Source organism: Cibotium barometz, chromosome 14, assembly GCF_041138505.1.
Source record: "Cibotium barometz isolate CiBa-2024 chromosome 14, ASM4113850v1, whole genome shotgun sequence".
In the NCBI taxonomy this organism is placed as follows: Eukaryota; Viridiplantae; Streptophyta; class Polypodiopsida; order Cyatheales; family Cibotiaceae; genus Cibotium; species Cibotium barometz.
The window spans coordinates 3,187,332-3,259,420 of NC_141059.1; the positions used below are offsets into that span (position 1 = coordinate 3,187,332).

The 72,089-nt window shown below is 40.7% G+C and overlaps 1 protein-coding gene and 1 pseudogene across 2 annotated transcripts; one reads left to right on the top strand and one right to left on the bottom strand.

Moving 5' to 3' along the window:
• Window positions 1–1,870, top strand: part of LOC147631562 (uncharacterized) — a 6,547-nt pseudogene extending 4,677 nt beyond the window's left edge.
• A 21,538-nt stretch (window positions 1,871–23,408) lies between these two features.
• Window positions 23,409–36,990, bottom strand: LOC147631563 (putative ascorbate-specific transmembrane electron transporter 2). Of its 2 annotated transcripts, none has more exons than XM_086808074.1 (4): window positions 36,543–36,930; window positions 36,381–36,429; window positions 36,064–36,263; window positions 23,409–23,784 (listed from the first exon to the last, which is right to left on the bottom strand). In XM_086808074.1, the coding sequence occupies exons 1-4, from the start codon at window positions 36,690–36,692 to the stop codon at window positions 23,473–23,475; spliced, it is 711 nt and encodes a 236-aa protein (XP_086664200.1). In that variant the 5' UTR covers window positions 36,693–36,930; the 3' UTR covers window positions 23,409–23,472. The 2 variants fall into 2 exon arrangements, with proteins under 2 accessions (XP_086664200.1, XP_086664201.1); XM_086808075.1 differs by lacking the exon at window positions 23,409–23,784 and adding an exon at window positions 33,750–35,849 and having other exon boundaries at window positions 36,543–36,990.
• Window positions 36,991–72,089: the final 35,099 nt, after the last annotated feature.

Here is a 72,089-nt window from a genome sequence, read left to right on the forward strand (position 1 = left end):
TCATGGTCAGATAGGGACATTACTAATTCTAAGAAAAAATATGGCCTTAGAGTTCCTCTAAGCAACAATTAGAAAGTAGCTCATTCAAGTCATAAGGTCATTGAGTTAATTCCATGAATATGTAAGTTTATGAAGTAAAGAAATAATTTTGAGTTTGAAGCTAAGTTAGGGTATACCTGAGCAAGTGGAAGAATTCGGTCCATATCGAGGTTGCGTATCTACCCCCTATGCTACATGGGTTCTTCAAGTAATAAAATCTAGAGTTGGTGCATGGGATAAAACTCAAAAACTTGTAAAACATTTCTATCTGGCAAGCTTATCTCATCAGATAACCATAGTGAATAAGACAGCTCTAATTTGACATCACTAGGTTGTCAAACTTCCTCATCGTTTGGGTCTCCTAGAACATAACCTTCTACTAGATAAGTAGGCAATGATCTCAGTGTATCCTAGCATAGAAGTGTGGGGGAAGGGTATAGGTACTATAGGTAAGTTGGTCAAGCATATCACTTCCTGAAAATCATTATAAACTCACCAACTACTACCCAGAATGGGCATGGCGTGGGTGATAGTATCTCATAAAGTGGTGGGGTGAGTGCAAGGTAACACTCTTACCTCCATTTCTTGATTGCCTCCTCTTTGGGTGTTCTTACTTGATGACGTCCATCAACCATGTAAATAACACTCAAGTTGTCATGCCTTTGCAGCATTACTCCTACGATGAATTGGAGTAATGCAATCCTACACTACCAACAAAGATGGGACGTGACAAAGAGAATACGTCGTTTACATGTATGGCATGGAGAAATGGGATGAAACTACAATAAAATAAATCAATGAAAATATTTCCATAACAAGTTTCTCCTTGAGATGCATAAAAGTAAGGAGAGTAGGTATGAAAAGGTGGTATGTTGGACACTCCATGATAATACCATTCTTGATAGTTTGGATCCAGGATAGGTGCATTGGTGTCGCAGGTAAGTGAAATCTATTGCTTGAGACCTACAGGTCATGAAAATAAGTTATGAAAAATTATAGCATTCTCTTTTTCTTAGATGTGTGGTTAGCTTCTTTTCTCCTTTTTTAGTTTTTTTAATTAGTTCTTAATGTGGTATGTGTTGTTTTGTTTGGTATAAGTGCTATACTTAATATACATGTTGGAGTTATTTGTCCCAATAGGTTCTTGCTTTGTGTGATCTTGCCAGGGAACAAAATAGTATTTAGGGGTACAAATATAAAAGTTGGTTGTATACCCCCTTCCTATTTCTCTCATCATCCATGGACTTCTTGAAGGGTGTTGTATGCCTTTTGAAGCCAAATTTTCCATTTTTATTAGTGATAAGGTAGGTGTGATGAAGAACACTTTAGCACCATATGAATGTTGACACATCAAGTCATAAGGGTGGTAAGGGACTCTCATAATATTGAATTGGGCTTCTTGGTTCTAGAGGAGATGTGGGAGTGTAATTTTGACATCAAGCATCTCCAACATATTAGTAGATTCATCGTGAGAGGCTTATTGAGATAAGGGTGATCTTAATGAAGAAACTAAATGTGAAGCCTCTCTTATTAAAGTAGAAGCGACTGAAGCAAAAGCACGCTCTATTTTCCCCCTTCCTAAGGTAGAGTCCAATGTTCAAAGGTGTTTGAAAATCCAAACTTTTTGAGGGAGGGATGGTGAAGATTCCATCATGACCTGCTTTCCCTTTTTGCTTTTAAATTGTTGGATTTGGTAGCTATTGGTGAGGCTTGTACGTTGTGGCATCACTTGAATGACTGGATTTCATTTCGAAACCCGAATCCAATTGTTACCATGGTGGAAGGAAGCCTTGCGGTTGAAGAAGACGAGTCGGAATCCACCTTGAAATAATTTTAGGTTTGGCTTCATTTTGTAGAGCAATAATTTTGCCTAGGCATTTGGGCTTTTGGTTGTCAAGGGTAAAGCAAGTTTTGGGAATCCATTTTAAGGTAGCTTATGGCTTCCTCACTTGGATCCTTGTTGCCATTGGTTCATCTTTGCAGAAGATGTGGATGTAGAGTTGAAAGTAGAGGTTGGTGTGAAGTAGCCTTGTGTGGAGTTGATGGGGAGGCGTCATCTTTACAACACTCAATTGCTAGGTGGTGTAGTGCATTGGATGTTGAGTTAGGGATTTTTTCCATGAAATCACTCCCTGTGGCCCAATCAATTCTACATTAAGCTGCGTTCATCCATGTCCATATGAGAATGACATGTTCTTTCAAGGTTTCGAGAGGCATGATCAAAATGTTATACCATTATCACCGTATATGATAGTTTTAAGCGGGCTAAGCACTTTGGTATTTTTGGTGTTGACACCTTATACTCTCGAGTTTGTTTTTTCAAAGTTGAGGTTTATCCAATTGATTCCATGAAGGAAAAGAGAGTAAATTATGACTAGCACCTATGTCAAGTAGTGTATTATAGAAAACCTTACCTTAAGGGCTAGGTAATTCAATTGGTGTCTGTGCGCTTTTGCCGCACAGGTCGTAGCTGGGGACTTGCCGGACACCGTATGCGAGCCACAAATGGCTGCAAGCATACAACCAGGAAGGCAAGCTCAAAACAGAATGCAAAAGGTGTGTCACTCACCGCTTAACTACCGCCTTGAAGGATTCCCGCGTCGCAGCCGTGAAGGAGGAGCCGCCGTCGCCGCTCTACCGCCTCACCGCCGCCGCCGTGCCGCTACACAGTGCGCTCGATCGCTCTCTCACTCTCTCTCTCTCTCTCACACACACACGCAGGAGAAGGAAACCAAAGAGATAAGGCAAGAGCACTCTTCTATTCACAACACATGAGAATGAGGAGTTTAGGGTTACATTTGACTCTTATAGGTGACTTGGCCATTCACACTTGGGCGCCCATACATGGCCGGCCAACCCTAACCCTTATCCTACTGATATCCAAGGTGCGCCTCTCATCGGCGATCACCCAATCCCTTTATCCTTAATATATGGTGCCGACAAGCCCGGCCCATGACTCAGAATATTTAAATTAATGACGTAAAATATAGTACGTCCGCCATGGGTTAACATGCCCCCCTTCCTGATGTAGATTCCGTCCTCGGAAGCTATGGTATGGTAAGCTCGAGAGGGTTGTTGTGGTAGACCGTCTGCAAAATAGGAAAGTAGAGTGAAAGTATGCTAGAATTCAAAAGATATAAAGTGTAGAAATTCAAGCATGTTAGACCACAATGGATGTTGCGATGAGAACTTAGTTTAAGGGTCACATGAATGAGCTAGTGTAGTAAATTAACAGGAGTTTAAAATTATTGAAAGTAAATCAAGAGTTAGCAAGGTGTCAAAGGTTAAGCAAGGTTTAAACTGGCCTAAGTCAAGGAAAAGAACCAAGCTTAATAAATAAACAGATGACCACACGGTGTCTACTCTAAGAACAAGTTTATACCCCAAGCCTAGGGACACAAGAAACATTAGAGTTACAGGAGCCTTTTGCCTTTATTTCTTCACGCACGTGAAAATTTTTATACACAATGGCGACCTTCCTAAGGCAAAACTAACATCGATCCTGGTACCATGTTTAACACAAGGCATTATCCAGGAATCTATTAGCTCACTTTAGGCAAGGCTACCCCCTACCAACCAAGGCATCGGTCTGGAGTAGAATACTCCTCGACTACCAAGTATCAATAAGGCGATAGGCCAACATTAAAGCACATCATAGACTTGTATTGCCATTTATTGTAGGCTTCTTTTTTTTTTTTTAAAGTTTTCTTTTGATCTTCGCTCCTGAACTAAAATGTGTTCTTACATCCTTTCGACAAGGGGTAAAAGCTATGTCCTAGAGGTCAACACACACACAGCCAGGTGTTCAAACATTAAGATGGTTTGACCCTAGACCTAAGACAATTGTATTCCAAGGTTAACTAAAGACGTCATGCTGCCTAGGAATATTTCCAATAAAGTTAAGCTCATTAATGATTTACACTAGCATGCAAGCAACTTCAAAAACTAAGTAGTACATTGACAATTTCCATGTGGTCATGCCTTATAGTTTATGAAATTAATTGAACAGAAAAAACGAAAGAGAGTGGGTATGGAAGAATTACACCTGTAATTGGAGATCTCCTTGATTTGACGAGACAGCTTGCAATTTGATGTAGATATATTTTGATGAACGTTGCGGCAGTCTCAGGACTTGAAAGCGAACCCACCTCAAACTTTTTAACCTGTACAATCAACTAACAAGCACTATACCTCGAGAGGCACATCAGTGTGGAAAATCAAAGACTCGTTTAAAGAATCCAAACTAGAAAAAACTTGAAAACACTAACCTACCTACCAGTTACCACACTACTACTGAGGATACGGTAAGAGGATGTTGTAGAGTCCTGGCTCTAGCCCTAAGGCTAAGCCTCTATCCGCATCATCCAAACAAATAAAGTCAACCTCAGTAGTGCCATGAGTTTCATCCGTCCATTCATAATTGTCAGATATTTCCTTTTCATTTTCCCATCCACATAGACTCATCAAGAATGTAACCATGCGAGGATAATCATCTTGTGGAAAAGGAAAGCATTGGGCTATCGGGGATATGTCCTCTACGGAGTAGGGGTCAGTCATGGTCAATAGGCGAATTAGCCATTCTAATTCCTCAATATTTTCCTCTCTGGCTAATACATCTATATGATCCCATTCAGTTTCAATTACAGGATAGCACATGTGGAATATCTGAGAAAGGTACAGATGATACCTCTCACCAAAGGTAGGAGTGGATGAAGTGTATGATGATCGGGCATCTGCCATATCTGCAAACACAGATATAGCATCAGTAGGTTTATGACAGGACAATCTAGTTCTTGATTGTATACGGATATTTCTCTTGTTTTTGTGCTCTTGCTCTTTTTACTATTTTTTGTTTTTCTTTTCTTTGTTTTTTTTAAAAAAATGTATGAAGCTATATATATGCATCCCCTTGAATTTGGCAATTACATGGTCAGGGGAGAAGGTTATAAGGAGGAAGCATTAGAATGTCGAGCGTGAGTACATGCTCCTCCTTTCCTTGGGTAGATCATATTATTTGCAATGATGTTGCAGCCTCTTGGAACCAATTTGTCCAGCGGGTCATAGGTTGTGATGTGGGCAGTAGCTTTTTATGACCCTTGTGGCCACATCCAATTGCAGAGATGGTAGTGTACGCTCCCATTGACGAATGGAGGAAACGGTTTCCGATGATACTATTACAAGGGGAGACGTAGACTTATCGATTTTTTGTTGGGTGTTGACAAGAGTAGGTGTAGAGCATGTAGAAACTTCTATATGAGTGTGTGCCTGGCATGAGGAGCTAGAAGCTTCATGTGGCTCCCCCCTTCCTGAGCTAGGTGGTAATGATCGATATCGTTTGGGAATCCAAACTAACTCTGGAAGAAGTGGTGCGGAGCACTCTATTACCTTTCCCTTACCACGATCTTGAATTGTCGTTGGGGTGGCAACAATTGGTTTGCAAGGTTTCACAGGTGATGTAGAGGGATTCAGCTTATGTTTAGGGACCCAAATCTGGTCATTCCCCTCGTAGTACCCTTGGGCTCCTAGTAAATTTTTAGGGATCCATCGCGATGTTACATTGCCCTTTCTCGGGTGGGTAGCTGCTTTCCTTTTACGAGGCTTCTTGGTGGCTGAACGAGATTGAGCAGGGGAAGTAGCTGTTAACGAAGTTTTGGGGACCCATTTGTATGTACTCTTTGGCATAGTAAGCGAAGCTTTAGGGACCACCTTGCCTGTTTCCACTCTTGGCATTGAAGCGTTAGAGGGGTGGCCTACAATCGAAGATGGTTTTGCCACCACTGGACTTTGTGATTTTTCATTATCTAATATTTGAGTGGATGACTTAGGTGCGGGATTTTGAGCGGTCAGCAGACCTAGTGTTGGTTCTTGCGTTGTGACTTGTCTGGTTGCCCAATCGATATTGCACTTGTTGGTGGCCATCATCCATTTGCGCCCTAAGATTACAGTCCCTTCCATGGTACCAGCAGGCATAACCAAAAAGCTTTGAATTATGGTTCCCTTGTCATAAGCAACCGGAGTGTGCAGAATTCCTGAGACAGGGGTTTTCTTCTTGTTGATTCCTTGAACTTGGATAGAACTCTTGGTTAAAGGTGGTTTTCCCAGTTGACACCACACGCCATATGATAGCAAATTGTGTTGAGCTCCTGTATCCAATAATGCATTATACAGCACCTCCCCGTAAGGACTCTGTAACTCAATTGGGTATCTTAGAGGTGGGTCAGATTCCAGTGCATCCTCCTCTGCTTCCTCGAAAAATACTTGCGTAATTCCCAAGTTGGCTTCTCGTTGTCTCCTAGCACGCTGTTGACGTTCTTTGGCTTCGACTCTTGCTTGTATCTTTTTAAGCTCAGCCTGTTCTTTAGCTGCCTTCTTTTGATGGATTGCGTGTAACTCCTCCTGGCTCAGGGGGTCATAGTATCTTTTGAATTTACTCCCATTAAGGAATCCAATGGTTTCAACTCCGTCGAGAGTCTCCACTCTGATGGTACCTTGCGGGGTAATTTCACATACTCTATACGGTCCCTTACCAGCATATTTGAGCTTCTTCTTTTCGTTTCGCACTCCATACATCAAGACTTTATCCCCAACCTTGATGTCCTTGTCCTTTAGATGGCGATCAAACCATTTTTTCCTTCTATCCTTCTCCACAAGGGCATTGTATACAGCCAATTGTCTTTCTTCGTTTAGCCGCTCAAGGATATACAGACGTTCTGCTAAGGAATTACCATCCCAACCCTCTTGAGTAGCAACACGAAGACTTGGAATGACAAATTCCCACGGCATGACTGCTTCTTGGCTATATACCATTTTGAATGGTGTGCAATTAATAGCCACTTTGTACGCAGTACGATAGGCCCATAAAGCTGTCGTAAGCTTTAGATCCCAATCCGTGCGATGAGCTTCAACTGTCTTTGTCAAAATAGAGATTAAAGTCTTGTTGGTACTCTCGGCTTGGCCATTCGCTTGCGGATAGTAAGGAGTAGATTTATGATGGGATATCATGAAATTTGTTGTGAGCTCCTTAATCACTTCATTTATAAAATACGTACCATTGTCGCTCACAAGTTCCAAAGGACAACCGAATCGTGTGATTATATTTTCAAAGAGGAACTTGGCTGTTGTCCTCGCATCTGCCTTACGTGTCGCTTTCGCTTCAGCCCATTTGGTCATATAGTCAGTGGCCACAATAATATAGCGAGATTGTGTGTTTCGGGCCGCTGGGCTAATTGGACCTACAAAGTCTAAACCCCACTTTTCAAATGGTTGGTTTACTTTGATTGGATGTAGGGGCATCTGATCTTTCCTCTGGGGTTTCTTATATCGTTGGCATTCATCGCAACCCTTCACAAAGAGTGATGCATCTTGGAACATAGTGGGCCACCAATACCCTGATTGTAAGATCTTTCGCGCAGTTAAGTCTCCTGAGAAGTGACCACCGGCTACGCCCATATGTGCCTCTTGCAAAATGTATAGATACTCATCCTCTCGGGCACAACGCCTAAGAACGTCATCCTTTCCTCTTTTATAAAGAGTCCCAGCTATCAGGCAATAGGGTTCGCATTCTTTGATTAGCTTTCGAGCTAGATCTTTACGAAGCTCCTTGGGTGGGAAGCCATTAACCAAAAAGTTAACAATCTTCTCACTCCATTCAGGCATTGTCTCCACCATGAACAGGGAAGTGTCAGGTAAGTCATCATCAACCCCCGTAGGAGCCTCACCATTAGGTATGCGAGACAAATGATCAGCCATAACATGTTTTTTGCCAGGTCTCACAACAACAGTGAAATCAAACTCAAGAAGAATCAATAGCCATCGTGTGATTCTTCCTGTGGAGCATGGTTTGTTTACCAGATACAACAATGCTTGATGATCCACATAGAAAACAAACTTGGTGGCAAGGAGGTAATAACGAAATTTCCTTACTGCATATATCATTGCCAACCCTTCTCGCTCCGTAGTGGTGTAGTTCATCTCAGTATCGTTCAACTGGCGACTGGCAAAGCTAATGGGGTAGTCTAGCTTGTGTTCTCCAGGTTGAGTTAACACACACCCAATAGCAAAGTTTGATGCATCAATATGCACATGGAAGAGTAAATCCCAGTTAGGCATTCTCAAGATTGGAGCACTCGCCAAGGCCTTCTTTAATAGCTCATAGGCACGATCACATTCTTCGGTCCAAATAAACTCGATGAGAAGCTTATACAATGGTCGAGCTATCTCGGCGAAGAATAGAATAAATCTTCGATAATAACCAACGTGGCCCATAAAGCGTTGGACTCCCTTGTAGTTGGTGGGTGGGGGTAATTCCAGAATGACCTTGATTTTACTCTCGTCAGTGGAAATCCCATTTTTGGACACTATATGCCCTAAGATAACTCCGTGTTTAACCCAGAATTGGCATTTGAAAGGATTCAAGGAGATGCGATATAATCTACACCTTTCAAATATTTTTCGTAAACACATCAAGTGCTCATCCCAAGAGGAATGAACACAAAGATCGTCTAAGAAAGCTTCACAGAAGTCCCTTAGATATTACTTAAAGCCGTGTTTATCAATCGTTGGAATGTTGCAGGTGCATTGGTCAAGCCAAAAGCCATGACGCGAAAGGCAAACACTCCAAACTCCGTGATAAATGCTGTTTTAGCTTGGTCCTCGACTGCAATTGTGATCTGATTGTAACCCGAGTACCCATCTAAAAAGCTATATGCCTCCTTGCCTGCCACTCTTTCAAGCACATGTTCAGAATACGGCAAGGGGTAATGATCCCTTCTGGTGGCTGCATTAACCTTTTTGAGATCAACGCACACTCTGAGTTTCCCATTCTTCTTTGGTACGATGACTATCGGAGAAACCCATTCTGAGTGCTCAATAGGGTATATGAATCCACATTTTACAAGCTTTTCAATTTCCTCTTGTACAATCTTTGCGTACTTAGGATTCATTGGGTAGGGACGTTGCTGGACTGGTTTAGCGGTGCTAATCATTGGAATCGTGTGTTGCACCACCGAGGGTGGAACACCCTTCATATCATAATATGTCCAAGCAAATATGTCCTTGAATTCTTTAAGAAGCTTCGTAAGTGCAGCTTCTTCCGCCTTGGTGAGGTCTTGAGCAATATAAACTGGTTTAGACTCCTCACCCGGATCTGCTAAATCTATCTCCTTAACTACCGTAGGGCCATCGTAGACACCGCTACTCCCATTGGTAGGCGTTCATTGGGCTTTTGTGTAGACTACTTTACGTTCCCCTGTGGTGAATGATTTGAAATGCTCGGGTGCGGGGTGTAAGTCTACTGGTTCCTGTTGTGCCAGACTTTTTTCTTTCAATTCCGCTTCCTTTTGTTGTTGAGCCAACTCTTGGTTTTGCCGCCTTCTTGCAGTACGACTTAGTTTCGGCTTCTCTTCGATTTCTAATTGGGCGACGTCATGAGGTTGCGGAATACACCACATGACACTTTGGAGATATTGTCCCCAATTATTAGCTATCTTTTGATGAGCATCAATGGCTCCTACATAACTAAGCCATTCTGCAGTGGATCTTTCCTTGTTTATTGCAGTGCGTACATTAGCTCGATAGCGTTGGCGCTTATGTTTCGTTTTCTTCTTACCAAGTTTTTGATTTTTGTTTCTATCAGATTCGGACTCACTTGGTCGATCTTCACTTTCGGATGAACTGCAGGAGGCCACTATCCTAGGCGTTGAGCACCTTGCTTCCACATTTGGGTGAATATTTGATTCATTTTTCCCATCAGGCTCAGGGTCAGTTTCTTCTTGAGATTCATACTCAGAGTTGCATTGGTCAGAGTCTTCGCTACTTTCAGTGTCAGTGGAGTTTGCCACGTTCTCGCCATCAGGAGTCAAGTGCATAACACCTATCATGTTTATTGGCACTAACGGTGGCATATCTTGCCCCTCAGGTGTTACCCAACTTGTGCCTCTATTTCCCCATGTGTCTATGGTTGCCGCTAGGTGTACCCAATCCACGTTATCCGACTCAGTCATACCCGGTAGAACATCCATATAAGGAGAATCTTTTCCATCATCAGTCTCTTTTTTGCATGTATAGCAATACCTTAATGGGACAGAGTGAACAGTGGTATCCGATCGATTATCAATGATAACCTTGCTTCCTAAGGGATGCGCACGACCATTCTCAAGATCAACTCGAATGACAGAGTCTTGGAATTGTAGATAGACATGGTTTTTCAACCAGTCATGCACCATTTGTGCTTCCCTCATGAAAGGACGTCCTAAGATCATTTGATATGACATAGGATGCTTGGAGAAATCCATTACAATGAAGGTATGTCGTACCTTGTATCCCAGAACCTTGATCTTAAGGTCCCTTAACATTCCAATAGGTTTAGCAATAGTTCCATTTGCCATCTTAACCACTATGTTTGTGACTTCGAGGTGAGGTCTCCCCATGGATTCCCAACAGTTTTTAGTCACAATGCTCACTCCAGCACCACCATCAAGGATTCCCTTTAGAGTTAATTCCTTGGTAGTAATGGGGAGGGTGGCATTAGATTCGTCACCTTCAAAGTACTGTCCCAACTTGTTCACAGGTATTTCCACGACCGAATCTTCATCAAAGTTGGGTTGTAGATCCCAATGCTCCCCTTCATCTTGAAGCGTATCGGGTCTATCCATATTTGCAAATTGTGGTAGCCCCGCCTTTAGTTCTCCATTGAGAAATGCCCGAAGAGCTAAGAATAGCTCAGGATCTCCATATAATTTGGATATGATCGTGGTTCTGATCTCAGAGGACATGAAATCCATTAGCTTAGACACATTCAACGGTACTTTTTGAGACATCGCCCCTTGACTAGGGACTGGTGAAGATGGAATCACTTCCTCTTCGATGGGGTCAGGCATTCCCTCACTAAACATTCTTTCAAGCAAAAAGGGTGTTTGCCCACTTCCTGATGTTCTATCCTCACTTTCTTCTCGAATGATACTCGGTATAGCTAACGGTTTATGGTTCCTATGAGGCTGAACTTGCGTAGGAAACACTGTGTCTGGAATTTTGATTTTTCTCGAGTTTGGCTCCAGTTCTCTTTGTGTTTCTTCCACCAAACCCCTTAAGTGTTGCACTTGTTCAATCTCCTCAACTGGGTTTGGGTAAGTTCCAATCTTTTTCTTGAGGGTTTTTGGCCCACGTGGCTTGTCTTGGGGAGTCTCAGTCAGTTTGGGTGGTCGAGAGGGCATTAACTGACTTGGTTGTGGGGCCGAGGAAGTTTCCTTCTGTTTCCCCTTATTTTTGTACTCGCTTGATTCTCCTTCATTGAGCTCCCGAGTGGGTTCCTCCCTTAAGGTAGTGGCTTTGGTCCCCATGGTTTCTATTGAATCAGAATCATCTTCAGGATCATTCATATACACGGGGTCGTCTCCTGTCCCTATGTTGGTATTTGAACTGGGCTTGGAGCTCGTGGCATTAAGCGATCTCTTTCGTCGTGTTTTCTTTTTCTTTGCCTGAGCGATTGATGCAGTATCCCTCTCTTCAAGAATGTAGTTTTGATTTTGAAGCATTGACCGTGTAACTACATTCGCGGGTACAACAGGTGTGGTTCCTCGTGCTTGGTTGGTGACCTCAACCAAATTCAATGGCGTAATCTTGGGTGCATTAGGATTATGTGGACATTGAGCGATCAAATGATCTATGCCACAACGATTACATGTAAGTACCGGCATTCCCGATGTGCTTCCTTGATTTGGTTGCATTTGAGTAGCGATCTTCTGTAGCCTATTAGGGCACTCTGCTACACGATGCGGTCCACCACACTCGTAACATTGAAGAGGTGGTCTCCTCGCCATGGTATTAAGGTTTTGCCCTCTTGTGGCAAGAGCAGCCGCTTGATATACAGGCTTGACTTGCCCGAAATGATCCTCCATGTAGTACTGGGGAATCATTTCAAACGTATCGATCCCATATGGAGTAGTGGGGTCTATCTCCTCTTCATAATCCCCACACGCACTATGTGACTCATAACCCATCTGGTTTATTGGGGTAATCCTTGGATGTGGAGGTTGTGGTCCTAGCAGCACTGGCGGTGGTAACGGCACAGACTGGACTACATTCGAATTCCTTGGAACTATGTGCTGTGTCGGTTGCTCGATAGGTTGTGCAGGCATTAGCGCGGGTACTTGAGGTGTGTTTGACCAAGCTAGTGGTGCCTGGTTTGCCAACATTCGCTTAAGTGTTAGGCAATCTTTAGATTGATGGCCATACTTACCACATGCATTGCAATTCCCATTGAATTTGACTCTGAATGTGGGACATTCACTCGTGCTATGTGGTCCTAAGCACACCGAACACCATTGTTGCTCTCTTCTTGGGTACATATGGCTATTCTGAGGAGCTCGATTACCCCTAAAGTATTCTTGGAGAGCCTTAGTAAGGTCGGTCACAGACATTTCAGATATCTTGGGCTCCTTGGTAATAGGTTTCACCGTCATTGGCTCGTGCCCAGATACTTGCGAACGAACGGATTTTGTTTCTGAAGACACCTTTTTACCTGCAATCATCAAGTTGTCTTCTAACTGGATTGCATTGGCAGTGACTGCTTCCCACGTTGTAAGACCTCTAATGACTAGGCCATTGTAAATGTCCTCGTGGCGCAATCCTCGGATGAATCTATCGAGGAGTTGGTTGTTATTGAAGCGTTCATCGGGAGTGCAGCGAGAATTTAGATGCTTCAATCGACTTATAAAGTCTCTCACTGACTCCCCTTCCTCGCGTTCAGCTTTTTGGAGTTGAGATGCTACTCCCCAAAGCACACCCTCACGTATGTATTCTTTCAAGAACAATCTCTTGAGAGTGGGGTAGTGAGTGCGCTCTTCAACCCTTAAGGTTCGATACCAATCTTCGGCCTTCCCACTCAAGGTTAAGCCTAGGGCTTTACACTTATGCAGCTCATTGTGCTCTTCCAAGGAATCACACACGTGTTCAAAGACTTCAATGTGCTTCCTAACATCCTCGTTACCACTGAAGTTTTGAGTGAGCTTAGCCACTTGTACTGCCTTGCTTCTAGGTTCTCTCTCAGGAATACCCCGCATGTTTTCTGCAATGGATCGTCCGATCGTCTGAGCAAATGCTGCGAGATCACCTAAGTGAGCAGGCATAGTTGGTGAAGGCACTTCTGGGATAGCCTGGCTGATAGGAGTTGGCGTTGGTCTGAGTAGGTTGGCAAATGACGTAGGATATGATATGTGACTAGGCCTAGCTCCCCTTGGATAATGGTTATGATAAGGCGGTCGTGGAGCATACGCCATTGGCATACCAACAGGCGTAGGAGCTACTTGAGCATGAGTAGCAATAGGTACATATGGCCGATAGGCACTGGCACGCACTGTTGTAGGTACTGTTCCACTAGGTAGCGGTGTCGTACTAACTACAGCGGTAACAGGTGCACTTTCAGCTATGCTCATCATTGGGGTAGGCATTGCGGATTCCCTAATGGAAAGTTGAGCCAAGGTTGGGAAGCTAAAGTTACTGCTCGTGGGCTCAACCTGCATTGAGACTCTAGGCGAAACAACATATGAAGGGTCTATGGGACTCACCGAGGGAGTCTCCAATTGTGATAGGGTTGGTTGTTTGGCCTTGCCTGTATCCAAGAATCTCATAGGGCCAGTGGAACCTAAGTTCACTCCCCTATTTTGCCTCTCAATTTGGATAATTCTATGAATAACCTCACATATCATTTGCTGCTGCTCTTCTAGATTAGTGGCGCTAGATGTAGATCGTAGGACTTCTAACCAACCTACATGGTAGGTGTAACCCGTGTATAGGTCCGTTAGAGTCTCTGTGTGTAGATCATATTCCCAATTTTCATTGAGAAATATCCCATCCAGACTTGGTGTGCCAAACGGCTCTCTTGAAGTGGACGCAATGTCACTTCTTATGGGTTGGCTTCTAGGGACCTCTACTTTAGGAAGAGCATCGGAATGTGGTAGCTCAGTAGGGCCCTCATTAAACGAAGTGGGTAGAATATCCACATGGACACTCTTTGGGAGGGTAGGGTCTACATAAGATGTGAATGGCGAATCTACTACCCCTCCTTCCTCATTTACTTCGCTTGTCGCATGTTCAGAGCGTGTAGCTCTACTAAAGGTCTCTATTAGACGACTAAACATGCTAGATCCAGGTTGTGGGGCCCACACTGGCATGTTTTGGCTTGTCTCCTCAGGGTTCTTGGTAGGGTGTCCTTCCATGGCTTCTGAGTCAGAGGACGAGTCACTATCCACTATTCGTGGATCTTGGGTTGCACTCCCTTGGGTTCCAGCCGAAGGCCAAGATGCCAACGTGGAGGGATGGTGTGAGCCTGCGTAGACTGAAACGCTTTCTAGTGGTTCAGGCTCTAGCACCCGTCCAGAACGTAGATGCATGTGACGTGGGTACCCTACGTGCGTTGGTAACTACCCTTGAAACTCACACAAGTGGTTTCTTAGGTGTTTCGCACCCCGTTTTTACTTGTTTTTGTGTTGTTTTTAACCCGTTTTTGACCCCCTTACTTACGGTCGAACTTGGACTAGGGCATGTGATAGCTCGAAACGAGCGTATCGTTTAAAGGGTCCTAGTGTGCTTTACAGCACCGTGTTCGCCTATCTAGAGCTCCTGTAGTCCTCAAAATAGTCCGTTTCCTTTGGGGGGAAGGGGCAAAAGCCTATTTGCTTGTGGAGGAAAGGGTGAGGGCTTTATCCCACATGCTCACTTTACTCCTTGGGGAGTGGGCTACATATAGGGCATGACTTCCCATAAGCTCTCACTTGAGAGAAAGCTATGGAGGCTCACTCTCCTATATATATATATCAAAAGACCGAGACCGAGGCCGGGGTCGATTGGGGTTCTTTCTTTTCAAATTTTTTTTCTCCAATTAGAAAATCTTTCCTCTCTTCCTCTCCACACGTTTGGTTCTTTCTTTAAAAATAAAATTTAATTTTTTTGTTTTTTATTTTTTGATTTTTTTTTAAATTTTTATTTTCTGTTTTTTTTGGAGATAAGTTTTCTAGGGTTTCTTTAGGGTTCAGTCTTGGCCGCGGCGCAGTTCGCACACAGCCCAGATCTCGGGATTCAGAAACCCCCCTCACACCACGCAAAAAACCAGATAACCGATCGTGCGCCCACACGCGGAGCGGAAAAATAACAAAATTAACAGAAATGCAGAAGACAAATTGCAGAAACAGAGATTGTAAACCACAGAAACACCTCAACAGCAAACACACAGTCGCTTTCCTACAGTGTAGATTAAACTTCACGCAGCAGCCGAGCTGCAAACTGGAGCTTGGTGCAGGGCAACTCCCCGGCAGCGGCGCCAAAAATGTGCGCTTTTGTCGCACAGGTCGTAGCTGGGGACTTGCCGGACACCGTATGCGAGCCACAAATGGCTGCAAGCATACAACCAGGAAGGCAAGCTCAAAATAGAATGCAAAAGGTGTGTCACTCACCGCTTAACTGCTGCCTTGAAGGATTCCCGCATCGCAGCCGTGAAGGAGGAGCCGCCGTCGCCGCTCTACCGCCTCGCCGCCGCCGCCGTGCCGCTACACAATGCGCTCGATCGCTCTCTCTCTCTCTCTCTCTCTCTCACACACACGCGGAGAAGGAAACCAAAGAGATAAGGCAAGAGCACTCTTCTATTCACAACACATGAGAATGAGGAGTTTAGGGTTACATTTGACTCTTATAGGTGACTTGGCCATTCACACTTGGGCGCCCATACATGGCCGGCCAACCCTAACCCTTATCCTACTGATATCCAAGGTGCGCCTCTCATCGGCGATCACCCAATCCCTTTATCCTTAATATATGGTGCCGACAAGCCCGGCCCATGACTCAGAATATTTAAATTAATGACGTAAAATATAGTACGTCCGCCATGGGTTAACAGTGTCTTGAGAGCGGGTTCTCCTCAAGTTTCTTTGGAAGGTTCTCATGGTTTATGGTTTTTTTTTTGGGGGCAGAGTGGGTTTAAGTGGGAGACCGCTGACTTTCTCCACAAGGGAGGTAGCTTTGGAGCTCTTGTCCTAACCACATTCAATGGTCATAACATCATTACCCTTAACAATTGATCATGAGTTGCGTTTACGTGTGCTCTTCGAGGCCTTCTTCTTTTGGACCTCTGGTTCTAGTTTATTATCCTTTTTAGGGGCCATTATAGCTTTTGGATCTTGCACCTCTGGTTCTTTAGATGCTTCCTTCGAAGTGGAAGCCTAGGATTTTTGTTTATGTTCCTTTAGCTGTTGCCCCCTTGGCTTAGAGCCTTGTGATGGAATTAAGAGGGACTGCATGAAAGGCTTGTCAAAGTGGAAGCATATGCTTTTGCCACGGGGGTGATTGTTACTCTATTGAGAAAATACTTATAAGCATGGTCAAATCTACTTATAGCCTGTAACCCCCCAAAATGAATTATGTTGGTATTGGGCACGTGATTTAGAGTGCTAGGAGTGCAACATCTTTGTGAGGGCACACTATAATACGGTGTGGAGCCTTGTGAGATTAAGAGGGACTGTGTGAAAAGGCTTGTCAAAGTGGAAGCATATGCTTTTTCCAAGGGTGATTATTACTTTGTTGAGACAATTCTTATAAGCATGGCCAAATCTACTTATAGCCTGCAGCCCTATAAGGAATTACGTTGGGATTGGGCATAGGATTCGGAGTGCTAGGAGATCTTGAGGGATTTTGTTCAACATTTTTGTGAGGGCACACTATAATATAGTGTGGGCCTTTACATAAAAAATAATGCATTTGTGGCCTACGTTGTATATTGTTGAGGTCTCTCTCTCTTTGTTGCACCATGGCTTTGAATAGAGAGGTGTAGTCTATGGGTGAAGCCAGTTCAGGATACCCATAAGGATCATGTATTATTGCTACTCATATGGGTCATATTAGTTTAGCTCTCTTATTCTTGGGTTGCTATTTTTGTATGGTTAGGGTCGTGGAGTACTGTTGCTGGTGCGGTTCTTGGAGGAATTAGCTAGGGTGGTAGTACTGAAGATGGATATGGCAAGTAGGGCGGTTTATACATACCTCATAATAAAGGGTTTTGATATGTAGGCCCTAGAGCTACTAAGGAGTGATTGGTGGCACTGGTAAGGCCAATGGTTGCCTCAGCATAGGGAGCAGAGTCCACCCTGTTGGGTTTCCTTGATACCAACAACAATGAGTTATGTCATGGTTCCTATAGCACTGGCAATGAGCACAAAATTGTTGTTGTCTAGGCCTCACTTTGTATTTGTATGATTTTGGTGGAAAATTGTGTACCAAACCATATCCCTTTGTGGGAATAGAAATGGGTGTCTTGTTTGTTGGGACTCTAGACTTGAGGTTATCCTTGGGAATAGATATGGGTGTCTTACTTACTAGGGCTAGCTTTAAGGTTTCCTTGGCCGTACCACCACTACTAGCCTAAACAGTTGAGAAGATTCTTTGCTTTGGATGATGTGTTCCCTATCTCTTGGTTTGGTTGGATAACTTCTACATATTTATCTTGGAGGTTGTCTACTAGGTTTATTGCCTCATACTAGAGATGGTCATGAAGTCTCTTACTCTCTCAAGACCGATCATAAATCGATCAATGGGCGATAATTCACCCAATATTTCCCATCTCATATTGAGACACTTGGTTCTAGCAATGTAGACCGGCATGGTTTCTCCCTGCTCCTACTACTTAGGTTATAGATTTGTGTGCAATAGGGCTCCATTGGTTCCACTGGGTGAGAATCTCACTATTAAAATGTGTCTCAAGACCTCGTAGCTTGCTTTTTCAAGTGGGTTTAGTGAGCTAAATCACAGGATTTCTTTCAAGAGGTAAAGTAGTCCGAATAAGCAGACCTTGGTGGGATTATCAATCCATCCCATGGCCTTATAAGTTTGATTGAACTTCTCTAGGTAATGAATAAATCTCGAGTTCTATTAAATTTGGTCATTATCCTTGGTTTGAGATGTGGATTGGCTTAGTTTTGCCTAACCCTTAGCCTCTAGGTGCTATATTGTTGGTTGTGAACTGCCTTTCCATTTTGAATGCTATCCTCACATGTCTTTTACATATTCACATGGTGGTGGGGTGTTAGGAGGTGGCTGAACAAGACCCTCTATTTCATGGTACATGATCTCTTGCCCTATATGGTTGGGTTGCATGGTTTCCATCTATGAGCATGGCCTTGAGGTTGCAAGCTCTTGCAGGTTGAGGACATGTTCCTATGAATGCTCACATAGGATCCCTTTTTTTAAAGGCAGTGCCAAATATTAGCTTTTTAACCTTCCATGTGTTCCCTAAACAAAGAAGAACGAGAACTTGGTTCTATGGTAAAGGCACTTCCATAATCAGATCCTATGTGGAGAGAGACTTGTTCTTGTGTTGTGTATGCTTTTGTTGTTGTGTGTATTATGGACCATTTGTCCCTAGTGGTACAATGAAAGAGATATGTCCATTTGTCATAATAACTATGGATGTTCTTATTGGTTATGGTCAGCTTGGGAGATAAACCCAGCTCAAGATCAATATTGAATGTACATTATGGCATTTTTGGTTTCTTTCTATGGGAGCGAACCTTAAGGTCCAATTCCTGCTCCTTCACTAGAGCTACACCCAAAGATAGGGTGGTTAAATGCCTTCTTTATAAAATTTAACGTGATGTTTACAAAGCTAGTTCATGAATCCAGAGTTCAAAGGACAATGGCCGCTTCTATTTCCATGTGTTCCATTGTTCCTCCACTCATATCTATGTTTCATTGGCTCATTTCTTGCCAAAGCTCCTTGCTTAGGGTGGATTCAAAGGAGTCTAGCCTTCTTAATTAAGGAGCACTTTGTTGAGTGTTGGTTATTTGGCTAGGATCAAAGACTTGGGGGATTTAGTTTGATGTGCTACAATTGATCATATTGTTGTTTCTAATAATTAGTACAAATTGGGTTTGTATCAAAGGTCCTGGTGGGTGCTCTTATTTATATAAATTTTTGTTGTTAGGCTCATGTGTTTGGAAAGTTTACGCCTCTAGACTCACATCTACAAGCTCACATCTACAGGTTTATGATATATCCAAGTTCACTTATGTAGATTCACGTGTCTAGGTTCTCGTATACAAGTTCACATGTCCAAGTTCACGTATGCATGGTTATGCCTACAAGTTCACATGTCTGGGCTCATGTATTTTTTGTATGAACTCGGATCACTTACTTTCCTTATATTAAATGGCCTATTTGGGATATGAAAATATAGAAACTGGGCTTATGATAGGGTTGGTGTGCACTTATTAGGTAATAAGTGTACTTGATTCCCCAATAATTGCAAAGGATAAGAATTTTCCTCAGAAATTGTAGTTGGTACAAATTGTATGACAAGAATATCTTCCAAGGACATGGATAGGTGTGTCTATAGTACGAGTCTTTATGGTTGTAATAATTGGTCCATACTTGTATTATGTATACCTACCTCTCGGATCACGTCTGCAAGTTCACATACTCATGTGTCCAGGATCACGGCTCTCTCATCTCTATGCTCACGTTTATAAGCTCACTTGTCCAGCTTCGTGTCTTTTTATGTGGGATTGTGGGCTCACGTCCCCCACTCGAGAGCTGATTTGGCCTAGTTTTTTATGGTTTTTTATGATTTTTTAGACTTGATAGGATGTGTTTTAGCATTTCTAATCCTAATTAATGGTTGTGATGCAACAAAATAAATGATTTTTTATTCTTTTAATATGATTTTTAATGCTTCTACTCTACCAATTCAATAATGCATGAATAAATTATGAAAAATATGAAATGCATCAACTAAAATTGATAATTTCACTCTAATTCAACCCTAATAGAGTTCAATGCTCATGTTTTTGGAATGGATTCCACTCCTAATCATAATTTCTAATCTAATTCTTTGATCAAAGCAATAAAACCTAAGCCTCTTGGGCTCTAATTATATGCAAATCACAAAAAATGAGGGTTTTACCTTACTAAGATGAACATAGATTGCCCTAATGAAAAATAAACTTCAAATGGAAATCAAAATCAACACACAAACACATCCAATGCTCCAAAATCATATGCTTTTCAAAGTATGACAATAGCGGGCAATATTAGGTGATCCCAGTAGCTTGGAATGGACATAAAACTGAGCTAAGCCTTGGACTAGTCCCTGACAACGATGCCAAATATGTTCAAGTGAAGAGCTTACCTTAGCCTTACCAAAACATGTGTCGTTGGGTCTTACCTTCAAGTCGTAAATGCAACTTTCCATGTGGGTACACTAGCTCATCCACATAGAATCCTCACTCCATTGTCACACCGGAATGCTCATTGCCAAAGCATGGAAGAGGGAGAGATCTCAATGCCTAGGTGGAGAAAAGAAGAGATCGTCCTTCGCGATGGTTCACTCTCACAAAGGAGGGGGAAGAAGCAAGAAGAAAACCTACAATCAAGCCTATCTAGCATTCATCCATCAAGTAAGCAAGATTCAAAAGCATACAAGTAAGAAAGAAAAGAGAAGAAGGGGAGCTCATAAGTAAACTATTGTAAGATGATAATTGTGTCTTTCTTAGTGTAAACATAATTTATATATAAATGACTAGTGCACTAGGCCGACCAAACTTAAAAATGGTATGACCTCTATTTACTAGTCTTAAGCAACTATGCATATACTAAGTTTGTAATTTTTTCCTATTTGACATTAATATCATGGTAAGACTTCTTTATATATTCCAACACCGTCTTATAGAAGTTAAGTGTCTGTTCTCGTGTGGGTAAGATGATAAAGTGCCTTACCGTGGGCGAATAAAACCATGTTAAACCAACAGAGTGGTTAACACCTATTTTCAAAGTATGTGTGTGAGACAAAGTGGGATATTTTGAACTAGTCAATTTGTTTTAAAAAAAGAAATATTTTCCTTATTCAATATAGCTCAAATTTCAATAATAAATATCTCTTAGAAGGCATGGCTAGGATTATAATTAGGCCAAATAAAATTGAACAACAAGTTATTCTTAAAAAGAGTAAATATCATCCCTAAAAGTTAGTTGTGAATAGGAGAAAAATATCATAAAATTTCATGTCTATTAGACCTTTCTAACAAAAATTTCATAAGAATCATCTTTGTGAGATAGTCTTGACTAAAAAAAAAGAACTGAGATTAAACAATAAATCGGGATGAAAAATGACTCGTTGCACTCTCTTATGTCTCACTAAGAAATCTCTAGCCAAAAATTTAGTTGTGTTTAGAAAATTAAATTTTTCTTCATTTAAAATTCTCATGTGTAATCTCTTAAAAATAAAGAAATCTAGTCTAGATCAAACTTAGAAAATAATTTGTTAATGCTAAAATTCACAAAAGTTTTAAAGAAAACAAAAGATGTTTCTTTATTTATAACTTTCTAAGAAGAATTAAAAAGACAAAACAAGGAACTTCAAAAACCATTTCTATAATAATGCATAGGAGGGCATGCTATATCAATCGAATCCTTAGTGAGACTTCTTGAAACTTGTTCAGACACACCAATTGAAATAAAGACATGTGTGTGTGTGCGTGTGTGTGTGTGTGTGTGTATAATACAACAGTGTAAAACCACACTAATAAAATGCATTGAATCAAATGAGACTTCTTGAAACTTGTTTAGACACACCAATTGAAATAAAGATATGTGTGTGTGTGTGCGTGTGTGTGTGTGTGTATAATACAACAGTGTAAAATGCATTGAATCAAATGAGTACAAAGAACAATTAGAAAATTATTAAATTAAGTTTTATATTTAATCAAATGAGTACAAGGAACAATTAAAAACTTATTAAATTAAGTAAGACTCACTAACTAGGTTGAATATTAATCATAATGTAATATGCTTGGCCCAACCTATAACATTAAATATTTTCTTAGTATATATATATATATATATATATATATATATATATATATATATATATATATATATATATATATATATATATATATATAATTCATTAATACAAAAGTGTGAAATCACACTAACAAAATGTATTGAATCAAATGAGTACAAAATAATTAAGTCAAGTAAGAATCACTAAGTGGATTGAATATTACTATGAATTCATCATAATGGAATGCAATTAGCTAACATTTAACTTAGTATATTCTTAGATATAACTTAGTATTGGCTAACCTTTAACGATTGATCATAATGGAATACGATTGGTATTTTCTTGGTATATAATTTTGAACCTTGTGTACCAATTGAGGTGTGGAGTTGGTATGCGAATATCTCTAATCACCACCTACTATGATTACCTATCAACTAAGGTGGCCACTAATGATGAAATTGATTAGGGTCCGCATAATTACATTTACATTAGAATATTACTTCAAAGATACCTTGGCAAATTAATATTTAGCTCCTTTTTTTCTTGGTATCCTTCTTTCTTAAGGTTTTATTCTTGCTCAAAAACACTTTTTTACTTGAAGCAAGATAGAGCCATGTGCATCCTAAAAAGCGTGCAAAGGTGGAGGGGAAGGGAGGTGTCACCAAAAAATATTAAGTTAGCACGTGCATTAGGGGTTTTATTTCATTATAGAGTTACATGAAATATAAATACACAAGTTTTTTTTCATCCAAAAAGTGGAGAGTTTCTATATAGAAGGGTTACTTTTACTATCTCAAAATTTACAAAAGGGTTGCATATAGATTGTAAAAATCCATAGATATGTGGTTTTTACATATTAACTTTTTACATATTAACCACCCCACGCTACAAAGAGAGTCCTCTACTTGATATCATCTTGTTTGATATGGTGAGCATGTCCTACCTTGATTTATGTACAAATTGAATAATCACTTCATATGAAAGTAGAGCAAAGATTGTATGATACGTCATCAATCCTTATGCTTTCATGGTGGGTGGATACATAAGGTCAAAATGCTTATTTAGAGACATGATTAGAGTTAAGCAGAAACATGGATTTGAAGCTGATTTGCAATTATGCATGTGTGCTTAAATCAAAGTGATTATGACCATCATCCCAGCATGCAATTATTCATGTGTGCTAAATCAAATTGATTAACGACCATCCCCCCATGCACAAGAAACTAAGTGTGTGTTTAAGTTAGATTCAATATAGAATGGGTTGAAATCTCTTAAATATCTAAGAGCTACATGTACAATAACAAATATTAAAAGGTCACAATAGATATAAAAGTGTAATTAAACACTAAAACATCACAAACGATACATCAACAAGACCAAGACAAAGAATTCTAGTAGACTAGAGTCCACTGCTTTGCATGAAGTTAGATCTTATTTTTCCACATGTGAGACTATATACAATGTATCTAAAACAAATGAAAAAAATAAAGTGTCTCACTAGCTCTTACACCTGCCCTCAGAAGAGAATGTTCTCATTTCACCATTGGGGGAGAGAGAGAGAGAGAGAGAGAGAGAGAGAGAGAGAGAGAGAGAGAGAGAGAGAGAGAGAGAGCGACTATGTAATTGCTATATACTCTGTCTCCCCTTCAAAGTGAGGCTCTACATTGGGTATAATAGCAATCATGTAAACAAACACACCTAGTAAGGCAATTATAATGCCTAAACAATTCACAAGAATAGCTTCTGAGCTAAACATTCCCACAGTCCCACGCTCAAGGAATGTAAGTCTTTCCAATAGACCAAGCTCTGTTGAGAGAAGTGCAAAGCCATAAATCACCAATCCAAAGAACACATGCCATGGCAAAATGGAAGCCTTGAATTGAATTGGTAAACCAGGTTGCACAAATGCAACAAAACCAACAAGCCACTATATACAAAATACACAACAAAAAGGTTAATAAACCTTGTAAGTAATTAGTAATTATAGTAAGCTTATTAAAATGTCCAAAGGAGCCAAAAGTGTGACTCATCCACATTGTTTTTATAAATCATTTAGCAAACTTAGCATACTTACTAATTTACAAACTCTATGGTTTTTTAGTTTTTATAAAATTTTTTAAATCGTTTTTAAAACAAAAAGTAGACTTGACCATCCTATTCTGAGATGGTGATGTGCTAAATTGAATTAAGCGTGATTCATTATGATGGCCAATATATATACTTATTAATTTCCTTTGGCTCTCATGAGGATCTAAAACCCAAACTTAGCCTTTATTAGTCAAGTAAAAAAGTGTTTTTGAGGAAGACATTTTTATGTATGTATGTATGTATATGTATATACATCTATATATATGTGTATATGTGTGTGTGTGTGTGTGTGTGTGTGTGTACTTGTATGTGTGTATGATTTCACGACGACAGTGAAGTTTATCTTCTTCTCTGTTCTAAAAAAAATGAAAATTAGTGAGAAACTAATCATAAGACATTTTTATTAGTCAAGTATAGGACCTCCAATGTTGAATTATAAGTGCACCATCAAGCAAGGGGAGAGTATGGTAATCCTTTTGTGAGAAATATCATAAAAGATAGCAAAATATGTAGCCTACTGAACATAAGAAAAAGACTCTAGATGGGTTAAGATAAGATCAAAGTTGTCATAAGAAAATAAGGTTCATCACCTACCACTCCTAAATGGCACCTAACCATATCGACTTGACTTTCTTTGGACCATTTATGTGCACCACATAGAAAAGGGGAGAGAGAGAGAGAGAGAAGGTGTGGGCTATAAATTCTATTGATGAAGGAAGTTTAACATTGAGGTGAACATGAGAACATGTGGAAATGCGCAACCTAGTGCATTTGTCCCATCCGTCTCTTCCTAAGCTTAAGTCATGAAAGAAGGGCCAGGGCATTTGCACTAGCTTTGACCCTAGTGGCCACAAGGCTAGGGGATGCGGATAATGGAACATCTATAACACACATCGCAACACAAAGAAATCCCGTTCGCGACATCCCATCCTCTCATTATACTACGGTGTAAAGGAACTCCTCATTCCACGAAAAAACCAGAGAATGACTACTTGACTAGAAAAACATCCCGATCAAGTCTTGTGGTAAACCCCAATGGAATGGACTATTATCTGAGTAGGGCCATAGTATATACAAGGCCCCCATGGGATATAAGAGAGGCTGTCCTCTCTATTTTTTTAAAAAGTGGATATAGTTTTTATATTCTAATCTATTATTATTATTTAGGGAGTTTAGGGAAGAAGGGTTAGGAGTGCCGCTAGAGCCGTGCCCAGGGGGTTTCGAACCCATGCACTTGGGTGTGTGTGTGTCTGAGAGGGTGTCATCTCTAGAGCAAGCCGAGCTATAAAATTCGGAATTGGGGAACTTTTGCATGTGGAGGGACAATGACAGTGAGGCACGTGGCCCTTGCACATGCGAGATTTCCAACTCTAAACTTAAGCGAGTTTGGGAGTAGCTGATACACGTGGTTGGTCTGCCTACCTTTTCCATTTCCAATTTCTGGGTCTTCTCTGCTCTAGCATCCCGCCCCTACCTCGTCTTCTCTATTTCCCCAAGAAGCACAAGCCCTCTCATAGAGCTATGAAAGATAGCCCAACTAGCACCTCAATGGGATCCAAGAGTAAGGTTACACTACAGAAGCGCGTGCACAAAGAGGTAAAGCCATACTACCTCAAGGACTCGCAGTGGATCGCTTAGAGGAGGTGCTGCAAAATCCCCCCAAGACTTCTCAAGGAAGAAATAAGTCCCAACCTGTGCAAAGCGAATGCGATCACTATGGTGGAGCAAGCCCTGAACAAGGTGAACATGGTAAGATTTCTTTCTCCCTACCGACCCGATTAGAGCAAGAGTGGCCAATGAGTTTACCAAGGAAATCCTTAATTGGCTTGTGTTATGGGCTGTGTCTCTAAACAATTGAGGTCCTAAGAGCATGGATTAGGAACAATTAGGGTTCCCAGGGTTTGGTGGTCAAGCAGACATAGTACCTCCCCAACAACTACTTCTATTTCCTCTTTAAGAAAGAAAGTATGATGATGAACGCTCTAGGAGAGTAGGGTAGTGACTCCTTAAAGAGTCTCCACTCTTTCTCGTTGGATGAACTCTCCAAAGTTCTCCCTGGTGGTAGGTCCTAACCCACGCTCTATCTGGTATGCTAACCTTCCCTTCACCTCTACCCTCTACTCTAGCTTCTAGTCAAGCCCATAGGAAGGCTCCTAGGCACAAGACCCATGTCTGACTTAAACCCTAGGTGGCATTTCCAAGCCCTAGTAGAAGTAGATATTAGCAAAGATCTTCCCTCATCCTTAACCATATGTTGGAGAGAAGGGTGGAATATAGAGCATCCGATCTTCAACATCCCCAACATGTGCTTCCATTGTGGGGCCAAAGATCACTTCATACGGAACTACCCAGTGAAATCCCCTATCCCCTCTCCCTCACCAAGAAAAGCAAGAGATCCCCCCAACACTAAATAAAAAACAAGATGAAAATCAGGGTTTCCAAATGAAGAGAAGAAAACACAAAAACAATAACAAAAAACAAAGTAGAAACAACTTTAGAAACATAAACTCTAATAAATGCACCCCCCTAGTGGTAGACCTGACAAATGCTACTTATTAGGGTGAGAACTTCAAGAAGTGAAGTGGAGGAGAAAATGGTACCAAGCTCTCAACCATAGGAAAACATGCTCTAGAGATTTTGAAGAGGTTGAATTTCAAGAAGAAACAAAGGGTGGCCTTAAGAGTGCCACCCCTCAAGCCAAAGGAGAGTCTCTACTTAGGGAAACAAAGGAATCACCGTCTCTAGTAGCATTGAAGAATGATCTAAGGAAATCCATAGTAAACAACCCGGTGTGGTGATATCTTTCAAGAGTGCCACCTCTCAAGCCGAACAAGTCTCTCCCTTGGAAAATAAAGAAATCACCATCTCTAGCAGCACTGAAGAATGATCTAAGGAACTCCATGGTAAACAGACCGGTGGTGACATCTTTGGCAACACTAAAGAATGATCTGAGGAACTTCATGGTAAACAGACCAGTGGCGACATCTTTCAAGAGAAGGCAGTCTCATTTTGGGGGAATGTGTTCCCCTTTACGAGCATAAAAGAGACCCTAGAACAGCATCAATCCCCCCCTCCCCCTCCAAAAACAAAATCAAAAGAAATGGATGCACTCTCATGCATATTTTTCAATATGAAGCACTTAACTAGTTGGATTGACTTCACTAATGCAGTCTTCAACCAGACTTCATTTGCCTACAAGAAAAGCTAATAGGCTCCCAACTATAAAAAAACCTCAAAAAGTATCTAACAAGCACACGTGGTTCAACATAGACTATGCACAAGGGAGTGGCAAAACCTTTGTGGGAGTTCTAGACAAGTGGATGTACACTATCAAACAAGTTCACAAACACCTAGATAATTGTTGGATAGTAGTCTAGATGGACACTGGGTCCGAAAGACTAGCTCTGGTCTCAATTTATGCCAATCTCTAGGTCGACCTCATGGACCTCCCTATATAATTCAATGAGCATCTAATTCTGGGTGGTAAGGGACTTCAACATGGTGGAATTACTTGAAAACGTGGAGAGAGAGAGAGAGACAATGTAGCAAAAAACTAAAATGCTCATTCCAAAACAATGTTTACAAGACACCTTACTCCTCTCACATAATATGAGAGAGAATTGATCCCTTCATAGCCTCTAGGCTAGGGTTTGGTACACACAAACCTTATCTCAACAAGAGATGGTTCGCTACACACACACACACACACACACACACACACACACACACACACACCTTATCTCAAATATGAGCGTATAATTTCAACAACCCTCCTCAATGCAAACCATGGGACATGGCCACATGGGACATGGGAAGGCATTGGACATACTCATACACCAGAAAAGGGGAGAAGCCTTTATAATGTAGGCTTGTATAAGAAGTGGCTTGTGAGCTACAATGTGTGCTTATTAACAACACTCATGTATCATAGGAGTCCTTCATTAGGCTTAGAGGTATTGGATACAAAGTTTCTTGTCTCTTGATTAGAAGTATGTTGTGAACACCTTGAAGTAGTGTGCCCTTGCTCTCCACACTTACTACATTTGAGCCTATGGGGATACCTTTTGAAACATTGATCGGCCATATGCCCCTTTTTGTTACAATAAGAGCATTTCAGGTTATGCTTCATGAGAAGAGCCTCATTTGATGTAGGAGGAGAAGGTGATGTAGATCCTCCATTCTTCACACCTAGTCGTTGATCTTCTTCAAGGAGAGCCACCTCGATGCCTCGAAGGTACGGTTGGGAAGGTGCTTTAGGGTGGTGATGATGAGGTTAGAGAACTCATTGGGCATTGCCTTGAGAAGAACCGCCACGGTGTCCTCCTCTTCGATTCTTGTATCAATGCTTACAAGTTGTCCCATTATGCTCTTCATGTTGCTTATGAAGCCTCTAAGGGACTCTCCACCCGTCATTTCAAGGCCAAGAAATATCACCTTGGGAGAGATATGGGAGTGCTCGCCCTTTGCTCCATATAGCTTTGCCATCTCATCCCACATTGCCTTAGTTGTCTTCATGTTGGCCACACGATGAATGAGATTTTTGCCCTTATTTAGAGATATAATGGATTGATCTTATTCATCATCTTGCACAACTTTGGAATCATCAAAATCCACCACGTTTGTGCCTTTCACCAAAGGCCACAAACCCTTTCCCATGAGAGCATGTACCGTACTTGGACTTGCGAAGTGTGAAACCCTTCTCCATTGAGCTTGTCTCAATGACATATGTATCTTTTGACATGATGATGATGGGGAGGTAGGAGAGGTCTTACTACTTGCCTTATAAAACAACAAGAGAAATGTGTAGCTCCTTTACAAACTGGGTGACCCAACACAAGAGAGGAAAAAAACAAGCTTAAGGGCAAATGCTTATGGGGGCAAAACACTATAAGCATTTATTCAATTAAGTGGTGTTAAAAAAACACAATTTAAGAGTTCAAACCGGAGATTATAACCTCAGATTTGAGATGCTTTGATGGCCAAATGATGGTTGACTTTTCCACCTTGTTGATGAAGACACAAAAGCCCTTGCTTGAGTTTGGTGCCTTGGAGTTGCTTGCTACCTTGAGATGTCAAGAATCTTGTTGGGCCTTGCAAGAGAGGCCAAGACCAACCACGAGATGAAACAAGAAATAAAGCTTAGAGAAACACTCAATTAGTGAAAAAATAAGGTAATTAGTGATATTTAACTAATTATGATTATATAAGGTTGTGGCTATGGCTATCAAAAAACACAGCTCTGTTGTGAGAGGCTTGGTTCTCCCAACACTGAGGAGGCCATTGGCTAAGCCCTCTTAGAGCAAGCAAGCACACATACGGGCACACCTACAATAATGAGGAATTAGATGATGGAGGGCACAAGACAACGAATACACTGTATGACCAAAAAATAGCTAGTTTTAGGAGAAACAACAATGCCACGGTGTCTACAACCTAATCCAATAAATTAACCTAACAGGCTAGAGCGCCCAGAGGTGGGGAAGGTTCTCACGAAGTTTCGTGGGCAATGAGGCCCTGAGCTGGGAGCATTCAATCCTTTACCAACTATAAGTATGGCTGGAAGCTTGGAGCTTTGTGTGTAGAAAAAGTCAAAAAGACTATAAATGGGATGACCTACCAACTTGGCTTTGATACCAACTTGAAAACGTGGAGAGAGAGAGACAATGTAGAAAAAAGCTGAAATGATTATGCTAAAACAAGGTTTACAAGATACCTTGTTCTCTCACACACAATATGAGAGAGAGTTGATCCCTTTATAGACTCTAGGCTAGGGTTTGGTACACACAAACCTTATCTCAACAAGAGATGGTTTGCTACACACACACACACACACACACACACACACACACACACACACCTTATTTCAAATATGAGCATATAATTTTAACATAATTAATGTCAAATCAGTATAAGAGTTTAGACCTAATAATTAGAGGTTGAGAAAGAAAACATTGGCTTTGATGCAAGGAGGTGCACTCCCTCCAAGAGGGAAGACTCCCTTCACATCTCATGAGCAATGCACAAGATATAGCTAAATTTAATGGGGAGCAGTTTCATACATGGCAAACAAAGACCATGTATTTTCTCATGAGGAAAAATCTATGGGGGCTAGTTGAGGGAAGAGATGAATGTCGAGAGGAGATGGCCTTTGACCCAAAATTTACGTGAGGAAATAGAAAGATAGGCAAGCACATAAGAAAAACTAGACTTGATAGGTATTATATATCCCCACAGGTCTAAGTAGTAGCTTCCTGAGCTCCAAGGTCAAGGTGATGAGGATAATAACTTTGTTTGACCACTTTCCCATTTGGTGTCTCCTAAAAAGATCCACCTTGAGAGTTAGAACTAGGTGGTTTCACTCTAACACTTAGTTATTCTGTCTTGGTGGGAAGAGATTATCTCAATTTGGAAGGGTTGCCTAAGTGATGAAATCTTCCCTATGAGAACATCTAAAAATACTCAGGAACTAGAATTAGAACCTTAAGAAGAAAAGGAGAGAGTGGTGGGAAGGGAAGATTGATAAACCCTCCAAAGAGATATTCAAGCTTCTTTTAAAAACAAAGGCTAAAAAGGATCATATATTTCATTTATTGGAATTTGGATAAGACATGAAATATGGTAGCCTCTACTGTAGACAACTTGAATATTGTATAGGAACACTTCTCTAGAATATTTATCTCCTCCTCCTCCTCCCTCTCAGGGGAAAGGTTGGTTACATGAAAGGTGATTGCAAAATCAGATTTTATAAGAAGGTCCTAAGGAAGTGATTTCCATTTGGAGATCCATAACCATGCTCGACACTACCTATAACTTTTTTGCTAAGACCTTAGCAAGAAGATTATCTAGTAGCTTAAAATATTGGGTTAGAAAGCAACAAAAAGTGTTCATTAAAGGGAGATACATTCTTGATGGCATCATTAAAGGGAGATACATTCTTGATGGCATCATTGCCTTATGGGAAGACATAGATCATTTCCCCCATAACCATGCTCGACACTACCTATAACTTTTTTGCTAAGACCTTAGCAAGAAGATTATCTAGTAGCTTAAAATATTGGGTTAGAAAACAACAAAAAGTGTTCATTAAAGGGAGATACATTCTTGATGGCATCATTGCCTTATGGGAAGACATAGACCATTTCCCATGCTCAATCTACTTTGTCTCTTGTTGGAGGCCCTTAGCTAGAGAAATGAAAAGTTGAGTAGCATGTGGAGACACTTCCTTTGGTTTGGAGATGCAAAGGTACACAAAATCTCAAAAGTGGCCTAGCACACCTCCACACGACCAAAGAAGGAGGATTAGGTGTGCCAAATATAGAAGAGGTGGCGGGACATGATGGCTGCTCAATGGGTTGTGGTAGTCTGACAGGGAAGATGATTAGTCCATTCTGCTCAACATACATACTAGCAACATTAGAGTCACATAATACCCCAGATGGAAGGATATCTCACTAATGGCCCTTTGTGGCAACCCAATGATTACCAAGCCTAGGGATAGTCCCCTAGTTAAATCTATGTGGTAGGCATGGAATAGATACAAGAAAGAGCTATCCTTCACGAGAAACCTCAAAAGACTTAGGGGAATGATGCACATGGACTCAGTTTGTTTCTTAGTGGTCCTCAAAAGCTGCATCCCCAGAGATGAGCTTATCAACGCACATAGACTATCCAAAAAAGGGATAAGATGTTTTGGGAAGACATGTGGAGCAAAGGAGATCAAAGATGGCTCCTTCCAGGGGAACAAAAAGGGCAGGATGGATGAACACCTTGTCAAGAGAAGAATTGAGTTGTGGGATCTTGACATTTGCCCAATGTTTTAGAACCAAGCCTTCCACACAACGTAACTTGCTTCCCATCTCGACTGTCCTTTCAAGGCCCAACCTTACACTGAATGAGAGATGTCACATCTTATGTGACCACAAGCAAAGGGGTTTTAAGTTCTCCAAGATTTGGTCTCCTACTATCTCACTTGTGAAGTCCTCCTCTTATGGCTAATAATACACAAAGCCCTATGAACTAATAAAAGAGCCTTTAGGATTGGAATTGGAAGTGGGATATATCCTAGATGCAATAAGGAGGTAGAATCGATATATCCTGGATGCAATAAGGAGGTAGAATTAATTACAAATTTGTTCATTACTTGCCAATGGAATGAGGAGGTGTTGAGACTCTTGTAGGAGCGCTTGTGCCCAACCATAGTCAAGAACCTTACTTGGAAAGAATTGTTGCTTGGAGCACATATTGATTGCTCCTCATTTGTATGGAATAGCATTAGAGGAGAATACTTGTAGACAGTGTGGATGTGCAGAAGTGAGTGGATATTGAACAAATCCAAGATTAACATGCATCTTTATCCAACCACAAATGTGGTCGTGTAGATTAAAATGGCAATCAAAGCAAGATTAACATGCATCTTTACCCAACTAGGGATGTGATGTGCAAATTAAAAGGGCAATCAAAGCAAGATTTCACATGTGCAATGCCTAGTACCCTATGCATGATACAAATGAAATGTTTCAATTATCTAGATCCAAAGACGAGTTCCAGAGTCGGATCAAAAGTATCCACTAGCAAGGCTGCCTTGAGAAGAACAGGTTTGTAAAATGAGGAAATTGATCTGATTAGAGGATTCAAAACTGGATGAATACATCCAAAGCCTCTTCACCCTCAAAGAGTACATTGAATAGAAGGTTCTTTGGTATGATTCATTTAAAAGGATGATGTAATTAAGGACTATCCTTTTTTCTTTGTCGCTCTCATTATATAATATAAAAAATCATACATTTGTAGAGAGAGAGAGAGAGAGAGAGAGAGAGAGAGAGAGAGAGAGAGAGAGAGAGAGAGAGAGAGAGAGAGAGAGAGAGAGAGAGCACTTTGTCGAGAAAGAAAACGGGGTTTGGAAGAAAGGCTAGATAAAGGGCATTAGACACGAAGATACTAGGATGCACAAGGGTGACATAATTTGCCAACGAACTAGCTGTGGATTGCATTTTTCTCTCTATATATAACTAGAATGCTTGGGGACCCTTATCCTCTTGATTGCTAAAAGTACTTTGAAAGAACGTGTGTCCTTCCGTTCATGTATAAACATGTTAAAGTGCTTGAATGAAGATGGACACTGGAGTCCATACCAGTTTTGCAGCACGTCCTCTTCGTATGCGTGTCTTTCTCAAGTTTATATGAATAGCTTATAGAGCTCGAACAAGCATGAATATCAAGGCTATGATTATGTTCAATATGAAAAATCGATGGACATTGACAGAGATCTCACGGTACATCGCAAAGTTAATAATTCCAAATTCATTACCATATTTGAATCTGAGTTACACATCATTCATCAAGTCATAGGATATTCCCGCTCATTTATGTGAGTGAAGTAAAAAAAAACCATACATAAAGTATGGCAGGAAGTTGGCACAATCCTCTCCGAAATTTTATAAACATAGGAGAACATGCCCTTCCCCCATTTCCCAAATAGCACTTTCAATATCGAAAGTGAACCAAAACACCTTTAGTGTTGAAGGTGACCATTAGTCCTACGTATTGATTCATGATACAAAACTCATTTTCAAATGTGGTAATGAATTTCTAATTTTCTAATTTTCTAATTTTCTAATTTTCTAATTTGTGAGGTACTTTTGAATCCCCATTGAGCATAAGAACAAGCTTCAAGCTCATCGATTGTGGATGCCAGTATAGCATTGCTTCCAAGTATGCTTTCAAATTCATGTTCATTCGAGCATTTAAAATATACTCTACACTACACGAAGTATGCTACCCAAACACTCACAAAACACAATAAAGGAATAAAAAAAACAATCTTGTTTTGCAAGCTTCAGAGCATGGAGTACACATGGTACACATGGTTTTGATGATGTGTGTGTGTGTGTGAAATCTGTGTGCTTGATGTGATTCCAAACTGACTAGTCTGTTGCTCGCTGTGTGACGAGCGGGAGACAAAGGCGATGCTGTTTGCTGGGTACTTTCCTCTTTTTAGTCATGCTTCTAGAACCACCACCTTGAACTTAAGCGCCGGGGGGTGCACCTTGGGCCTTGTTTTAAATCTGGCCACACATCTCTCGAGCTTTGTGCTTGGCTTGGTTTGCAGTTTCCATAGCTCTTCACCTCGCAATCAACCTGGGAAGGTGGCGTCCTTTGAAGTAGTTATAGACCCAAGAGAGCACGAACAAGGTGGCAATGTCAGCTCCACCAAACAGTGAGCACGCTAGTGACGTGCACAGAAAGAAAACAATGCCATCGGGGACAATAGGGTTGAAGAAGAAGAAATCAGGCGTGAGAAGGACCATAGTCATGATTATTCCGGTGATGGTGAGGCCGCCGAGGAAAAGAGAGACACCGCTTGTTGTGAGCAAGGCAAGGAAACCGATGATCTGGCTAGATGCAGGGCTGTGCTTTGTATCACAAGGTGCGCGGGGTGATAGAGAGATGGAGAGTGTGACACATGGAGACTAGCCAAGGGTGGCGTAGCGGGTTAGGGGTGGGCGCGAATATGAATCATGGAGACCAGCAAAACATGGTAACTACCAGGGCTGGCGACGATTAAGACGGCATGGTGATAGAGGGGACGATGATTAGTTGCTGGCAAGATGGCGACGATAGTTAGGCGGTCACGGAGGTCAGCAAGACGGAAGCTCTCAGAGCATGCTGGTGAGGCAGAGAAAGAAAACAATGCCAGCGGGGGGACAAGGATAGGGCTGAAGGAGAGAAAAATAGGCATGAGAAGGACCATAGTTATGATTATGCCAGTGATGGTGAGGCCGCTGTGAGGAAAAGAGAGACGCTACTTGTTGTGAGCAAGGCAAGGAAACCGATGATCTGGGTAGATGCAGGGATGTGCTTCCTACGTCTGTCTATGAGGCCCTCTTCTTGATCCCGTGTTTGATCTCAAGTTTGCTGAGTTTAGTTTGCCATGGAGGCTGTGAGCCTTTTATCTCTCTTGCGCTTTACACCCATCGTCTTGCCAAGTCCACCACCCCACGTGTCTATTGTGTACCAGCTAATCTGCAACTCGTTTGTGCTGCTTTGGGCGTGGTTGTTGGCACCTCACCCACCTTCTTTCTTGTCGCTGCACAGGACTTAGGCGTGGCGGTTGGCACCTCGCCCAACTTCTTTCTTGTCGTTGCATAGGACTTGAATGTGGTTGGCACCGGTTCGGGCTTAGAAAGCAACCTCGTGTGGCAGTAAACACGGAGCTCATGTTCCACTTTTGTCTTATTGGCCTTTACTTCATCATCTTCTTTGGTCTGCAGAGCAAAATAGCGTGCTCGAGTTCCTTAGCATTGTGCATGGTTTGGAACTCGGCGGCGCGAACCTCTTCCTACATAATACTCAGTTGGGGTCTTAGGGCTCTTGTAGTGCTTTGGCTTGTGCTTTGCGGATGGCTCTCTTGGCTTTCTTATTAATTTCTTTTAAAACACCATATTAGATAATTTGGAAAAATTTTCATTCCCATTTGAAAAATGGAATCATGGTGAACTTGTCCAAAATTTTGTCAAAACCCCCTCATGTGACATATCATTGGAAAGACCTTGAAGAGTAGAATCTAGATCTACGATCTCCGACAAATTTGGAGTTAGCATGTTTATAATATATCCAAAATTAAATGGAGTGATTGATTCCCAAAATATGAGCTTTTTCCCAAATTATCTAATATTGACTTTTTAGCTTCCTTTCTGCACGACCCAGCTTGTTCTGAGATGCTCGCAATTGCCTTTGGTTGCATTTCTGTGCTTTTTATGTTGACTGATGGTGCCTCTATAACCCGATCGTGACGCTATCCTCTCCAAACTGATGTGCACCAGAACGTGGGAGTTGCTTTTGCTATTTTTTAGCATGTTACTGTTTTTTAGCATGCCACGTAGGTTGCCCTCGATGCTTGCTTTCCTGTAAGCATCTTAGGCTACCCAAGGTAAATATAGTTATTTATTTATTCATATAATCTCTTTTCGTTTATTTATTCATATATAATCTCTACATATAAATATAGTTATTTATTTTTCATATATAATCTCTTTTTATCTATTCATATATAATCTCTTTTGTTCCCGTTTCTCTAAGTTCTAAAACTTTAATCAAAAGAAGCGGGTTACGTTGTGACCTGAAGTCCGAAAAGCGCGACGGTGATGAGGCCAAGCCACGAGTGCAGACTATAAACATTGGCAATGCCGCTGAGGTCGTGGTACTGAAAGACAGCACACAGCCCAACAACAGCCAATGCGAAGGCTCCAAGTTGAAGAAGGAGATGGGCTGCTTTCCTTACGTCCTTGGAGCCTGGCAAGGTTTTATACACCAGGACGGCTACAACCCAGATGGAAAAAAAAAATAAAAAATAAAAAATTATCAGTAGTTCGGTTTATGGTCCAATTTCTTAACCCCATTCTTTTTAAAAAAAAATTAAAATAAATCATAACCCACCTTCGCTGCTAAGAAAAATGAAGGCCAGCGTCATCATAACAGGATGCACCTTTCCATTGGCAAAGGGAAAGTTTTGTAAGTGTAAGATATACCAAAATTTAGACAGCACGGCATTAATTAATCATAGCATTTAAGGAAGCAATGAGCATATTGTTAGCTTACGTTGAAGAGAAGCTGGAGCGTCGTGGAACTATACGCAAGCCCACCCCTGAACAGGTAAGTCCACACAAACAGCAAAACGATAGCAGCAACAGCAAGCAGATGGACAATGAAGGAGAGAGGGCGAGCGTTGCTGTGGCTCAAATAGCCCATGGTGGATTAGATCAACACAAATATGTGTCGCCTCAAATAATAATACATGAAGGTGGATAGCATACAAACTTGTGTTACGTGGAGATGAGGAACGAGAGGCCAAACTCTATGCAGGTCTCAAAATCAAAGCATGACTTACGCCGCTAAACTCTATAAACATCAAAGCATGACTGACGGCGCCATGCGCTAATGCTGGCTGCTGTATGTTCGGACTTCGGAGTAGAAAACAACATTTTTTTTAAATAAAAACAAATTGTTATTAAAAAACAACACTACTCTTTTTTTTTTTTTCGAGCCAGGGACAAAAAAAAACCCAGCATTTATCGGGAAAAAAGGGCATTCACTCTTTGGCTTTCCTACGCTACATTAATACTACCCTAGCATGCGTTTCTCGCCTTCCCTACACGCATTTCCCGCCTACCCTACATTAATACTACCTGGCACTCCCCAACAAATCTTGGCTGTCCTCTCTGCATTACTTTCTACGAGTGGCCCAGCGCGGTTGATTGCCCTTTCTCTTTAGCTCTTTTTTGTTTTTCCCATTTAAAACAAAACAAAAAACATTTTTAAAAACTAATTCTACTCTCTCTCTCTCTCTCTCTCTCTCTCTTCTTTCTCTTCTCTTTCCTCATTTTTTATTTTTCTTCCCATTTAAATACCTTTTAAAAAATAATTATCTTTCTTTCTTCAATTCTCTCTCTAACTCTCTCTTGCTCCCTCTCACTCTCTCTAACTCTCTCTCTCTAGCTTTCTATCCCTTTCTCTCTCATCTCACTCTCTCTAACTCCCTCTCTAACTTTCTATCCCTTTCTCTCTAAATCTCTCTAACTCTCTCCTGTAATCTCTCTCTCCAACACACTTTCTCTCTAACTCGACCTCTCTCTCTCTCTCTCTCTCTCTCTCTCTCTCTCTCTCTCTCACACACACACACACACACACACACACACACACACACACAAACTCACTCCCTAACTCTCTTTTTTTCTCTTTCTAACCCTCTCTCTTTAACTCTATAAATCTCTCACTCTCTAACCTTCTATACTCTATATATATTTATATATATACTATCTCTCATCCTCTGTCTTATTAACCCAGCGCGGTTGATTGCCCTTTCTCTTTAGCTCTTTCTTGTTTTTCCCATTTAAATCAAAACAAAATTGGTCCTTGTTCACACTTGGGTGCCCAAAACTTACTAACTAGGCCTTGGGTGACCGAGGTCAGAAGACCTGGTCACCGAATTCATGTTGGTAGAAGTTGCGTCTGGACTGGAGTTTCCGTAGTGTTCGATGGAATGTCGAGTGGGACTTCCAGAAGCCAGTGTCGATCATGTCTTCAAATGTCAGATGCATATGAGCTGGAAGACATCTTAAGCGGTGGTAATACAACAACATCTTAAGCTGGAAGACATCTTAAGCGGTGGTAATACAACAACATCCCTCTATCTGAAGGCCCTTTGTTCATGTCGAACTGTAGATGTTGTGCTTCAAGGCCATCATAAGGTTCTTTAGGTTGATCTATGAGTACCACCAATAACTTCATGAACCTAACACTGGCCATAATTGCAGGGTCACCATGTTAGCTAGTTGCTATCTTTGTTCTTGAATATTCCCAAATGTTGCTGGATTGAATATAGGAAAGTTGTAGCAGACATGAGAATCCCTGCTTTTGGCATCCTTGAACTCCAGCGTCGTCCACCTTCTCTTGATAGGCATGTATAGTGGATCCACGCGCAATGCTGGCGCGCACTCATGTAAATTCTGTTGTATTTTGGCACTATTAAAAATTCTTGTCTCCATGTAGGTTGGACTCCAAAATCTAGCAATTGTGGTGCTTCTTCATTTGTGTGAATGGTGGTGTATCCACCTCTCGTGTGCAGAGGATATCGCTTCTTCCATCTTTTGTAACAATAGCTGATCATGAATGTGACCAAGCGAATTTCCAGCAAGTCAGAGAGAGATGAGGGTTCGCTAGCTTTGTGTGTTTTGCAAGATTGGCCCACCAATGTTCCTTCTCTTGCCAACGGAAGTAATTCTTCTTCTAATTCCGGATGGGTGGCAGCATGAAGAGGATATGGTACATAGTGTTGCCTTGTGGTGGGTGTGACTGTTGAATAAGCTTCTGGTAGAATCTGGCGGGTGGGATCGAAAGGAGTAATCTGCATCTCCACTTTGAACATGAGTGCCAGATGTAATAGTGGACTTCCTTGTTGGATAAACTCCTCATATTCGGCAACTGCTACTATCAAAAGGATTCCAAAACATTTTGTTCAGTATAAGGCACAACATTATCAAGTGGAGGCAGATTACGTACCTCTTGAGGTTTTCGTGGTGGTGGAGATGGGATAGGTGCCAATATCTCCTCAGGGGTGAGAGTGTTAGTGGGAAAATCTAATTCTAGTTAGAGAGAAGGAAGAGTAGATACATTCAGCTTGGGAAGAGTTAGTAGGTGGCGTGCTAGGATAAGGATTAAGCAGCCTACTGGCGATATTAGAATATACAGGAGGGTAAGTGTTTTTGAAAAATGAAGATGGACCCTCATCTTCGCCTTGACCAGAGCTAGGGGGTGGGTGGCTAGGTTTATGAGCTTTAAAAAAGTTTTGAATTTCAGGGATTTCTTTGTTATCAACATTTGGGTAATTTATGTGAGTGGCATCAAGGGGGGATGTTGGGTAATTTCAGGGATTTCTTTGTTATCAACATTTGGGTAATTTATGTGAGTGGCATCAAAATTATAGCTTACGTTTGTGAGCATAGCCTCTAAATGCTTGTGTATATTAGTATAGAGCTTAAGGATGCCCACTGGGTGATATAAGGTAGACTCACAAAGATTTAGATGTTGGTGAGTATTATATGCTTCTAACCACCCATGACTAATTAACTATTGATAAGTATTAGCTGCCACCTCGTAGTTGGCTGGCGTCGCTGGTATGCCATCTAGAACAAATAGGTCGAGCAACGCTGTTGTCTAGGATGTCTGAATTTTGTAAGACACGGCACCAACTATGGAGGTTGAGGACTATAGGATGCAAGGGATAGAAGAAGGTGTCTTGCGAGTTAGTTAATATAAGATCCCCCCTCAAAGTGCCCATAATGATTGTTGGGTTAGCATCTCTTTCAGTATTTTGTTTAATAAGGGTTAGTTCTCCTAGGCCTATATCTTCAGCTAAGTTGATGTCATATTGAAGTAATGAGAGTGTTAGTGTAGATAAAAACAAAGCAAGAGTTTGAGGAGGGGCCCGAGGAGTTACTGGCAACTGTCCCAATTCCAAGGCACGCTCAAGGAGGGTACACAGATCATCGGTGGGCTCCGATCATTGACTCCTTTCTTGTACGGCCAATTGGCAAGCCAGATCTTGCATGATGCAAATATCAGCATTGCTGAGCTGGTTGGAAATGGTTGTCTCCCTGACCATTCTCTCAGCATCTAGTTCCTCAAATCTTCTTGTTGCCGCCTCCTATGCTCTTCTGGTAGTAGCTTCTCTTTGATGGGCCTCAGTAATTTGATTTAATTGTTGTGCTGCCAGTCTTTGTGTATCCTGTAATTATGCTTCCAGTTGTGATATTGTTTCTTGACTTCTTTGTGCCTCTGCTTGGTTGGTGACGATTGTCTCATTGAGGGCCTTGATTTTTTTCGCATGTGCTTTGTTAGCCTGCTCTCTTTCCTGTTGTAGTCCTTGCACTCTTTCTTGTTCTTCTTTGAGGTGGGATGTGAGGAGCTCTATTTGTTGTCGAAGCATATCCTCATTATGCTTTGTGCCATCTTGGTACTCCTGCATTTCCCTAGCATGCCTAGTTGTGAGGCTCTGTGTTTGTGTTATCTCTTTTTGTAGCTGCTCCTTTGTTTGCTCTAGCCTTGCATTCAAGTCAGCATTTTTGTTGATTTTTTGTGCAATAGCTTGACTTAAAACTAAATTATTGCTTTCCAAGGCACTGTATCTGTTTTCCTGTTCTTCTATAACCTTTAAACTCTTTATGAGATGACTTCTTTATGAGTTTCTTTTGCTGCCACCAAATTTTCTTTTACGCTTTGTATTCGTGCATTGGCCTCTTCTAGCTGCTTCCATAGGTTGGCGTTCTTGTCATGTAGCATGTGTGTTGTCAATAAATGGCAACGCCACACCTTTTGCTCCTGTTCCCAGTTGGTACTAGTGGCAGCTCCTATTTTTGTAAGGGGATCATGGAGTAGTGCGTCTAAGCCTTCCAATGTATCCTGGATGAATTGCTTGAAAATCCACATCCTTGAAAGATCCAAGTTGTGGCAGTGGCTTATTATCATCCAACCTTCTTTGTTTGCTTGGACTAGAAGTATCTGGGGAGTGTGGGTGCTTACTAGATTCTGCTGGATCCTCCAATTCTTGTATTGCCCACTGGTGCTTCTTCGATTACTGTTTCTTCCAAGGCATGGTCCTTTGGTGTTTGTTCTTCAGCTCCCTCTATTGATGTATCCGCTATAGTCGTCGGTGAATCTTTGAGCAGGGAGAGGTCTTTGAAGATAAGTTGTGCAGGGCTCATTGGAGGGGAGAGCTGATGTTGTTGTTCCTACACAGTTGGGTTTTGTAGCTTTTCTTGGAGGGCCTCTTGGTATGTTTTGATCTCAGATGCCATTGCCGCTTCCAATTGTTGAGATTCTGTTGTGACATCTACTAGTAGTCCTCTCATTTGCTTGTCTATCTTCTTCTTTCGGTCCTTCTTGATTTTCTTTATGAGCTCCTTTGCTTCCATTAACACTGCTTGCCCCTCTTCCATCCTTTCAGTAGCTTTTGTAGGTTGGGCAGGGATGATAGCTAGCTGCAGGCTTTCCTCTGGTTCTGGCTCTTTTAACGGCCTCTGTGCCACATGGTTAAGTATTTGAGTTAAGAGGTACAAGTTGCTGATCTTTGACTGATGGGATTTTAGGTAATTCTCCATCTCCTTATGCATGTAAAATGCCTAGTCCTCCTCCTTCTCTTCATAAGCTTTTGTTGAAATTTGAGCATAATGATGAGCTATGGTGGATCATACACTAGAATCAACATAATTAACAAAGTGATTAGCAAGTGATTAAGACGTAATTAGTGAATAATTAGCAAATAGATTAATGTAGGCATGGATACTCAAAAACCAGCAAAATTCTCATTAGGGCTATGCCTCAATTTATAGAGTTTACATCAAGCATCAAATCCCATTGATTTCTCCATGATTCACTCCCAGAATATCTCAACCTCTTGCCTGATTCTCTCCACCTCTTCTCTTTTCCCAGAATATCTCCCAGAATATCTCCACACTCCTAAATTCTCTCATGCTACCCATTATTCTCTCCCAGTAGATTCTTCTAACCTTTTCACAGGTTCTTTCACAATTACATCTCCTCTTTTACAGCCTCTATCCAAGATCTTGTTCCCACACACACCCTATTCACTTGTATTTTTCAACAGCTTTCGCTATCCTGTTTAGGCCCACCCTGTTGTACCTGTCCATCGGCTTTATCTGCATCATTAATGACATTGCTCTGCAGGCTTTTTCGATGGCTTCATCTATGATGTTTTCATATTCCGCACCATTGGAGTTATAGGAATCTCTCTTTAGCATCTCCTTGATTGGCATTGTATTCGAGGGTGTGCCTGTGGGCTCTCACTGTAGCAGAAAAGCGGGGAGCTGTAAAGCTTCTCTGATGAGGTCTTTTGTAATAAGAAGCTCTTCAGTGGCACCATCCGTCTTTGTAATCTTGCCTCTTTTTGTCTGCTTGTTGTACGTTCTGAGCTATTCGGCGCCGCAGAGATTGATGTTGAGATTACTCCACGTAGCACTTGAGCCATTCTGCCTAGGCTGACTTTGTCCAGCTTAGCTTTCACTTTGGCATCCTCTAATAAGTGGAGGCACTCCTTGCTGTGGCATTGAAGAGTGACCTTGCCATGTGGTGTGGTGACCTCCTTCCTAATGAGTGTGCCTTGGAAGAACTGGGTGTAAGGGCCCAAGAAGTTAGTCTTCAACTTGCTAGCACTTTGGGACCCTATGGTAGTACTGGCTTGTGTTGTAGAGGGTTGCTCTCGGGATTCAGATTCTAAAACAGACATCTGTAGCAACATATATAGTCAATCGAATGATTGGTGGAAGCTACCTTTTTTTTTGGGAGGTTAATTAGTGTTAGTATGTGACACATGACGTGCAAGAGTAGTCGTGAATGAGGAAGGCGTGAATTAGTAGGCGTGAAGTTAGGGACATGAAAGTCTTCACATGCAGTAGCAGACATGAACGTCTTGACGTGAAGGTCAAAGACGTGAAAGTCTTGACGTCGTGAAGGTCGAAGATGTGAAAGGCTTGACGTGAAGGTCAAAGACGTGCAAGTCTTTGATGTGAAGGTCGAAGACGTGAAAGTCTTGATGTGAAGTAGCAGACGTGAATCCGCAGTCGTGTCTTTTATGCATTTCACGCCTATGTAGGGATGTAGTCTTTTTTCTTGTAAAATGACAATTTTCTATTATACATTCAATGGATAATGCATGGCAAGCATCGTATAGAATAAGGGATTCTCGACTTGACACAGTTTTATATTATCACACAAATATAAATATACAAAAAAAGAGAAAGCAAAGAAAAGAAAAAAGCAAAAGGAAAAGCTCCCACCTTGATTAGTTCGGATAGGCGATGTCGAGAGCAAGGAAGCAATGGTGCACAAGCAATCGAAGAAGGAAAAACACGAAATCAATGAAAGCAAAGTGACGAGACAAGATGAAGATTCGATTTTATAGCGTAGTCATCGGACAGGGCGGCTACGTTAAATGAAAAATCCACATGTCATGTTGTAATTGGCTACTGAGTTTTTACCGTTTCACGGCGTGAACTTCTTCGCACTCTTTCACAGCATGAAACACAAAAAATGGTTCATGTCGTGAAAAATTGTAGGGTGGTTCACGGCGTGAACCATTTTTCTGCAGTTTCACGTGGAGGGAGTCTATGAGATCGAATTTTAATCTTTTGTGCTCAAACATCCACACATGAACATGATGATGCATTGTTTTTCTTTTCCCGTTAGTTTTACCATTGAAACCAAAGGTTCTCCTTGGCACTTTTTGGTATTTTTTGATGTAATCATTTTAATTCTATTTGGGAGGTTCTTAGTGTTTCTTCTATCTAACTAAATATTTTTGCAATGTCTGGTAATGCATTACTTATATTTGGGACACCCTTACCTTTACCTTCACATGTCTTGTTCCATTCTGTATTCAGTGTAGGTATTATTGTTGCCTGGGTCATTTTCAACTCCGTTTGCTGAATTTTCTTTATTCTCCACACAAGTGCAGGTGTGGATTTTGCTCTTTTGGGGAGTTGATGCTGTAAGCGCTCACTCTCCTTTGTGAATTGATTTGAATGAGAATGGGTACACATATGAATTGAATGTGGAATAAGTAATATGGACTGATGAGGGATAATGTGGAAAGACGAGAGTTCATTATAGAAATTGAATTTGTGACCTGTTTGTAAATGATTGTTTTATGTCAAGAATGCTGGGGAAGCATTTTGACCGTCTTGTGAATAAGGTCGTGGAGAGACCTAACTGATAAAGTTGCAATAGCTGACGGAGAGTCAACAGAGGACGTCTCGCGTAGCAAGGTCGGCCGAGGTCTTGACCAGCCTCGGTTCGATTTAAATGGTGAGCTTCCGGTATGGTGGATGAGGGACCAAGGAAGCGGCCTATGAGTGAAGCGCTAGGTGACCTGCGAAGGATCCTAGAGGGTGCTGACCATACGGTGCTCGGGCTTTGGGTCACGGAAGATACCCACACGTGCGTCGTGGAAGATATTGGAACAAGGAGTAAGAGTTGTTTTCTGAAATCGGGCATGGATCTGCTTGACTGACCTTGCTGGTCCTCAACGGATGAGTCCATGACTTTTTTTTTATAAGGATCTGTTGGTTGATCTTGCTGATCTTTAACGGAGATTCCATCTTGATTTTTATAAGTGAATATATTGCTGGGTACTATGAGCTAGGAACTATTGAAAAGGCCCCTGAGTGGATAGGTGGTGAGCGTTCTGGTTGCCAATGATGCCATAGATACTCCGATGAAGGAATGATTGGAAATTAAGATTCAACCAGATATTTTGGAGGATTGTGATCAGTGATATTATGGTTTCATTAAATGATTGTTTTAAAGATGGCTGAATAGATCTGTGAAAAAGGCAATTTCATATTGGGTGTGTAAGTGGCATGACTGGTGTTAAATTTGCATGAATATCCAGCTAGGGGGCCTTGGAACTCTTTTCCTTGGTACCCGAGACAAAACCTAACCAAATTCTAAATTGGATTCCATCACTACAGTGGTTGGTGGGCGGTTGGCTAACCCATGGGACTGGACTGATGGATCCGTAAAATGAGACTCAATTCTGCTAAATACAATAGATGGACTGATGGATCCGTAAAATGAGACTCAATTCTGCTATAATACAATAGATGAAGTGAATCCCGGATCGTAATTGTTCTATGGACAAGAATCAACGGCTATGCCTCTCGATGGGGAAAAAGCGTTGATCTCTATGATCCAAGTGCAAGTTTCTTCCTTGATCTAACCGCGTGTCTTTATAAGTTCGGTCGGATCAGTTTGGTTAGTAATGACCTTGACAGTAAAAATATCCTGGAGAAATCGCCCGTGCTTTCAGGGCAAGGGAAGTTTTTTTCCAGGTTCGATTTTGGAAGAACCGAGGGATTAGTCTCCTGTCCGAATATCCGTGGGCGAGGCCCCGAGTGAGAGGACCCTGCACCGCGCAAGGAGTGCAACTTCCGCTGCTAGCACCCCCGAATCCATTGCGTGGAGGGGGCAGGGATCTTTCAGCTGGTATCAGAGCAAATTGGCTAATGAGGATCAACTGAGAAGCCAAAAATGTCAAAAATTTATGAAGTAATAGTAAAAGGTTGGAATTGTGTGATGAAATTCATACAAATTGGTATTCAGACTGAAATTCATAAGTTAGTAATTGGGTCTTCATATGGAAGTACTGCAATTGCAGGGAATCCTTGAGTTGCTTGAGGCCTAGATTGGATGGTATTTACCTTATAGTTCCAAGGACCATGACTACCCGTATATACCGAGGGTATAACTGCAGCTCTTTACTGGCAGTATATATGAGTAAATCTAAGACCTTGAAATTATAAGCTAAAATGCTATCCAGATGATGAATTCGAATATGGTTGATATGATTTTAAAATTCTGGTTGATGATTGATGAGTTGATTTGGATTCTGATTGGAAAAAGATGATTCCTGAATTTTGGTTAAAAAGCGTTAAGCTGAGCAAAACCACAATGAGGATGAATAGGACAAGTCCCTGTGATAATGTTCGTAACTGAAATGATGATAATGACTTCAGCAAATCACTATGAGATTAGTGGATTGTGTTGTCAGATTGCTACTGTTAACACTTGACCCGGTGCATCAAGTTAAGGGATGACAAATTGAGAACTCGCTTGACTGAAATTCCCGTGGAAGAATGTTCAGAAAGAAATTTTTTGGTCTAATGGACCATTATTGTGTTAAAGATATGAATGATATGATCTGAATGAATTGTTATTTAATGATGAGTTCTATATAAGGGATATTTATCCTAAGATTCTGTTGGGTTGACCAGAATATAAGGAACCCCAGAATAAGCTGGATCTTAAGGGAAAGAGTTGTCCTCTACTTTGCGAGATGAGGATATCTCGCGTTTTTTAAGTGGGGTAGGATGTAAGATTCCTCCCCCTAGCTTTTGAGGTATACAGGAGTAAGAATCTCCCTTTCTGATTTATAATCCTTTCCCTCTCTGAAAAGAAAGATTCTGTTTTACCCTGTTTTGACCTAGAGAGAGAAAATGTCTAGAGAGAGGTAGTCCAAAATTGAGATATTTTTGGATATAAAAATCCTCCTAGTGTCTAAAATGGGTTCCCCTAAAACAAAAATTAAAGAAGAACTTTCCAATGTGCAATTGGAATTAATTGGAAATAGGTATAAAGGACCTTAGCGCCTAAGGGTCTTGATTTTCAGAAATTTTTGGATTATGGTCCAATTAAGGTTCCTATGGGCCAATAGGATCAATCCATGTGTGGGGAGGAGATAAATCCAATTTGTAAAAGAAGATACCAAAAAATGAGTGAATGTCCACATAAGATGAAGAGTTGACTATGTACGAGGTTTATTAGTAAAAGACTATGAGTATTACTAAGAAAATGAGATATTTTGGGTATAATGATTCCATTTTGACACATGTGTAAGGAAGGGGAGTCCCTTCAAGGAGGCGCCTACTTCACATGCTTGAATGAGTTTTAAACTAATAAATAATGTGATATTTTTATCTCTCCTCTCTCTTGGATCAAACCAAATCAAAAGGGAACCAAACTAGGTCCAAATCTTGTTCAAATTCAGCCAAACTGAACCTGGAAAATTCTAGAAATTAGTTGGACTTCGTTAGAGGCCTCCCTCACCTATAAATAGATCCTTAGCCCTTTGTAAAAAAATATGAGAACTATACTATGCCAGTATTATGCTGAAATAATGATAATTTTTACTATTCTCTAAAATTCTCTCCAAATTGAAGAAATTGGAGCTTCCCTCTTTCTTCAATCTCCATTTTGGTGGCTCCATCAACATACCAAACCAATTGATTGGTTGGGGGCCTCTACCGTGATCAAAGAATCAAGCAATTTGTAAGGTAAAGGGTGAATTTTGATCTTTTTCTATAATTTCTCAATGTTTCTCTCTTCTCAACCCCTCTCAAGCTTGAGAAGCTTAATTGGAATGGCTATTTAATGCTATTATAGTTAATTGATGAATGGTAGTAAGGAAATACATAAATTTTTATTTATGCTTAATTTTAATAGTTTTTATGTAATTTCTCTCTCTCTCACTCAAAGAATGGTCATTCCCATATCCTATTCTCAATCCAAATGAAGCTTCTCATGAAGCTTTTCCCTAATCCAAGAATAAATTCTATGCTTGTTTAATTGGAGGCCAAATTAATGGTTTTTTTATGCTTTTAAGTTAGTTATTTCATGAAAATTTATGATTCAATCCATAATGGGTTAATGATCCAATTAGGGATCATTCTAATCATACCCATAATGTTAAAGTTCATTCTTTTAGAATAAATTGAGATTTATCAGTAATAGCAGTAGAGCTATGGCGATTTTTTTGTAAAAATTACACAAAACATTTTCATTCAAAGTATGAAAAGAGGACTTCCTACCATATTCTAGGAATTATCATCCTAGATAAACTGATTGATTCTCATTGTAATCATAGAAATATTGATTTTTAGGTTTATGCGTAATTAATAAATTTTTAGATAAATTTATTTGTCTATGAGAAATAATTAAATGTTAAAAGAGGAATTTCCATTACATTTGGAATTCCATGATTGGATGGGAAAAGAGATATTCCTATCATATTGGAATTATGGGATAATTCATTTAATTTCAAAAATAATTTTTTAGATAAATTTATTTATCTATGAGAAATAATTAAATGTTAAAAGAGGAATTCCCATTACATTTGGAATTCCATGATTGGATGGGAAAAAGAGAATTTTCTATCATATTGGAATTATGGGATAATTCATTTAATTTCAAAAATAATTTTTTTAGATAAATTTATTTATCTGAGAAATAATTAAATGTTAAAAGAGGAATTCCCATTACATTTGGAATTCCATGATTTGAGGGGAAAAGAGAATTTCTTATCATATTGGAATTATGGGATAATTCATTTAATTTCAAAAATAAATTTTTAGATAAATTTATTTATCTATGAGAAATAATTAAATGTTAAAAGAGGAATTCCCATTACATTTGGAATTCCATGATTGGATGGGAAAAAGAGAATTTCCTATCATATTGGAATTATGGGATAATTCATTTAATTTCAAAAATAAATTTTTAGATAAATTTATTTATATATGAGAAATAATTAAATGTTAAAAGAGGAATTCCCATTACAATTGGAATTCCATCATTGGATGGAAAAAAGAGAATTTCCTATCATATTGAAATTATGGGATAATTCATTTAATTTCAAAGATAAATTTTTAGATAAATTCATTTATCTATGAGGAACATTTAAATGTCAAAAGAGGAATCCTTTACGACATTTGGAATTCCATCATTAAGATGGACAAAGAGAAATTTCTAGCATTTTGAAATAATGGATATTTTAAATGAATTTATTTTATAAGAAATATTTTATGGGAAAAGAGGAATTCCCATGGTAATTGGTATCCTAGAAATTAAATGGGAAGAAGAGGAAATTTTAGTATAAATTTGATTTAGGATTATTTTACCATAAGAGGAAATATGGGTAGAATTGATTTCTACAAATCCCATGAATTCTTTTATTCAAAAGAAGAATATTGAACATAATTCAATTGAGGGATTGAGAAGGAATACGGAACTAGTTGTCAGAAAAAGAATCTTTAATTAGGCCAAGCAATTGACTGAAATTTAGAAAAAGTCCTATTATCGGTATCAATCTAGAAAAAGCTATTATATGGTAATAGCATGTGACTGGATGTGATAAGAAGAAAATAGGATGTGATAAGATGTGTATGGGTTGTGATAGGATGAGAATGGATGTGTGTATGGGATGCGATAGGATGTGAATGAATGTGATAAGATGAAAATAGGATGTGATAAGATGTGATGTAATGGAAATAAATGTAAATGTGAATAATGAGATGAGAAAAGGGTTGAGAGGATATGTGAAAGGGTGAGATGGGAAGTACACGGATGTGAATACGGATGTATATATGAAAGAAGGGATATGCATGTGTATGTGGATGTATAAATGTGGATGTGTTTGTAAAAGAATAGATGTGAAGGTGGATGTGGATGTATGAATGTGGATGTGGATGTGGATGTGGATGTGGATGTATGGTTGTGGATGTATGAATGTGGATGTGGAAATGGATGTATGGATGTGGATGTGGATGTATGAATGTGGATGTGGATGTGGATGTGGATGTATGAATATGCATGTGGAAATGGATGTATGGATGTAGATGTGGATGTAGATGTGAAAATGGATGTATGGATGTGGATGTATGAATGTAGATGTGGATGTGGATGTGGATGTGAAAATGGATGTAGATGTGGATGTGGATGTGGATGTATGAATGTGGATGTGGATGTGGATGTGGATGTGGATGTATGAATGTGGATGTGGATGTGGATATGGATGTATGGATGTGGATGTGGATATGGATGTGGATGTATGAATGTGGATGTGGAAATGGATGTATGGATGTGGATGTGGATGTGGATGTATGAATGTGGATGTGGAGATGGATGTAGATGTGGATGTGGATGTGGATGTATGGATGTGGATGTGGATGTATGGATGTGGATGTGGATGTCTGAATGTGGATGTGAAAATGGATGTATGGATGTGGATGTGGATATGGACGTATGAATGTGGATGTGGATGTATGGATGTGGATGTATGAATGTGGATGTGGATGTATGAATGCAAATGTGGATGTGGATGTATGAATGTGGATGTGGATGTATGGATGTGGATATGGATGTGGATGTATGAATGCGGATGTGGATGTGGATGTACGAATGTGGATGTGTAGGTGGAATAATGAATGCGAATGTGGATGTGAAAGGATGTGACATCGATATGAGTGAATGGATGAGATGTGATGACATGTGTTTCAGGACGTGAATGAATGATATGGGATGTGAATGAATGATATGTGATGTGAATGAATCTGATGATGTGATGAGAATTGGATGAGAATGGATACACATATGAATTGAATGTGGAATAAGTAATGTGGACTGATGAGGGATAATGTGGAAAGACGAGAGTCCATTATAGAATATGAATTTGTGACCTATTTGTAAATGATTGTTTTATGTCAAGAATGCTGGGGAAGCATTTTGATCGTCTTGTGAATAAGGTCGTGGAGAGACCTAACTGATAAAGTTGCAACAGCTGACGGAGAGTCAACGGAGGACGTCTCGTGTAGCAAGGTCGGCCGAGGTCTTGACTAGCCTCGGTTCGATTTAAATGGTGAGCTTCTGGTACGGTGGATGAGGGACCAAGGAAGCGGCCTATGAGTGAAGCACTAGGTGACCTGCGAAGGATCCTAGAGGGTGCTGACCATACGGTGCTCGGGCTCTGGGTCGCCAAAGATACCCACACGTGCGTCGTGAAAGATATTGGAACAAGGAGTAAGAGTTGTTTTCTGAAACTGGGCATGGATTTGCTTGATTGACCTTGCTGGTCCTCAACGGATGAGTCCATGACTTTTTTTTTATATATGGATCTATTGGTTGATCTTGCTGATCTTCAACGGAGATTCCATCTTGATTTTTATAAGTGAATATATTGCCGGATACTATGAGCTAGGAACTATAGAAAGGCCTCTGAGTGGATAGGTGGTGAGCGTTCTGGTTGCCAATGATGCCATAGATACTCCGATGAAGGAATGATTGGAAATTAAGATTCAACCGGATATTTTGGAGGATTGTGATCAGTGATACTATGGTTTCATAAAATGATTGTTTTAAAGATGGCTGAATCTGTGAAAAAGGCAATTTCATATTGGGTGTGTAAGTGGCATGACTGGTGTTAAATTTGCATGAATATCCGGCTAGGGGGCCTGGGAACTCTTTTCCCTGGTACCCGGGACAAAACCTAACCAAATTCTAAATTGGATCCCATCACTACAGTGGTTGGGTGGTTGGCTAACCCATGGGACTGGATGGGGTTAGGCTGGACTGATGGATCCGTAAAATGAGACTCAATTATGCTATAATACGATAGATGAAGTAAATCTCGGATAGTAATTGTTCTATGGATAAGAATCAACGGCTGTGCCTCTCGATGGGAAAAAAAGTGTTGATCTCTATGATCCAAGTGCAAGTTTCTTCCTTGATTTGACCGAGTGTTTTTATAGGTTCGGTCGGATCAGTTTGGTTAGTAATGACCTTGACTACGTTAGAGGAAAAATATCATAGAGGAATTGCCCGTGCTTTCTGGGTAAGGGAAGTTTTTTTCCGGATATCCGTGGTGGGCGAGGCCCCGAGTGAGAGGACCTTGCATCGCGCAAGGAGTGCTAGTTCCACTGCTAGCACCTCCGAATCCGTTGCGCGGAGGGGGCAGGGATCTTTCATGGACGACAATCATGAGGCCTCTGTAAGTGCTTAAAGTTTTGCCACTTAGTAGGTGTTGGCAATGTCCGACTTTTGAATTGGGCCTTCCCATGAATACGTTTATTACTCATTGTCTCCTTCCTCTCTGGTTGATCCTTGAGTTGATTCTTGGGCACCCATTTATGTGTGCCCTTGTATGTTGGGTATTGTGTAGGCACATTCAACACAGTGGGTGCATATTTTGTTTTCTGAGGTGTTGCTTCTGCAGTGATGATTTGTTTTCCTTGATTTGCCGAGGTCGATAATGGTATGGACATGACCTTCTTACCCGATGCTCAGTGATGCTGTTCTTTCTTTCCATTGAATTTTGCACTTGTTGGCACAGATCCAGGATCTTCCTAAGATCATGTCCTCTTCCATTGTACCTACAGGCAATACAAACACCTTTTCGACCAAGGGATTATTACTGATGGAAATATTAACATTTAAATACCCTTCAGCCTTTGTGGTTGTTAGGTGCACACTACGAACTTGCGCATCCGTGGGTTCAAGGTGTGGTCTTCCTAAAGCTATCCAAGTATTATATGAGATTAAGTTGTGGCTCGATCCTGTATCTATTAATGCAACACTTGTTGCAATACCTTTAGCTATTGTGAGTCCCAACTTGAGTCATGCTGGCTCAATGTTTAGATCCCCTTCGTCCTAAAGGGTTACGGATGCCATGTTGACATGAATCAGGCCTTTCTCCATTTTAGCTTTTGCTTGTCGAGCCTTGGCCTCGTCTTGCACTTGCTGGATCTTTTCTTTTGCTAATTGTTTCTGTTGTTTTAAGAGGTGCTCTTGCAAGAGCGTCTCTTGGGTTAATGGTCCAAATAATTTTTTCAGTTTACTTCCATTGACATAGCCTTCCATTTAGATGTCGTCAATTATCTCTATTCGGATAGACCCTTAAGGTGTGATTTTCGATACTCGAAATGGTCCTAGACCTCGGTATTTAAGTTTCTTTTTCCTGGCGTTTCCCACACCATACATTAGGACAAGGTCCTATGGTTTTAATTCTTTTTGTTTGAGGTTTCTATCAAACCAGTGTTTCCTGCGTAACTTTTCGACCAATGAGCCCATGTGATGCTATCAATCAGGTCTCATCCAGTTTTTCCAAGTCTATTAGCCTTTCCGCTAATGCATTCTCAGTCAAATGCTCTTGTACAACAATCCTTAAGCTTGGGACTAGGTATTCCATGGGTATAACCGCTTCAACACCATAGGGAAGGTCATCTCTTCGCTCCACTCAGGTACCATATCCAATTTGAATAGACAAGCATCAAGAAGGTCATCATCGACACCAGTTGTGCTGGCTCTCCATTTGGAACTCTGGATAGGTGGTCGGCCAGCACATCTTGTGTTCCCTTCCTTATTGTGTGACAGTAAAGTCAAATTCCAACAACAATAGTAGCCAACGTGTGATTCTTCCCGTGGTGCAAGGCTTATTCACTAGATATAGCAAGGCTTGATGGTCTACAAAAAATATGAATTTGTTTGCCCAAGAGATAATGTCCATATTTCTTGACTGTGTAGACCATGGCCAATCCTCTTTCTGTAGTGGTGTAGTTCACCTCTGCATCATTCAACTGATGACTAGCGAAGCAAATTGGATAGTCCAGTTTGAACTCACCAGGTTGGGCTAGCACGCAACCAGTAGCAAAATTTAACGCATCGATGTGTACGTGGAATATGAGATCCAAATTGGGGGGGGGTTGCAAAATGGGTGCGCTTGCCAAGGCTTGCTTCAGAGACCATCATAAGCCTCTTGACACTCCTTGGTCCACCACTCAAAGATAATGAGAAGTTTATATAAGGGTCTGGCTATCTCAGCATAAAATATGATGAAGTGTCAGCAGTAATAACCCATATGATCCATAAACCTTTGCACTCCTTTGTAGTTGGTAGGCGGTGGTAGCTCCAGGATTAATTTGACCTTGCTATCATCTGTGTGTGGATATACCATTTTTTGAGACTATGTGCCCCAATATCACACCATGCTTGACCTAGAATTGGCACTTCAAGGGGTTTAATGATATCCGATATAATCGGCAGCATTCAAACACTTTCCTCAAGCAGGTCAAATGATCTTCCCATCGAGAATGTGCACATAGATCATCAATAAACACTTCCAACCACTTTTGCAAGTAGTCCTTAAAAGCTGTGCACATCAATCGTTGAAAGGTTGTCGGGGCATTTGTGAGACCGAACGGCATGACCTTGTAAGCAAATGTCCCCCCCATTGTGTTGAAGGCTGTCTTATGTTGGTCTTCTGGTGCTATGGACACCTGATTGTACCCGAAAAACCCATCTAAGAAGTACGCTTCCCTCCCAGCCACTCTTTCCAAGACATGTTCGGTATACGGTTATGGGTAATGGTCCTTCCGAGTGGCCGCATTTACTTTTTTAAGATCAACACATACTCTTAGTTTCCCATTCTTTTTAGGTACTATTAGAATAGGTGACAACCACTCCGTATGTTTGATCTCATAGATAAAGTCAGCAGCAATGAGCTTATCAATTTCCTCCTTTACAATTGCTACATACTCAGTATGGCTTTTGCCTAGGAGGCCGTGAGCCTTCCATAATTGGAATCGTATGTTGTACCACCTCTCACGGTACCCCTTTCATTTCCTTGTATAATCCTTGTATTCCTTGAGGAGAGCAATGAGCTCTTCTTCCTCTGCAGAAGTCAAATCTTTAGCAATGGATACGGGCCTTGCTTCTTCCCTTGGTCCTGCAATATTTACCTCCTTGACTTCTGCTGGGTCATCGTATGATGTTGACAGCCCTTCTTCTTTTACCCTAGTGGCTGTTAGCCAGGCCACTCTCTGATCATCTACTGTATAGTTCTTGAAATGGTCGGGCACTAAAAGCCCGTCTCTATTTTATCCTTATTGTCCTTTTTGGCCTTTGCCACCCCATGATTTTCTTGGCCTCACGCTCTGCCTCTGCCAAGGCTTTGTTGCGTTTTTGGTGTCCTGCTTTTGTAAGTTTGGGTGTATAAGTTTCTTGAAGGGTGATTTTCTCTTGGTGCCTCCCTTCCAATGATATTTTGCTCAACTCTTTGCCCCAATCCTTTGAGAATTCATCATGTACCCTTGTAGCCTCAAGGTGTCTCAACCATTGGGCATCCGTAGGTCTGCTTCGCTAGCAGGGCGTCTTGTCGGGCTAGGTACCGTTTCTGTCTCCACCATCGTCTGAGGCGTTGAGCACTGGTACGGCTTCGTGCCATAGTATCTTTTGTACTTGATGTCTCCCCTCCTGATTCCTCATCCATGGTTTGCCAATCAACCATGCAGATAGAAGTCATGGGGGCGGTTCCAGATTCCAAATACTGGGTTCCCTTAGGTTGTAATATATCAATGGTAGCTAACACCTGCATCCAATTTTTGCTGAAATCAGGGGGAGGTAATGATGCATACATTCTCGTTTCCTCCTCATCCTCCTTGGTCTCCTCGTCTGTAGGTTGGCATATTTGTAAGGATGTGGTTCACTTCGTTGCCGAGTCATTACCAAACAATTTCCCTTCCATGGGGTGTGCTTTCCATGCTCTTAGATCAATCTTCAAGATTTGTGAGTCCCTGCGTACATATACATGGTCCAAGGCCCAATCATGCACCAATTTGGATTCTCTCATGAAGGGTTGTCCCCAATATTATGTCATATGTATCAGGTTTGCATAGCAAGTCCATGACCACAAATGTATGACGATAGCGAAATGTAAAAAGTCTGAACTTAACATTTTCCCCAATAAGAGCCCAATGGGTCTCGAAGATGTTCCATCAGCCATGTTAATGATTAGATCTGATCTTTTTAAATTAGGTTTCCCCGAATTTTCCCAGCAATGTTTGGTAATGATGTTGACACTTGCCCCACCATCCAAGATAGCCAATGCTTGGTATCCATTATGATGAATCAGGATGGTAGCGTTCGTGTCGTCACTCTCATAGTAGCGTTCCAGTTGGTTAACTGGTATTTTAACGACTTGCGTTTCCTTTGTATGCTTCAAGGGTCTTTCTGCCAAGGGTGGCAGAGCCTCATCAATATTATCAGCTGGCCTTAGTCCTCCCTCGACTCATTCTTTTACATCTATCCATAAGGTGGGTGAATTGCGTAACAGTTGCCCCAAGGGCATCTAGACAGGTGTGGATAGTATAGCTACGAGGCTTCCTATATCCTTGGGTTCCTTTGATATAGAGTGTTCTTCCCATCGAGGGGTCTCGTACTCTTCCAAGGGAAAGGAATGAATAGATTCCCCCAACTCATTTTTCTCAAACATTCTAGTCATTGTGTTTGTTTGGGAGTCCTCTTTAGTTCCTTCCGGAATCGGGGTTGGCATGTTCAAGACCCTATTCTAGGGTAGTTCATCTCGTGGATAGATGGTATCCCTTACTCAACTGGCCCTTGGCTTAGTTTCATGAAGTTGTTGGTACTCTTCGATTTAAGACTTTGGCATCTTCTAGCTTCCTTATTTCTTCGTCGACATTGGGATACTCACCAACCCCCTTTGGGGTTGCTGGTTGTTCTCCTTGCTTTCCCTGGTCTAAGCCTCCAAGGTTGATCCCTTGACCCCCTTCTGAAAAGATGCAGGGGGGAAGAGAGCTTGAGCTCTTGCAAGCACACACACACACTCACAAAACCCTAATAGAGAACACACAAGGTGAGAGGCTGAAAATCTTCTTCTTCTCTACTCAACACTCAACACACCATATACAAGAATAAGAGTACACACAATATGAAAGGTACTCAACCAATACATACACGGGTTCTCTATAGTGTGAACCCGACTAAATGAGCTGGCGCTATAACTATGCCAGTCTCTAGAATGGCTGCCACACACACAGCCTGTCATCCCACTGGCCGCATATCACCCAAGATCTCACCAACCATGCCAGTGGTGTAAGTGCGGGGCCTATCCCCCAGGCGGGTCATCAGTGTCCACCGCCTCACTAGAGCTCGATATCTCAACACTCCCCCTCGAGCTCAACTCCATCTCATGTACACCAAGCAAAGCCCTGAATCTGCGGAGCTTCTCTGTACCCAATGCTTTGGTGAAGATGTCAGCTACCTGATCCTCTGTGCTGACATAAACAAGGTCAAGATCTCCTGCCAAGACCTTCTCTCTGACGAAGTGGTAGTGGACCTCTATGTGCTTCGTACGAGCATGAAAGACTGGGTTCCTGGCCAACTGTATACTGCTAATGTTGTCACAGAAAATGACAACTTGTCTATCCACTAATAGACCCAAATCTGCAAGTAGCTTTCTCAACCAAGCTACCTCACATGCTGCCATAGCAGCTCCTCTGTACTCGGCCTCTGTACTCGATAGAGCAACCGTAGGCTGCTTCTTGCTACTCCAAGTCACAGCAGCACTCCCCAAAGAAAACATGAATCCACTGGTAGATCTTCTATCTGAGATACTACCAGCCCAATCAGCATCTGTGTACCCATGTACACATATCTCTGTCCCAGTCTCATAGAATAGTCCACAATGCAAAGTAGACTTCACATACCTCAGTATGCGTCTCACTGCATCTAAATGCGGTTTTCGTGGAACCTGCATAAACTGACTCACCAACCCAACAGCATAGCTCAAATCTGGTCTGGTGATCATCATGTAGATCAAACTTCCTACTATGCGTCTGTACATAGTAGGGTCCTCCAAGATCTCTCCTGAATCTGCACTCAACTTGCCATTCTGATCCAATGGCATAGAAATAGGCTTACAGCCTGTCATACCATACTTGGACAACATGTCCAAGCCATACTGTCTCTGCAGTAATCCAATACCATGTGGTGACCTAATCACCTCAATGCCCAAGAAATATCTGAGCTCCCCCAGATCCTTCATCTCAAACTTCTGTCTTAGCAAGATCTTTACATCAAAGATCTCTGCATCATGGTCCCCCGTAATGATCAAGTCATCTACATAGATGACAACAAGCACAACTCCTCTATCACCATGTCTCACATACAATGAGAAATCTGCATTGGCTACATGAAAGCCAATAGTGACAAGATATTCAAAAATCTTGTCAGACCATGCTCTTGGTGCTTGCTTTAAGCCATACAAGGCTTTCTTCAACCTGCAAACATGCTCGGGATGACTCACATCCTCATAACCAGGTGGCTGCAACATATACACCACTTCTTGCAAATCCCCATGCAAGAATGCATTCTTTACATCCATCTGATGTAAAGACCATTGCTTTGACGCAGCCACTGCTATCACAACTCTCAGCGTTGCCATCTTGGCAACTGGGCTGAAAGTTTCCTCATAATCAATCCCATATGTCTGTGCATATCCTTTGGCTACCAATCTAGCCTTGTACCTGTTTATGCTTCCATCACTGTTATGTTTAACTTTGTACACCCACTTGCATCCAATGGCTTTCTTGCCTTCAGGCAATTGCACTAAATCCTAAGTTTCATTTCCATATAGTGCATCCATCTCCTCATCCATAGCTTTCTCCCAACACACATTTCCAATAGCCTCATCAATGCATGTGGGCTCAACAACCTGCACAACCTTTGCCATATATGCATAGTGATGTGCCACATAACCATCATATGTAAATCTCTGCACAGGGTTCTTCACTCTCCCTGATCTTCGTAGCTTTTCATTCATGGCTTCCATAGCCTTCTTTACACCAGGTGTTCTCATAGCTGGGATCCCAAGCTCCTCATCAAGGCTCATATCTGAGCCACTAGACTCTCCATCAACATGAGAATGCCCTGCAGAAATGTCAGGCATACCAAGGGGCTCAACCATTTTCTCTTTTCCTTTACCTGATGTACTAATCACATTTGCAGGGATGGTATTATGACGCAGCCTGCCACTGCATGGTCTATCAACAGACCCACTAGATGAGGACTCTCCTGGTCCACTCAAAGATTGTGATTGCTGACCTGCATTCTGTGCAACCACACTTCCACTCACATCAGCCCCAACAGCTTCTTTTTTAGCAGCATACCAGCTGCTCATCTCATCAAATACAACATCCCTGCTTACCCTCAACTCACGTGTAGCAGGGTTATAACACCTGTATCCCTTTTGCTCAAGGGAATATCCAATAAACACACATTTTTCAGCTTTCGGATCCAGCTTAGTTCTCAGCTCATCTGGCACATGCACATATGCAATGCATCCAAAGACTTTCAGATGAGATAAATCTGGTTTTCTACCAGTAAACCTCTCCTCTGGAGTTACATCATGTATGGCTGCAGTTGGAGTCCTGTTCATGATGTATACTGCTGTAGAAACAGCCTCAGCCCAATAGCAATGCGGCATATTCTTCTCTTCCATCAATGCTCGCGCAATCTCAGCAATGTGCCTATTTTTTCGCTCAGCAACTCCATTTTGCTGCGGAGTATATCTGCATGTGAACTGTCTCCGAATACCATTCTTCTTCAAGAATTCAGAGAACTCATTGGAGAAGTACTCTCCCCCTCCATCTGACCTTAGGCACTTTACATATTTCCCTGTTTGCTTTTCAACCAAAACTCTGAAATTCTGAAAGTGAGTGAACACCTCACTCTTCTCCTTCATGAAATATACCCACACTTTTCTTGTGTGGTCATCAATGAAAGTGACATAATACCTGCAGCCTCCCATAGACACGGTCTTCGTAGGACCCCATACATCTGAATGCACAACATCTAGTGCATTTCTGCTCACATATCTGTTACGTGGAAACACATGCTTTGTTTGCTTCCCAAATTGGCATGCTTCACAGATTTTATGCATATCTTCCACTTTAAATTTTGGCAGCCCTGTCACAATTCCTTTTGTCTGCATAGACTTCAATCTCTGCACATTCACATGTCCAATTCTTTTATGCCATATGTCTGTGTCTGCAACAATTCCTGAACCATTTGCAAACATCGCAGCACTCATTTCAGGCATGTCTACATCCAACGTAAACATTCTGCCCACTCTGTTGCCTTTTGCAACCAACCTGCACTTGTCTTTAAAATCTTCAACATAACACCCATTAGGGTTAAACCGAACCTGCAAACCCTGCTCAATCATCTGGCCAACTGAAACCAGATTCTTTGTTATGTTCGGTACATGAAGTACATCTCCAAGGTACTTCACTTTGCCATCCTGCATAGACAATGGCACATCTCCAACGTGGGCAATTGGATGAGCAGTGTCATCCCCTGTTTCCACAAAACCTGGTCTTTTCGGGTTTTTCATCTCCTTGAACCACTCCCCATGACTCGTCATGTGGTTCGAAGCGCCTGAATCCACATACCATACATTATCTTTTTGTGCTGCATCAACATTTTCAGACATGGCATTCACGACATGCTGCATAACAAACAACCTCTCATTATCCTCATTATTTCTGCTTGAGGATGCATAGTTGTTTTGCTGCACTTTCCCATTTTGCATGTCAGCCTGCTTTTTATAACATTCTGCCTGCACATGTCCAGGCTTACCACAATAATAGCATTCACGTGCATCATTGTACTGCCTTTGCCAATTTCCACGACCTCTTTGACTCCCCCTGCCTCTGAATTTGCCTCTTCCACCTGCGTGTTGTTGATTCTGGGACTGTTGTTGCTGCTGCTTCTGCTGCTGGCCATAATTCTGATTACCTGTTCGGCCACCTCCTTGACCGTGTCCACGGCCTCCTCTACCTCGTCCTCTTCCTGAACTTGTGTAGAAGGCCTGTTGCTCTGAACTGTTTTTGCTTTGTGAAGACTGTTGGTCTTCACCCAAGTTCTTCTCTTCGATAATCAGCATAGACACCAAATCTGTAAAGTTGGGAATGTTTTCCCGAGTCTGAATAGACGTCTTAAACGCCTTGTATTGTGGCCCGAGACCACGTAGATAGACTTCCACCTTGTCATCATCATCTACTGACACACCAATAGATGCAAGGGATTCCACAATGCCCTTTATCTTCAGCGCATAGTCATTCACAGACATGCTCTTTTTCTCCACAGTATGAAGTTCATTCTTCAACTGTATCTTACGTGCCTTGGTATTTGTTTCATAAAGCTTTACCAAGGTGTCCCACGCCTCCTTGGGGGACTTGGCATCCTGAATGTGCCCAATCATGGTGTCCTGTATACTAATGGAAAGCCAATACATTACTTTCCTGGCTCCTTGATTCCAGTCTTTAAACTCTTTCACATCTGCAGCATATCCGGTATCTCTGGTGCCTCTTCATGCTCACCTTCTATGTAGTCCCAATAGCCTTTTCCCATCAGGAAATTCGTCAACTTGAACCTCCAAGCATGGAAGTTATTCTTATCCAGCTTCTCAGCCACAATCTGTGTTATGCCATCATTAGACATCTTGCCAAACACACAATTTTACCAGAACCTGCACTTTGGTTTTTCCTGCACAAATGCTGTATTTTCTGCACAGTGGTACTGTAGTACTCTCAAATGTCACAACCAGTGACTTCAATGTGCATACATACACCCAATGGCAACTGTAAACCTCTTTGCAGCACCCACAGTGTCTGCACAGTCAATCTGTCTTCCTGCAGTTCTTAAAACAGAGTTCTGCAGAGAATCGATGACTTACCCGCAGTGCTCGAAATCGCCTGCTTTTTGAAAAACGGAGGTCTAGACGCGCTCGAAACGCGTTTTCGGCCCGGAAATTTCAGTCCAAAGGACTATATAGTTGCCCTATAGCTTTACTCCCGCGAAGAAAGCTCCTCAATCAGAGATCGTTTGCCGGTGCCTCTCCCGTAGAGCTCCCGACAAGGGTGTAGTCACCAACACAATAGGGAAGAGTAGTTGAAGCTCTTACCCTCGTACCGCTTCCTGTGGTTCTCTTGCTTGCAGCTCAGCCCTTAGCACGAACCAGGCTCTGATACCATGAAAAGATGCAGGGGGGAAGAGAGCTTGAGCTCTTGCAAGCACACACACACACTCACAAAACCCTAATAGAGAACACACAAGGTGAGAGGCTGAAAATCTTCTTCTTCTCTACTCAACACTCAACACACCATATACAAGAATAAGAGTACACACAATATGAAAGGTACTCAACCAATACATACACGGGTTCTCTATAGTGTGAACCCGACTAAATGAGCTGGCGCTATAACTATGCCAGTCTCTAGAATGGCTGTCACATAGCCTGTCATCCCACTGGCCGCATATCACCCAAGATCTCACCAACCATGCCAGTGGTGTAAGTGCGGGGCCTATCCCCCGGGTCATCAGTGTCCACCGCCTCACTAGAGCTCGATATCTCAACACCTTCTTCCTTTGATTGTGTGGATCCGGTATCAATTGTATCTTCTTCGGATCCATCTTGGATTGTAACTCGTGTGTCCCCCTTTCCTAATTTCTTCACTCTTCTCCTGTGGCCAGATCTGGAAATAGTCGCATCCGCTCGGTTCTTTCCCTTGTCTCTCCTGAGTGACTAAGCTTGAGCTTGTGTTAGGACATTGAGCGGTGTGATCTTCCCAGATTGCACACTAATGGTACGAATGGTGGCCTAATTTAGTAGTAGAAGTGGAACCACTTGCTCGATAGGGACAATCTTTGATCAAATGATCAATTCCACATTTAGTGCATGTGAGCACTGGCATGTCATTTTTGGTGTGGTCGCCACTTGTTGTGGTTGGTGTGTATGATTCATATTCCTGTTTGGACATTTGGCTACTCGATGCAGCCCACTCCGTAGCCATAGCATTGTAAAGGTCCTCTTCTCAGATTTGAGTTTATTTCCTTGCCCTTCCACTATACCGTGGTTTGAAACACAGGTACTGGCGTGTTGTTTTGTAGGACAATAATTTGGTGTGACCTCACCTATGTCCTTGTAGTATTCCCCCCACTGAATTCTAATTCCCGTACACCAGCTCAACATCTTTTGTTGGCTCTTTAATCATTACTTGATTGATCTTAGCTTGTGGTGGTTGTGGCGGTAGAACTGGTGGTGGTAAGGGCGAAGCGTCTTGTACCCGGAACACCCGGAACATCCCCCTAGGTAAGTAAGAAGAGTTGGGTTGTCCAGTAGTGGCAGTGGTTTGCACAGGTGGTGCCGGCAAGGCCAATGGGCTCTATTTGCTGGTAGTTGTGCCACATTCTGAAACCTTGGAAATCTACACATTGACGTGTCATGATTACCCAATTTAACACAATGCGCACAATATAGTAATGGTCTTGCCCTTAACTGTGGACATTCGGTGGTGGTATGATTTATTCTGCACATGGTGCACCACGCCAATTTAACACAATGCGCACAATATAGTAATGGTCTTGCCCTTAACTGTGGACATTCGGTGGTGGTATGATTTATTCTGCACATGGTGCACCACGCCAATTCCTTGCAGGGGTAAAGATGACTATGCCCACCATGACCCGACGTCTCTCTTCCTTCCCTGACCTTTAATTTCTCCAATACGGCATTGTTGAGCTCATCCACAGTCATATGTCTGACTTGCTTGCTTCGAGTTCCAATTTCTTGGTGACTCGAGACACGCGAAGTCGTGGTTGCTGTAGACATTCTAACATCCTCGGGTTGTGGCTAACATGTTATCTTCATATTCGAACATCCTCGGGTTGCGGCTAACATGTTATCTTCATATTCGATTGCCAATTTGCAGCATGCATCAAGAGTAGCTGGCTGGGCTAGTACCAAGTAATAATGCATTTTATGGTCTCTAACCCCTCTCTTGAAACAAGATAACAATTGATATTTTGTCAATCTTTCCCAAAGTTTGCATCTTGAATTCAAGTGTTTTAGGCGAGAGACATAGTCTCTCATAGAATCATCTTCCTTTTGTTTGATGTTATGTAGTTGGGCCATAGGGCTCCATCTGTCATCACTAAATGCAAAGCTGGGCACAAAAACATTCTTTATGTGAGACCCCCATCCCCTCCGCGGTGCCCTCTCCAAGGTCGTTGGCGGGGCGGAAGCAGCGTCAGCCTCCTCTAGTGTGGGACAGGGATCCACACTCGGGGCCTCGCCCACCCACGGATATCCAGAAAAGAGACTAGCCCAGCGGTTGCTCCAAAACCGAGCCCGAAGAATCTTCCCTCGCCCAAAAGGCACGGGCGATTCCGCCAGGAAAATCATCTAACGGGAGAATTAATCTAACAAGTCAAAGTCTTAACTATTCAAACTGATCCAACCGAACCTGAAGTCACATGGTCAAATCAAAGAAGAGACTTGCACTTGGTCCATAGAGTCACTGCTTTTTTCCTCTTTTAACGAGGCACAACGGCTGATTCCTTCCCACAGAACAAGGGTCTTCCTAGGACTTAATCTAACTAACGTAACTAATCGTAACTTATTTGTATCACAGGAATCCCCCGATCCAGCCTTACCCCAATCCCCCGGGTTCCCAGGCCCCCTAGCCGGCGTTTTATGCAAAAATTAAGGTAGGCATACCACGTACGCACCCAATATGAAATTGCCATTATAACAAAATCGGATATCTTTATAACAATCCTTCAATGAAAATCATAGTATTACTGATCATAATCCACCAAAATATTGAGTCCATTGTATTACAAAATACGTCATCTGGACTCTCCGTTGAAGACCAGCTGGCCAACCAACGAGATCCAATATCAAAATTTGATTCACAAAAGTCATTCTTTTTAGTCCATTCGAATCTTCCTCGATGCATGCATGGGTATCCTAGTAACCGCGAGCCCATGCATCACCTGGTGAGAACCCTCTAGGATCCTACTTAGGTGTCCTAGCACTTCACTCACGGACCACTTTGTCGGTCCTCGCCCATCGTACTGAAAGCACACCATTTTAATCGTACCGAGGTTGGTCAAGACCTCGGTAGGCTTTGCTGCGAGTGATGTCCCTCGACGACTCCCCGCCAGCTGTCAATGAACCTCTTCTTAGTTAACCACATACCAAATGCTTCCTCCAGCATTATGGCGTAAAATAGCCCTTTAAAAGAAAACAGAGGTTCTATACAAGTAAAATTCCCGGTTTGAGATTGGTTCCACAAAACCCTTTTTCATTAATCCATTTTTTTCTTAATGAGAATCTACCTATCATTTGACTGAATGTCCAACTAGATTCTTGGTGATTTCGGTCAAGGGAAAACTAGGTTAATTCAACGGTAGTCTATTCTTTGTATTAAGAACTGGAGTTGGTCTCACAAAGTTTTTGCTTGATTCAGATCAAGAGATGGACAAGTAGTTTACTGACCGTCTCCCTCTCATAGTCGTGGTCTAACCAAAATCATTCGGTTTAGTTCTAACAAGGATTTTCTTTAGATAAACATCTACTGAACTTCTAACCATAATAAAATTCTAACTTTATGAATTTCATTCCTTCTTAACCATAATAGATTAAGAAATGGTTTTATATGAGAATATCATATTTTTATGAAAATACTCTTCTTCCATTTAATCTAATTTTGGAAAAATATCAATTTGTTGAATTATTCACATAAATATCTAAAGATATTCTTTCCACCACTTTAATTTATCAACTCTAATTCTCTAGGTGGAATTTTGGTGAAAGTTCTTCTTTTGTTACAAAAATTAATTCAAATCTTTCTCTACTTAAATACCATAAAAATTCTTCTTTTAACTAAATACCAATATCCTTTTTTTTTGAATAAGCTTAAATTTTTTTTTTCTCATTTAATGATTGGATTCCAATTGTCATGGGAATTCCTCTTTTATCATAAAATAAATTTATCTAAATTTTCTTTTTAAATTAAATAAAAATATCCATTCATTCAAATATGCCAAAAATTCCACTTTTACCATTTAAATGATTGAATTCCAAATGTCATGGGAATTCCTCTTTTATCACTCAAATTTTCTCATGCATTAAAATAAATTCATCTAAAATTCTTCTTTAAATTTAAATAAAAATATCCATTAATTCAATTATGCCAAGATTTCCACTTTTACCATTTAAATGATTGAATTCCAAATTTCATGGGAATTCCTCTTTTATCATTTAAATTTTCTCATGCATAAAAATAAATTTATCTAAAATTTCTCTTTAAATTTAAATAAAAATATTTATTATTTTAATATATCAAATTTTCTATTTTTCCATTTAATTACATGGATCTCCATTATCATGGGAATTCCTCTTTTTGCATAAAAATAAAAAATATAAAAATTTCTCTTTTCTCTACTTAATTATTTACGCATAAATACTAAAACTTTGTTTTCCATGAATGTGATGAAAATCATTCTTTTAGCATAGGATGACCAATCCTAGAATATGGTAGGAAGTCCTCGTTTCACATTATGCATAAAAATGAGTTATGTATTAATTTTAAAATTTTTGCCATAGCTTTGCTCTATTACTGGTAATTTTTAATATTTCTAGAAAGAATAAGACTTTGTAATACAATTATGATAGAATAACTATGTTTAGACTTAAATCCAATTTATGGAATTAAATCATAAGTTTACCATAATTTTATTAGCATAAAAGCATAAAAAAGCCATTTTCTTAACCTCTAGCTTAACTAGCATAGAGTTTGATTTTTGAATTGAGAATTCATCAATGAGAAGCATCCATTTGAATAAAGAATTAGTCATAGGAATGACTATTCCTTTTGGAGAGAGATATACATAAAAAACATCCTAATTAAAGACTAACTTTTTTGTGATAAATCATTATAATTCTTATAGAAAGCTTGATTTGATTTGAAAATAATTAATTTGAAACTTCTCAAGCTTGAGAGAGGTTGAGAAGTGAAATCATTTGAGAATATAATCAAAAACCATGAAATTACTTCTTACCTCTAGATTTTGCTTGCTTCTTTATCTTAGAAGGAAGCCCCCAACCAATCAATTGGTTTAGTATGTTGAGAAGAAAGCTCCAAGGATTGTTGAAGAGAGAGAGAAGCTCCAATCTCTCCAAAAGTAGAGGATTTTTAAGGGATAATAGAAAATATGAGTATTTTAATGTAATACTAGCATGGTATAGTTCACAGATGAGAATAAAAAAGAATAAGGATCTATTTATAGGTGAGGGAGGCCACGAACTGAGTCCAACTAAGTTCTAGAATTTTTTAGCTTCAGTTTGGTTGAATTTGGACAAGATTTGGGCCAGTTTGGGTCCCATTTTGATCCAGTTTGATCCAAGAAAGAGGAGAGATAAAAATATCTTAATATTTTTGAATTAAAAACCCTCCCACACATGTGAAGGAGGCGCCTACTTCAAAGGTCCCCCCTTCCTTACCAAGGTGTCAAAAATTCATCATTTCTCTAAAATATCTCATTTTTTTAGTAATCTCTCTTAATTTTTAACTAATAAACCTTGTACTTTGTCCACTCTTCATCTTATGTGAGCATTTACTCATTTTCGGGTACTTTCTTTTATTCTTTGGATTTATCTCATCCCAACACTTGGATTAATCCTATTGGCCCATAGAAACCTTAAATGGACCATAATCCAATTTTTTTTGAAAATCTTGACCCTTAGGCTAAGGTATTTTAAATCATTTTTATTGATTTCTAATGCACCTTGGAGAATTTATTTTGAACTTTTGTTTCAAGAAAATATATTTATGATATTTTTAGAATTTTTATATCAAAAATATCTCAATATTGAATTATATCTCTCTAGAATTTTTAATCTCTCTAGGAAAAAACAAAGAAAAATAATATTTTTTTGCATTCAGAAATAGGGAATGATTACAGAGGATTGAAGTAAAAGCTTATTCATTATTTAGGTTGAGGAGGAATCTTACACTTTAACCTGGTGAAGTTAACCTTGTCCTCAGGGTTAAGGGTTCTAAACCACTGATAAGCTTTTCCCTCTAAGGTCAGCGAGAGCATGTATCATGGTCACATCACTAACCAGTCCGCAGGTTTCACATGTAGATTCAAAAATCTCTACATGCTAGATAGGATCCCCATCACCAGAGAAATTTTGGACAAGTTTTGAGATGATATGGGGTTTCATCTGGGAAGGTCGGGGTTCTAGAGTAGAACCTAACTCCCTGACCATCCCCCTACCCATCTCTACTGCCATATTTAACAAGTCTGCCCTTGTGGCTACATTAAGATCCATGGCTGGATCGTTTCTAGGTCTCTGGGGAATTGCTCCCTCCCCTTCCCAGACCTCGTCCCCTACTTGTATCGGCTCTTCTAGGTATCTCAGGTTCATGGACTGGTCTAGTTGTGGTACCCTGGTAGGATTCCCCAATAGTAGCCTCTGTGTGTCTTTGTGTAATTAAGAGCTCCATGTCTTGTAAGAATGTAGGGTGATTAATCATTAACTCAATATCTTTCTTGGCATAGAGTCGGTCCTCTACTTCCACAACCGAGTTAGCTATGTTACCCTCTTTTGCTCTGGTTGTAAACCCTTCCTCCATTCTGGATTCCTCGTTGATGGGTTCCAAGTTTGGAATTTCTTCATTGCTTCTTCCTATAGCAATTTCAGGTTCTTTTCCTCGTGATTGGAGAGGGTTAATACTTCTTGTCTCCTTTCTCTCAGCTCTTTCCCTACGAGTATCAAGCTCTTGTTTCCTTAAGCTCAATTCTCGGAGTTGCCGTTCTACCTCACTTTGTTTTTTGGAGGTCCAATTCCATTTCCTCGGTGGTGGGAAAGAATACTTGACCCGTCCTAACTACACTTTCCCTATCTCATCTTATTCGAGAGGTGCCAGTATTTGACAGCCTAGAATTCAATGCTTAGAATGGTACTTCTTGTCTTGGAGCGAGTCTAGCGCTAGTTGACGGACCCATGCCCGCAGATTGCGCTTCTTCATCATGACTAGTTTGGAGACCGAAGAATTCTCGGGCGATATCAATGACCCCACTGGACTTGGTTGGGGAGTGTGGTTTATCTCCTTCCCCAAACCCAGCGTATCTCAGTCCTTCTTCCATAGATTCTTCACTATTGGTTTCTACAGTGGTCAGGTTTCTCAAAACACTCAAGTGTGTGTGTGGAATGTCCTGATCCCACACTTCTTTGGTAGGAAGTTCCTGGATGATTTGATGCACTATTGTCAGTCTCTCTGATGAGTTTTCCAAATCTTAAGTGCATGTATGTATAATTTTATAAGCTATTAATTAACCCAATTTGATTCAATTTTTGATTCTATCGCTCTGTTCAGGAGGCGTGAATTAGCAAAGAATCTTTCACGTCGTGAAATAGCAGGACTCGGTTCACGTCGTGAATTGTTTTCCTGCACTTTCATGTGCTCAACAATTTCCCTCCTTAAGATTAAATTCCTTCTTTCAGTCAAATTCCCTTCTCTTTAACCGCCCCTCAGAATCTTAGTTTTGTCAATCTGTCGGTTTTGGTCTTCACGTGAAACAGCAAGATTTCGTTCACGTCATGAAACAAAAAGTGTTTCACGCCATGAACTGCTTCAAAAATGGTTCACGTCGTGAAAGTCTACTGCACTTTCACGTGCTCCAATTTTTGGCAAGTTGTACCTGTAAGAGGTGTCAGGATAAGTTTTTCTAATTTTGGAATGTAATCCCGTGATTTTCGAACAAAAATCTCGGCACTGATTTCGTGAGCGACTCGCCGGTGGTGTGAGTTTGCAGGAAAATGGTTCACGTCGAACAACTTCTTGCACTTTCACGTGGAGTTTTTTGCATTCGTCAATTTGTAGTCTTGGGTGCATAATACTTATCCAAATGATGAAAATTAGATTGTGCCAATGCTAAGGAATGAAATGCAAGTTCCTGGCTCAATCAATAGTCCCTTATGTTTTTGATTTTTTTGATTTTTTTGAAAAGAGAAGAAAACAACACCCAACTTGCTTCTTCACGTTGGTGTTTTTTGTGATGTTAACATCAAACTTATCAAGAGTAACCAATGAATCCTTTCCTAAACTACTTTCCACAACATTCATAGCATCAAAACTATTTTTTTTCTCAACCACACACACCTTATCCTTTCATTTCCACACAATGCACTACCAGAATGCAAAGGCAACAATGAATACTTTGCAATGGGAGCTGAAAGTCAAAGAGTATGGAAGAAACAAAGGAGTTTCCTTGGCAGAGCGGCGCCAAAAATGTTATGGTTTGCCTCACCTCCAAGAGAGAACTCTACACATTCATCTAATGGATAAGCAATAGAACACAACCCTCGTGGGGTACTTATTACCAATGCTTCGATCTCGAGTCCCTTGAGGCCTCCAAGCTCACTTTGTAAAGCTCCAAACTCCAAGCTCCACCTCCTCTCTGTCACCGTGGAGTCGCTCACACCACCATCACATAGACCAATCACACTCTCTCTCCCTCTCTCATATAAGCATAAACACACAAGCATGAAATAGGCACAATGCTAGAATGCTCTCACTCCTCACTCTCTCACAAGCACAAGGTGAGAGCTCTCAATAGCACAAAGAGGATTGTCCTTTTCATTATATGAGAAATTGCCTTATATACAATTGGCCCTTATTCACACTTGGGTGCCCAAAACTTACTAACTAGGCCTTAGGTGGCCAATATCTCATAATGTAAAACCTTTATAGTGCCTTTACATGACACTTATTAATGTCCTCAATTGAGGATCATGTTGTTAATCCGAATGGGATTAACATCAACCTTTTAGACTATAGCTTTAACATAGTTATACATATAATAATTACTCCCAAGGTTATAGCATAGCTTAAATCTATTTAAATAAAGCTTTTATACCTTAGATTATCTCTACACAATTCCAAGAGCCTAAGGGTCACATATCTATTTAATAAAATATTCTACAACAAATCTAATTTTTAAGAATAATATAGTGAACTATTTAATTTTAAAATATGAGAATTGGTCAATTTTATAGTCATTTAATCCATATATGAATAGCTCTCAACTAAGTATTTGTGTAGTTTTATAAATGCATTAATTTAAATCTCAACTCTATAGTCATTTAATCCATATATGAGTAACTCTCATCAACTACATATTTGTGTAATTTTAGAAATGCATTAATTTAAATCTCAACTCTATAGTCATTTAATCCATATATGAGTAACTCTCATCAACTACGTATTTGTGTAATTTTAGAAATGCATTAATTTAAATATCTATAAATACTTACCAAGATTAAAAATTTTAAGAGAATAGAATTTATTTGAAAGTAAGAGAAAAAAGAAGAAAAGGTATGAATTGTACAAATTTTTACTTGATGAAAGCATAAGCCAATTCTTACTTATAAGACGGCTTCAATTTGAATATGACTTGCTGCAATAGTGGTGTAGGGTACTCTTCTCTCTTCTTCAAATCCACGAGTTTTTCTCCTTAGAAATAGAGCTTTGGGAACAGATAAATAGGATGTAGAATTGCAATTATCCACTTGTAGTATGTACTTATACTATATAGGTCCTTGATTGTGATAAGAAGTATGCAAAATAGCATAATAAAAGCATCCAAAACCCTCTTTTATTAGGCATGGAAAATTTGGACGAGGGAGGCTCTATTTATACAAAATTTTAGCTTTAACTAACTCCTAAATGCATGTAAAAGCATGTAGTTGCATGGCTTTAGTCGACTTGGACCATTCCTTTAAATATCTAGCCCAATCTTAGCTCATGCAAGCATAGTTAAGCTACTTTAAGCATTTAATATTATCTCTTCATGCATTATTTTTAATATTTTAAATAAATTTACCTTTAGCCCCTTTTATACATTAATTATTTTCTACTTGACCATGCCCATTTTAATTTATTTCTAGGCTCTAATTAATTTAATAAAATTTTAGCCCATGTTTGTATGCATAAAAATATATACATATACACATGCATGAAAAAAATTATAAGATTTCATTACTTAATAAAATCTAAAGTGCACATTTTACACCTTGATTTTACCTCTCATTATTTTGTTTTCTAGCAATCTTTATATACTTATAGAATTACATAATTTACATACACATTACAAGATTTAATTACTTAATAAAATATAAAATGCACATTTTACACCTTGATTTTAACTCTCATTATTTTGTTTTTTAGCAATCTTTATATGCTTATAGGATTACATAATTTACATACACATTTGGCCTAGTCACATGTGTCACCATTGTGCACATTTTGTACATCTCTGCGCATTTGGCTCTTCCTAGGACTTCACACTTAAAAAAAATATCTAAGGTTCCCAATTATTTAATTAAAAATTTTCTTTTGAGGTCAATTCAACCTTACTAGATTATTTTCTCAATTCAAATTTGGAGAATTTTAGACATATTTGAATACTCTCTCACTAATTTTTTTTTTGGACTAAAGTTTATTTACAAATACAAGAACTTTTAAGAGGGATCTTACATTCTCTCCCACTTAAGATTTAAGATGTCATCTCACAAACCGGGGTATTCCTTGA

Bases quoted from the DNA above. Each gene is read 5' to 3' on its own strand.
- LOC147631563 (XM_086808074.1), bottom strand. From the start codon at position 36,692: ATGGGCTATTTGAGCCACAGCAACGCTCGCCCTCTCTCCTTCATTGTC. The intron at 36,264-36,380 runs GTGGGTTATGAT...TCTGGGTTGTAG, and splicing joins CATTTTTCTTAGCAGCGAAG to CCGTCCTGGTGTATAAAACC. The intron at 23,785-36,063 runs GTCACAACGTAA...TTTTGTATATAG, and splicing joins TCGCGCTTTTCGGACTTCAG to TGGCTTGTTGGTTTTGTTGC.